The sequence below is a fragment of the Camellia sinensis genome, chromosome 10 (genome assembly GCF_055761805.1).
Source record: "Camellia sinensis isolate YWXY chromosome 10, ASM5576180v1, whole genome shotgun sequence".
NCBI classification, from domain to species: Eukaryota; Viridiplantae; Streptophyta; class Magnoliopsida; order Ericales; family Theaceae; genus Camellia; species Camellia sinensis.
In genome coordinates, this window is record NC_138970.1 from 22,456,431 (window position 1) to 22,528,519 (window position 72,089).

The 72,089-nt window shown below is 39.9% G+C and overlaps 1 long non-coding RNA gene across 1 annotated transcript; it reads left to right on the forward strand.

Moving 5' to 3' along the window:
• The first annotated feature begins 8,722 nt into the window (after positions 1 to 8,722).
• Positions 8,723 to 39,366, forward strand: LOC145801578 (uncharacterized). Its single transcript, XR_014343194.1, has 3 exons — positions 8,723 to 8,802; positions 19,597 to 19,696; positions 39,194 to 39,366. It is a non-coding gene; the product is annotated as an uncharacterized LOC145801578 (long non-coding RNA).
• Positions 39,367 to 72,089: the final 32,723 nt, after the last annotated feature.

Below are 72,089 nucleotides of genomic sequence, written 5' to 3' on the forward strand. Positions count from 1 at the left end.
AGTTAAAATTTATAAAATGGATGGTGTTATAGTTAACGGTTGAAAAAAAAACTAATTGGATTAGATAGCTATCGATATCCGATCAACGTGAATTTTTACAAGCATATAGTACTCAACGAGTTCTACACATTGAACGATTTTGATTAACAAAATGGAAGCCGTGGTGGGCTCCCATGGGCCGAATAGCATCTCCAATTCAATGCTCGAAAAGTGGGGAATCATATCCCAGGCTACACTCTGCACACGCTGTCCTCAATTATCCCACCATACCTCCTATTACATCCCGATCTTCTTCTATACACTAATTTATACAATTTTTTCATAAAAAGTCAAAAAGTTATCCCAAACAATCATATTTTTTTTCCTCAACTTTTTAGTCCAAAAAGTCAAAAAATGCACTTATTTAGGACACCCCAAACAACCCCTTAGGGTTTACTAAGAGAAAGAAACAAGAGGATACACATACCAATTATTATTGAGAAGCCATGCTCACGGCGGTGGTGACGAAAAGAGAGAGGAGATGAGTTGCACGAAGGTGGAGAGAACTAACGTTATGTTTGGATTGAGTGATTTGGAAAGAAAAGAAAAGAAATGGAGAGATATATATTTCTCTTACTTATTTGGATAACTTAAGTAAAGAGAAATGGGGAGAAATAAAGAGAAGAGAAACTCATTTCTCTTATAATCCTCATTTTCAATCTTCCCAAAAGTGGAGAGATTGAGAGAGAAAAGAAACCAATATTTTCATAATACTAATTTTGTCCATGTAAAAATAAAAGAAATAAAATGATTGAAAATATAAAAAGGTTATTTTTGTAATATAACATAAAATAATTTCTTTTCTTTTCTCTTATGAAATCTAACCAAACAAGAAGGAGAGAAATCATAATCATTTCTTTTCTTTTAGTTCTTACTTATCTAGATAAGAAGGAGAGAAATCACAATCACTTCTTTTCTTTTCTCTCCTAAGTTCCCGAACATAGTGTAAGGAAAGTGATGAATCGCATGTAGTAAGTAGAGTTGAGCGTGAAAAAGAGAGGGAAAACTGAAATCAGAAGCACCAAAGAGATAGGGTTTTGAGGGAAATTTGAACATTGGGGAATTTGGGAGGGTGGTAAAAAATTGAGGTCCTGTTTGGTTGATTTTTTTTTTAAAATGTATTTTTGGATTTTTAAAAATTGTTTGGCTTCAATTTTTTGCATTCAATTTTTTAAAAATTGAGTTTTTTATTTTATTTATTTATTTTTATTTTTAGTAAATATTTTTTAAATTTTAAGTAATTTTTTATTATTTTTTTTAAATACACCTTACTTAGACGTATTTAAAAAGTAAAATATTTGTCAAAAAATATTTTTAAAAAATAATAAATACATAAGAATATGAAAAATGCACTAAATTCTCATATTTTTTAATATATTTTTAGTATTTAGTAAATTTTTTGAATATTTGTTTCACAAATATTATACTTTTAAAATTTATTTATGTTTGGTGTATCTAAAAATTAAAAAAAAAATGCTTAGAATATTAAAAAAATTCAATGAAATTTTTTTTTTAAGTTTTTGAAAAGTGAATACTGAAAATCCAAACCAAACAAGTTGATCAAATTATATAAAATTGACACCTATGGTAATTTTGATTTTTTTAAATTTTTTCACAAAACTAATTTTTAGTCTTTAAAAAATAAATTTGAATCAAGTTTTAGAAAATCAAATCAAACATGGCCACCACCTCAACTTTGGAAAGAATTTCGATTATCTTAATTTGGTTACGTCAACTTTGGGTTTTGTGGGCTCATTTTGAGATCGATTTTGACGATCTGAACCATTCACTTTTTACAAATTATTGAGTAGAATATTCATAAATTTTTTTTCAAGAAAATCAGATATTGTTAACTATATGTTTAAAACATATTTAGATGGACAATTTGAGATAATCCAAACTCCTTTAGAAAGTTTTAATAAAAATGCAAGTCATGAAACCATCTTGTTTCACTAACAAAACTTTTGGTGATTGGCGCCCCAAATTTCATTTTGGCGTTTTTTTTTTTTTGTTAATCATACAAATCACGACATGCATTGTGAGTCATAAAAATGCAATACTTTTAACGACAGACGAAGTGTGCGTCATAAAAAGTGCAATACTTTTAATGGCGGGCGTTGCGTGCGCCGTGAAAAGTGCGTATGTGCATTGTGTATAATTGATGTATTAACGGCATGCCATATGCACGTCGTAGAAAGTTTTATTATTTACGGCATGCATTGCAAGCCATAAAAAAATTATTGTTATTATCATTCATGGCCTACGCAATAGACACGCCGTGGTTGGAAAAGTATTTACGACATGCGAAAAAAACAAGTCGTAAAAGTGAGAAACTACGGCGTGCATTTATGGTATGCCATTGATGTGGTGCCATAAAAAATCAGTTTTGTTGTAGTGCCTGCACCTCCACCAGGAATAGAATCTGAATCCACTGAAGGTATCAAGAGCTTTGAATCTAGAAGACGGATCATAAACGAAGTCGTGCAACCACTGAAGAATGATAGATTCCACATGATTGGGATATGTGGGATGTGAGGTGTTGGTAAGACAGCAATGGTGAAACAAGTTGCCAAAAGAGTGAAAAAAGAGAAATCAAGTGCGGTGTGAGGTGCTGGTAAGATGCCGATGGTCAAAGAAGTGACCAAAAGTGCGAATGAAGAGCAATTGTTTGATGAGGTTGTCATAGCTGTAGTGAGCCCTGGTGAAAAGAAGATTCAAGCTAAAATTGCAGATAAATTGGGTTTGAAATTTGAGGAAGAGAGTGTATCTGGAAGAGCAGATCGGCTGCGTGAAAGTCTATGGAGCAAGAGAATTTTACCTTCTACTTTTATGGTGAAAAGTTAGGAGCGCAAAAAGGTTGCTAGTTCCAATAAATCTTTTATAACCTAAAGCAGTTATCCAAACAGTGGTTCTTAGATTTCGTCAAGCCATGATAGGCCAACGATGATCGATGAAGACCACTGAGGCATGATCAATGGTTCAAAAGAAGTTTTTTCCTTACTTAGTCATTATGAGCCAGGAATTTATAAGGTTGTCGCCACCTAGGGTGGGCAGTCCTCTATTTTAGATATGATGGACATGGGTGATGTAATTTATATGCTCAGATGTACGATCCTTAGGGATTGTTTTAGGAAAATTCTCGGTTTGTCTTCGATGACTTACATAAGGAATATCCTAGAACGATTCTAGATGCAAAATTGCAAACCCATTGACTTACCTATCGGTAAAAGCCAGAGCCTTAGCTATTGAGTGAATCCTCGGATTGTCTTTGGGAGAAACAGATGACCTATATTCCTTGATCTTTTCATTGTTGTGGGAGCCTAAAGTACGCTATGTGGGCGTATTCGGCATGATAAGTGTTATCTTTGGTAAATGGTCAACTGAGTTGTTTAGACATTGACCTTGCTCATTAGACTGTGGATAAAATGCTTTACTAGTAGTATTTGCTCCTTGTAAGATTCAATGCGCTAGTTGGGCGCACCTGTGCTAGTTGGGCGCATTAAGAATGAACGCAAATTGGTCACCAAAATATCTTTAGAGAGGTTATTGCGCAAGAGGTAGTGATCTTAAATTACTTCATATGAGGCGCACATGGCGGATTCCGTTGTATATACTTATCGTAAGAGGTGCTGATAAGGCTTATGTTTGGAATCTATAATTGCACAAGCTGTGGTTTTTCTTAAATCGATCACTTATTTTGAGATGATGGGATGTTGACACTATTATGGTTTGTGTCATAATGATTAGTAGATTATGATGTCAGCAGGCAAGATTGGCTCACTCATACGAGCAATCGCCCTTGGCGCTTGGGAGCGAGCAAGGATGAGACTAGTGATTTTTTTATTTGGAGCCAAGAGAGGCTTAAATCATCCACTATGTATGTCGCCTTGGTTATAACCAAGATGAGGTCAAGTTAAGAACCAAACATGGATATTAGTACCCACTTTCCATGTTGTGCCTGTTATGATTAGCCAGATGCGAGATCTCATTTGGCGCCTAGAAGGCGAGCAAATAGAGAATTCGGGTTAGGCGTTAGAAAGCGACTAGACTAATATCTGTACGGTGTATCGAGTATGACGTCACTCTTTATGGAGGAGTTACTCCACCGTAGCATGTATTCATACTATATGTGCTTGGCGACCGAGTAATGAGGTGAGAGAATGGATCCCTGCTTCCTCACCGTGTGAGTCTTACGTGTCATTATTGATATGACTTTCATTTATGTACCCTTTTGTGACTTTTGACTATGTCATAAGGTAAAGGGTTGATGTTCTGCTACTTTGGTATGTTGCCTGTGGTCATGTATGATTCAGCCTTAAGGGACATCACTGGGAAAGAGGTCAATCCTAAACTAAATGGCATGAGGGAAAAGGGAAGATCATCTAGTATTACACCACTATTGTATATTCATTGCCAGCAACTCACATTGCTCTGTATGAGAGGCGGATTGAATGTGAATATATTGCAAGAATTGAGAGGGTCAAACATGCTCTTTTTTGAGGGATTAAAGATGTTTTTTTTTTGTGGACCGGTGTAATTAGATGGGTCTGGGGTATATGAGGCACTATTTCTGTTCTTTTTGGGTTGATGTCTCTATGCTGGCTTATTTTGAGTTTCTAGTATAGAGCTCCCACATGCAGGTGTTCTCAGCGGTCGCACAGTGCATTGGCTAGTATGAGACTGTTCATTTTTTGGGGAGATTGAGATAGAGATGTGGCAGTGTCATGCCAACTCATGTGCGAGTGGGAGATGTTAGAAATGGGCGCCCATGTGGCATGACCATTTCAATGCTTTGAATTTATAACTGTAACTCCTGCATTAATGGGGTTTGTAACTCCTGCCTTTATTGCAAAGGTTAATGGTGCATTAATGACCAGCCATAAAGGCTGGAGGCTTTTCCTCTCTCCCCTATACATGTATAAATTAAGACCCTCCTGTCAAGTCTAAAACACTCAGAAATTTCCCATATTCTGACTCTCTCCCAAAAACAACGATCAAAGCCGTTTGCACTGTGATTTGTGTGGGTGATATTCACTGTTGTAATATCACCCCACTGCTGGGTTGACTGATCAGATTCAGGAAGCACGTGATTTACCCATGAGATCTTTTCTATTTAGACTCTACAGGAAAGGTATGACCATAATTTTTATTCCGCTGCGTTATACTGCTGATTTACAATTTGGGTAGAATTTCTAGAGGAAAAAGAAAAAAAAATGTGAATGAAATATAATTTTTTTATTCTCACATTTCCCTCAACCCCCCTCTCCCTTTTTCGTCCACATATTTCTACTCAAATACCCCATTTGATAGGACTTAAGGCTTGGTTTGATTTGGTTTGTTTATATTTCTACTCAAATCCATTATCGAACATCGTGTTTGAATCATGGATTTAGATAGGAATTTGAAAAGGGAAATGGAAATGGAGAAAAAAAATTAGTTTACTTTTCATTGACATTTTTCTCACATTTACTCATTCTCTTTCCAAATCTCTGCCAAATTTACGATCCAAATCCAAACTAAAGGAGAGGTTGGAGTTGAGGTGGCAAAGATATTTTTACAAGGATCATTGTTTTACTAGAATTCTACCTGGTAGAATTTAAAGTCATTCTTATAAAACATTGAAATCATTATAAATGAATAATGAAGGTTGTGTTTTTATTTATAGATTGAATTGAATGGATTTCAGTTCAAAGAATTGATAATGTTTTTTTTTTTTTTTTTTTTTTTTTTTTTTTTTTTTTCATTATGGAACTTTGTTGTAGTGTTCATTTCTCCCCTAGTTATGATGATGTTTTTTAGGTTGTTTGGTTGTTGTGCTGGTTGTTCTTTTTTATTATAAGAACTCTTTGTTAGCTTATTGTTAGACTTCTATAGTTGTTCTCTTCCTATTGCAATTACTCTTCTACCAATTAAAAAATCAACGTTCAATTAGTTCATAATAATGTGTGTTTGAGATGGAAAAGATTAAGTATATACATAACCTTTGACATAATGCACAAAGTGATTGTCTCGATACTTGAACCCATAACCTCAAGGTTATTAGGCTAAGGTCTTAACATTGAACCAATCTTTAAAAAAGACAATTAAAATTAATGTTTGTGAAAGCGATTGACTTGGTGGGATGAAAATTTAAATCTTGGGATATCCCCTCTAATAATTTCATTTACATTTTTTTTTTGAATTTCTTGCGCTCTGTTCTAAAATTGATCTAACTCCAATTTTTTCAATCCCAAAATCCTAAGCCATTCTTCAATCTGTTTAAACCTCGCAAGTACATATTTTAGATGAAAACCATTAAAAAATTAACCATAGACTTCTTTGTTTGATTTTTCAAGTGGTGTCCTTTATAACATGTACACACAAACAAATGCACAATCGATTTTCAATTTGTTTTCTTGATCAGTCTTATGTCAACTTGATGACATTTGAGTTTAGTACGAATTTCTACCATCTAAATTTGAAATTCCTATGGTTATTATCTAGTTTCTTAAAACACTTTTAAAACTTTAAGGAATGTATAGCTAAATTTGAATGTTCAATATTTTTAAGAGCTGTTTCAACTTTAATTATTCAACTTCAAAGTAATCTTTATTTAATGGATGGCGTTAAATGAAAATAAAGTATGGCATTAACCTTGTGATTGGACTCTGCCGGTTAATTTGACTTCCCTTGAGGGAATGAATGTCGTTGCAATGGATAACCTGATAGAGATATGGCCCGACAAACTTCAAGCTAAACTAAGAGTGATGACAGTTTGGATGTGTCATGGGTTGCTGAATATTCTTTTTCCATTCAATTTGGTGAAGGCAATGCAAAGTCTTGAAATACTTGTAGTGCAGGATTGCCAATTTGTGGAAGTAGCATTCGGTATTGAAGGACTAATTGTTAGGGAAGGCCATCAAGATATACTATTCCCTTCATTAATATATGTGTGCCTTAGGCATCTACCAAAGTTGACACATGTTTGGAAAGACAATTTATCAGGAATTCAAGGCTTCGAGAACCTAACATCCCTACACATAAAGGGTTGTGGCAGTTTGAGATATGTATTTTCATCTTCCATATCCAAACTTCTTGTGAAACTACAAGAAATAGAGGTAACTGAATGTCGTGTGATGGAAGTGATCATTGATAAGGAACCAAAAGTACATGATGAAGTCGCAACAAATATTCTCATGTTCCCTCAACTAAATACTCTCAAACTCTAGGATCTGCCGAACCTTAGGAGTTTTTGCCTCCAAGATTACACGTTTGAAAGATCATTGTTGAAGACCGTGGAAGTAATCAATTGCCCCAACATGAAGGCCCTCCCTTCAGCATTCAAGCACGTACATGAGCCGCAGACGAGCAATGTTCAAAAGGAAAACTTTTTAACCTCAACTCAACAAAATCTCTTGGATGGAAAGGTAAATTTGTTATCTTACAATTATAGTATTCACCATTAACATTCCATTCTTTCAAAGAAAATGTTTCCAACATTCATTAAACTAAGGATAAACCTCTATACGTTTGAAGTTGAAAGAATTGTTGGGTAAACAAAATCATAGAAAGTAACCTCTTTGGTCTCATTTGGGAATTTGGCTATTTTAGTATAGACTATTTAGTTTTTGACTATTTTAGTTTTTGATTATTTTAGCAGGCTAAAATAGTTGTGTTTGAAAAAAGGATTTTTTGTAATTGGATGTGATGTTTGTAAGAGAAAAAGTGAAATGATTATAGATTTGATGTAATATTTTGTAGGTGTTTGGGAAGTTGTTATTTTAGTAAGCTATTTTAGTTTTTGGCTATTTTAGTAGGCTAAAATTTGTATTTGGGAAGATAATTAGATTTTTTTGTAATTGGATGTAATGTTTGTGAGGGAAAAAGTGAAATGATTATGGGTTTGATGTGACATTTTATTTTATTGGCTATTTTAGCCTATTTTGTCTTATTAACTATTTTAGTCTATTTTGCTTTTTAGTGTTATTTTAGTGAAAAAAATCCCTAACCCAACTGCCAAACACCCCCTTTATCATGGATGTGGTCAAAGATCTTGTGAAGGAATAGAATTTTTATACATATTTTTGAAAAATATTTGGAAGTTCTAAAACATGAGCTCTAAAGGAGCTCTAGGGGTGCCCCCACTATAGGAAATGTGTGATTTAACGATGTTTTTTTAACAGCGTTTTTTAAACGCCACATTTTTTAGTATTTAACGACGTTTTTTAAACGTCGCATTTTGGTTTAATTAAAATGGTACCGTTTAACTGATAGAAGACGTTTAAAAACGCCTTCAAATGTTATCCCCCTCTCACGCGCTCTCTCCCTCTTCAAACCCTCATTACCCTTCTTCTCACACTCACACTCACTCAAATCTGAGAAACACAAATGTATGAATCTCGCTTGCTCGCTCTCTCTAAACCCTTAAAGTGATTTCGATTTCGAAGTTTGGTGATCCAATCTCAGAGTGATTTTGATTTCGTAGAGAAGAATCGATTTCAATTTTGATTTGGAAAATACAATTTAGCCTTCTTCAGCTAGGTGATTTCGATTTCGAAGCTCTCTCTCTCGATTTCGAAGCTCCACCACCACCATCACCATCTGCATCGTCTACTAAGGTGAGCACTACTGTCTACAATCTCAATTTCGATGTCGAAGTTCTCTCTCTTTCTCTCAAGATCTTCATTACGTTGATTCTTCTCCTAGGGTTTACAATCTTGAATCTCCTCTTATGGTTTGGATCAACCCTCTTCTTGCCTGACTTGCCCCTTGCGATTTCAGGCGGTAAATTCTCTCTCTGATCTTGAAGTTCATATTTAATTATAAATTTGTTGTGGGAGATTTGAATTTGAATATGAATTTATAGTTGTCAAATCCTGAAATTCAATCTGTGATGCTATGATGTTGAACTTGAGTGATTGCTTCCTCATGAATTTACTTGAGTTATTGTGTACTTATCATCTCTAAGTTTATATTGCAAGGCTGCTCTGTTTCAGTATTCTGTTCCCTGTTGTTTTCCTTCTCTGATATTGACAAACCTAAGTGAGTCCAACCATGCTTAGTGGTTGTGCTAAGACTGATTTGAGGGTTCTATTACTTGTTCATTTGAAAAAATTCTGATGTGATTTTTTCACAACACTGCCATGTATCATGCATGTGATTCCTGTAGATATTGTATTTGGGTAAGAAAATTAAATTAATAGATAGATAAAACACAAGTTTGATATATACTCTAGTTCTTGTAATTTGTTGCTCTATGTCAATTTAATCTCCTGTCCTAATACATCAATTTTCCCTTTGATTTTTCTTAAAATTGTATCAATTAAGTCTTATTTAGAAATAAGACTCATACTGTGTAACGCCCTCAAAATAAACCCTTAATAGCCATAACATTAACATGCATTTATAAAAGAAAACGAATCATTTGAGTTAGTCATCAGAGTATTCTTATTGAAAGACATTACTTGTAACATCCTGCAACATCAAAATAAATGCCCTAAGGGCTTACATCTTTCCAAGCTAACACTTGGACACAAAAAGGATGAGTACTAACTCATTTACAAGTTAAGCCCTAGGCTTGAATGTTTACATGAAATCCCAAAAATAACAAAATAAAACATATAACTAAAGACAAGTCTTCAAAATCCCAAACATCAAATCCTTCCAGGCTAAGTCCGTGGAGGTAGCTTATCACCTGAACCTGAAAATGATGTTCCCATAAAGGGTGAGCCACAGCCCAGTAGAAAAATACTAAACCAAATATAAGCATTGAATAAAGCTATAGCATTCAATAGATGGTTAACCAAGATAATCAATTTTATCATTAAACAGTCTCATGACACTAATGTCTAAGACACATTTCACTTTCCATTATTATCAACATGGCTCAGAACCTGGCCAAACTTACAACAGTGAATTATATATATCATTTTCACATTCTCCCAATATCAACAAACAAATGAGACTCAAGCTCAATTCAAAACACTTCATACTTCCAGATTGATACACATTTTAGTGCTGTATCAATAAAACACTTCTATATAAATAAGCACACATAAAAGTGATGCTAATGGAGTCCATCCCCTATCTCCTCCCAAACAAAATCCGGTTTAGAGGTCCATCCCCTATCTTCCCCTAAACCGTGGAGTACATCCCCTATCTCCTCCCACACACAAAACAATGTATGCAAATGCAATGCTCAACCAATACACGTATTTTCAGTATTAATTCAATAGTCAAATTAATGACTTAACCAATGTGATTAGTTTCAGTTATTCCTAATCCACATGCAATGTCTACAACAATCATGACTATCCTCCACCGATAGCCCAAAACAGTTATTTCTAGACTGGAAATAAATATATCAACAATTTAATAGGTGAGTGATTTAAATCATCCAACTACACCATTTAATCTATGAATTCATCAATTTCATGAATTTAACCAAATTCCCCAATTCCCTTAAATTAATTTTACAAATTAATTAATTAATACAACTAGGGTTTTTCCCAAAATTATCTAAGTGACCTCAACATCTTAAAATACCAAAACTTAGAACAAAGCTTATAGAATAGAGTAGGAAATCCCTACCTCGAAGATCACAACTAAAATAGAGAAGATGGAGATGATGACCCAAAATCCAAAGTGCTCCAAATCCTCTCTTTTTCAGATTAAAAGAAAGATCTCGCGAAGCTCTACCTTTCTTCCAAAGGAACTAGGGTAGAAGGCCACAAGGAATAGATCAAATCTTAGAGAGAAGGTGAGAGTAGAGAGAGAAACTCTCAAATGGCGGTTTTTAAAGGTTAAGAAAGAAAAGGTAGGTCAAAAAGTGATCCAAAAAGTGAAATCACGGACTGATGTAGTCGACTCTACGCTCGAGCGTAGAAAGCCCCGCTCGAGCGTAAGACACAGAATCATGCTCGAGCGTGAAGAAAGCCGCTCGAGCGTCGATTGCACCCTTACAGAAGTTTTGCAGGCGCTGCACCCGCTCGAGCGTCAAACTCCCCGCTCGAGCGGAGGAGCAAAAACAAGGGATCACGCTCGAGCGTAAAAACTACCGCTCGAGCGGAAGAACTGCAGAGCAAAATACTGGGAGATGGAAAATCCCGCTCGAGCGTTAAAACTCCCGCTCGAGCGGAGAAGCAACAACGAAGGGCCCGCTCGAGCGTTAAAACCTCCGCTCGAGCGTGAAGGCCAAAATCTGGGCATCACCTATTGGCATCAACAATCAACCAACCTGTAACAGACCCGCCCAACACAACCTATAATTCAAATACTAAGAGATTAAAGGACAACAACAACCAATAAATAATGACAGGATCTACGGAGCCTAAGTCCGGATACAATAATCTAAAGAGAAAAGACCGGGGTCGCTATAACCTCCCCCCCTTAAAAGAATTTCGTCCCCGAAATTAAGCACAAGGTTTTAAAAACAAGTTTTCTCAAATTCCAACAATATGTTAACTCAATAATAAACAACTTGACCCAACACCGGCCATTCCATCTCTCAACTAAGAGGCATGCCACAATATGCAAAACAAGCATATATTTCAACCTGCATTAACACTATGCAATTTTCTTTCAATTTCAACAATTTTCAATATATTAAATATATACAATGTTCCATTAAACTTCCATTTCGAAGTAAGTTCCAAAATATTTCCATTAACCAAAACATTCTAAATGTTTTACAGCTTAAGACATATATAAAAAGCTTTAAGGTTTGACAATATTACAAAATCTAACTACAAGATTACAAATCATTAAACATGTCCGGATATTTCTCGCGGACTTCCAACTCACGTTCCCATGTGGCTTCCTCCACCCCGTGATGTTTCCACAAAACTTTCACCAAAGGAATGGTCTTGCCTCGCAAGACTTGATCCCGCTTATCCAAGACCCTAACCGGTCTCTCCTCATACGAGACATCCTCATCAACTACTAAATCGGTCCAATCCAATACATGTGATGGATCCGGCTCATACTTCCGAAGCATACTCACATGAAACACGTCATGTACTCCGGACAACTGCGGCGGCAAAGCTAAACGATAAGCAGTCTCGCCAATCCTCTCAAGGATCTCAAAAGGACCAATGAATCGAGGGGACAACTTCCCGCTCTTCCCAAACCTCATCAATCCCCGTCTTGGTGATATCTTCAAAAAGACGTGATCACTCACCTCAAACACCAAAGGTCTTCTCCTACGGTCGGCGTAAGATTTCTGACGACTCTGGGCTGTAACAAGCCTCTTACGGATAAGCTCAACCTTCTCCGTTGTTTCCCTCACTAACTCCGGACCCAACAGAGGTGCATCACCCACCTCGGCCCAACAAACAGGAGACCTACACGGTCGGCCGTATAAGGCCTCAAACGGTGCCATACCGATACTAGATTGGAAGCTGTTGTTGTAGACAAACTCCACTAATGGCAAGTGCCTCTCCCATGACCCGCTAAAGTCAAGAATACAACCCCGAAGCATATCTTCAAGGATCTGAATAGTACGCTCGGACTGCCCATCAGTCTGAGGATGATAAGCTGTACTAAAAGTCAACTTAGTACCTAAGGCGCTCTGCAAGCTCTGCCATAATCTGGCAGTAAAACGAGGATCTCTATCCGAGACGATCGTCACTGGAACCCCGTGCAATCTCACTATGTCCCGAATATACAAGTCGGCAAGATGATCTACCGTATCTCTCACGCGCATAGGAATAAAATGCGCCGACTTAGTTAACCGGTCTACAACCACCCAAATAGCATCACTACCCCGCTGAGTCCTCGGAAGACCCACAACGAAGTCCATAGTGACGTGTTCCCACTTCCACTCAGCAATAGGCAAGGGTTGCAACAAACCCGCTGGCCTCTGATGTTCAGCCTTCACTTGCTGACAAGTAAGGCACTTAGATACGAAAGCTGCCACATCCCTCTTCATACCCCGCCACCAGAACTGGCGACCCAAATCCCGATACATCTTAGTGCCTCCCGGATGCACCGCAAGGCGTGAATGATGAAAATCTCGGAGTACCTCTTCTCGACAAGACTCCGGCACAAACGGACGGTCTCGGTATCTCACACTCAGATCGGGATACACCGTCAAACCCTTCTCAACCTTCCCACCGGAAATCTTCTCACGGAGAGATTCTACCTCAGGGTCACTTCTCTGAGCCTCTAACACTCGAGTCACAAGTGTAGGCTGTGCAACAATAGAAAACAAGGCCGCAGCCTCAACGGACTCGCCCAGAAGTAAAGCAAACTCTCCAAGTGCACTCAACATCTTCCATTCTCGGATGGCTATACTAGCTATGACACCAACAGGTTTTCTGCTAAGGGCATCGGCCACCACATTGGCCTTTCCCGGATGATAATGCAATTCAAAATCATAATCCTCTATGAACTCCATCCACCTCCTCTGCCTCAAGTTCAAGTCTTTCTGTGTAAACAAATATTTCAGACTCTTATGATCCGAGAATACCTCAAATCTCTCACCATAAAGATAATGCCTCCAAATCTTCAAGGCAAATATCACAGCTGCTAACTCTAGATCATGCGTAGGGTAATTCTGCTCGTGAATTTTCAACTGACGTGAACCATAGGCAACTACTTTCCCTTCTTGCATTAATACACAACCCAGACCCTCTCGTGAGGCGTCACAATAGACTGCATAACCCAACCCTCTCTCTGGAATAATCAATACTGGAGCGGTAGTCAGTCTAACTTTCAACTCCTGAAACGACTTTTCACAAGTCTCACTCCATACAAATTTAACTCCCTTCCGAGTCAGTCTAGTCAACGGTGATGCTAACCTGGAGAAGTCTTTCACAAACCGACGGTAATACCCAGCTAACCCCAGGAAACTGCGGATCTCAAACACACTCTTAGGCTGTGCCCAATCTTGCACTGCCTCTACCTTGGATGTATCAACAGACACTCCTTCACCGGATACCACATGGCCTAAGAATTTGACTTCTCTCAGCCAGAACTCACACTTCCCAAACTTGGCATACAACCTATGGGCTCTAAGTAACTCAAGCACCACCCTCAAGTGTGCCTCGTGCTCCTCCTCAGAAGGCGAATAGATAAGGATGTCGTCCACAAAAACGACTACAAACTGATCCAAGAATTCCCGGAAGATCCGGTTCATCAAGTCCATAAAGACTGCTGGTGCATTGGTGAGCCCGAATGGCATTACCAAAAACTCATAATGGCCATACCGCGTACGGAATGCCGTCTTCGGAATATCCTCTTCCCTGACCCTCAACTGGTGGTAACCCGATCTCAAGTCTATCTTTGAGAAACAACGGGAACCCTTCAACTGGTCAAACAGGTCATCGATACGAGGCATAGGGTACTTATTCTTAACCGTAGCCCGATTCAATTTCCGATAATCTATGCAAAGTCTCAAAGCACCACCTTTCTTTTTAACAAAGAGGGCCGGTGCTCCCCACGGCGAAACACTAGGGCGTATAAAACCCTTGTCTAGTAACTCCTGGAGTTGGATCTTCAACTCAACTAACTCAGCTGGGGCAAAACGATAGGGTGCCATAGAAATCGGTGCCGTGTCGGGCACTAGGTCAATAGAGAACTCAATCTCCCGATGCGGTGGCAAACCTACAAGATCCTCGGGAAAGACATCCGAGTACTCACAAACCACCCTTGGCAACACAATCTGAGTCTCATTATCCTCACTAATCAAAAGGTTAGCAAGTAGCCCACTAAGCTCACTCCTTCCTCGTCGAACATACCCCGGTGGCAACACATCACCAACCCGGTCCCCCAGAAAATGAAAATACTCTCCGCTCACGGTACAACAAGTGACCCTCTGGCGGTAGCAATCAATAACTGCCCGGTATGACGATAACCAGTCCATACCCAAAATAACATCGAAACCTCTCATAGGCATAACTACAAAAGAAAATGGGATTCTATGGTAATCAACCTCTATATCACAACCCCTAACACCGTGTTTCAAAATCAATTCACCCCCAAGAGGCGACACTACACAAATAGGAGATGCTAACTGTGCTAACTCCAACTCCAAAACAGATGCAAATGCAGCAGACACAAAGGAATGAGATGCACCCGTATCAATCAAAACATTAGCAACCGAGTTGCAAAACAAGAAAGTACCTCTCACAACAGATGGAGCCGGTACAAGATCCTGCGCGGTAACAGCATACACGCGCCCAGATGACCTCTGATCAACCTGCTCACCCCTAGGAGCATAAGATTGCTGCACCGACTGAGACGATGAAGCCCCCTGATTGGCCCTCGAGGCCTGACCTGACTGAGCTAGCTGTTGACCCTGAATCTGCCTCAAACCAGATGCACCAGGTGTGCCACCCAACTGGGGGCAATACCTCTTCATATGCCCTGGCTGACCACACTGATAACACGAGAGTGGCTGACCTCTACCCTGACTCTGGCTCTGAGATCGAGCCGAAGAAGATGCTGCTCTCTGAACTCCTCCCCTTTGAGGACAAACTGGAGACTTGTGGCCCAACTGGCCACACTTGAAACAGGTAATGTCTCCCTAACTGCCTTTCCCCGAACTAGCACTCGGTACAGGAAAAGTCGATCTCGAAAAGCTACCATGAGACTGCTGGGGATTAAAACCCTTCTGTCTCCTACCATCACTCTGACTATCCTGACTCCTCTTGGAGCCCTTCTGCCCTTCCTCCTCCTCTTGCATCATGATCTCCATATGGGCTGCAGCATCAACCATACGCCCATAATCCCGAATCATAGTTCCCCCAACTCTCAGCTTGAGGCCACGCCTCAACTTCCTCTCAAACTCAATACAACGGCGTTCCTCAGACGCCACCAATTCAGGTGCAAACCTGGATAAACTAGTAAATGCAGCCTCAAACTCGGCCACTGAAGAACTCGACTACTTAAGCTGGCAGAACTGGTCTCTCAGCTTCTCCCTAACTGCTGGAGATAAGAACTTTTCCTGGAAAGCATTCACAAAAGCCTCCCATGTACCTCCTATACGCCCCTTAGTGAACTTCCACCACTGACCCGCATCCCCCTTCAACTGGAAAGATGCCAAGGTCACTTTCAACCCCTCGTCTTCGATGCCAAGCATCTCAAACGTCTTCGTTGTCTGTTCGAGCCATTCATCTGCCTTAAGTGGCTCTTTAGGATCACCCACAAATTCATCCGGATTAGACCGGAAGAACTCCCTCTTCAGAAAGGAAGGTCCTGCATCCGCAACAACAACCTGGGCTTGATTCTCAGCCCTAAGAATGCCTACTGACTCCCTGAATGCCCCTGCTATCTCTCGGGCTAAAGCGCCCATAGCCTGCTGGCCTACTGGCTCGGCCACATTGGCCTGGCCAATTCCCTCCTGAACTATCGGAATCTCCTCTGGCACATGCACCTCCTGCCTACCCGGCCTACCACGCCTACCGCGTCCTCGTCCTCGTCCTGACATCCTAATAAAGGAAACAAAGACATTAGCACATTAATAAATGTGCCAAAGCTAAACACTCGCGTCCTAATACAATGGACAACAATAATTCATTCCACGTAAGCACATAATCACATAAGCACCTACGAATTTTATTCCCGGATAATGATAGTCCCAATGCGTTACTATAGTTCCGGTTGGAAGCAGCAGTGATCAAGTGCCTTTCCAACAAGACTACTAGAACTCAAGGGTCCAATCAACATCCTAGAAACTACATTCCATACCCACATAATCACATAAACATGTTATCACATAAGCATATAACGTTACACTAAGTCTCTATCAAACGAGACGAACCCATTGTGATACTAATCACTTCCCACGTACCCAAAGTATTCAAACCCGGGACGCTTTGATACCAAGTTGTAACGCCCTCAAAATAAACCCTTAATAGCCATAACATTAACATGCATTTATAAAAGAAAACGAATCATTTGAGTTAGTCATCAGAGTATTCTTATTGAAAGACATTACTTGTAACATCCTGCAACATCAAAATAAATGCCCTAAGGGCTTACATCTTTCCAAGCTAACACTTGGACACAAAAAGGATGAGTACTAACTCATTTACAAGTTAAGCCCTAGGCTTGAATGTTTACATGAAATCCCAAAAATAACAAAATAAAACATATAACTAAAGACAAGTCTTCAAAATCCCAAACATCAAATCCTTCCAGGCTAAGTCCGTGGAGGTAGCTTATCACCTGAACCTGAAAATGATGTTCCCATAAAGGGTGAGCCACAGCCCAGTAGAAAAATACTAAACCAAATATAAGCATTGAATAAAGCTATAGCATTCAATAGATGGTTAACCAAGATAATCAATTTTATCATTAAACAGTCTCATGACACTAATGTCTAAGACACATTTCACTTTCCATTATTATCAACATGGCTCAGAACCTGGCCAAACTTACAACAGTGAATTATATATATCATTTTCACATTCTCCCAATATCAACAAACAAATGAGACTCAAGCTCAATTCAAAACACTTCATACTTCCAGATTGATACACATTTTAGTGCTGTATCAATAAAACACTTCTATATAAATAAGCACACATAAAAGTGATGCTAATGGAGTCCATCCCCTATCTCCTCCCAAACAAAATCCGGTTTAGAGGTCCATCCCCTATCTTCCCCTAAACCGTGGAGTACATCCCCTATCTCCTCCCACACACAAAACAATGTATGCAAATGCAATGCTCAACCAATACACGTATTTTCAGTATTAATTCAATAGTCAAATTAATGACTTAACCAATGTGATTAGTTTCAGTTATTCCTAATCCACATGCAATGTCTACAACAATCATGACTATCCTCCACCGATAGCCCAAAACAGTTATTTCTAGACTGGAAATAAATATATCAACAATTTAATAGGTGAGTGATTTAAATCATCCAACTACACCATTTAATCTATGAATTCATCAATTTCATGAATTTAACCAAATTCCCCAATTCCCTTAAATTAATTTTACAAATTAATTAATTAATACAACTAGGGTTTTTCCCAAAATTATCTAAGTGACCTCAACATCTTAAAATACCAAAACTTAGAACAAAGCTTATAGAATAGAGTAGGAAATCCCTACCTTGAAGATCACAACTAAAATAGAGAAGATGGAGATGATGACCCAAAATCCAAAGTGCTCCAAATCCTCTCTTTTTCAGATTAAAAGAAAGATCTCGCGAAGCTCTACATTTCTTCCAAAGGAACTAGGGTAGAAGGCCACAAGGAATAGATCAAATCTTAGAGAGAAGGTGAGAGTAGAGAGAGAAACTCTCAAATGGCGGTTTTTAAAGGTTAAGAAAGAAAAGGTAGGTCAAAAAGTGATCCAAAAAGTGAAATCACGGACTGATGTAGTCGACTCTACGCTCGAGCGTAGAAAGCCCCGCTCGAGCGTAAGACACAGAATCATGCTCGAGCGTGAAGAAAGCCGCTCGAGCGTCGATTGCACCCTTACAGAAGTTTTGCAGGCGCTGCACCCGCTCGAGCGTCAAACTCCCCGCTCGAGCGGAGGAGCAAAAACAAGGGATCACGCTCGAGCGTAAAAACTACCGCTCGAGCGGAAGAACTGCAGAGCAAAATACTGGGAGATGGAAAATCCCGCTCGAGCGTTAAAACTCCCGCTCGAGCGGAGAAGCAACAACGAAGGGCCCGCTCGAGCGTTAAAACCTCCGCTCGAGCGTGAAGGCCAAAATCTGGGCATCACCTATTGGCATCAACAATCAACCAACCTGTAACAGACCCGCCCAACACAACCTATAATTCAAATACTAAGAGATTAAAGGACAACAACAACCAATAAATAATGACAGGATCTACGGAGCCTAAGTCCGGATACAATAATCTAAAGAGAAAAGACCGGGGTCGCTATATACTGCAATTAAGGGGTAAACTCTTCTCTAAGTTTGGTTTCGAGGTTACACGTTATCTCATTTTTTTCCCTTCATTTTTGCTTCTTGAGATTGTTAAATATGAGATGTTGTATATAATCTTATTGTTGTGATTGATAAATAAACTATATGTAAGTAGGTATAATCAAACTTTGATTTCATGTCTAAGTCCACTGCCACTACAAGAAAACTTTGATAAATAATTTCAAATATTTTATGCATTAATCTCTTGCACTTGATTTTAGAAAAAATGGGACAGTGGTAGTATATATTTGTCAATCTATTGAGTGATCAGTAGTTATTTATTTTGTTTAGACATTTATTTGGAATAGAGTAATATTAGTAGAGTTCAAAATCTTCTTTGTGGAACCAGGGATTGCAAAGCTTAATGGTTCTAGCTGAAGTTTGTGAATCTTTTGTACTTACTCTAGTTACAAGATTAGGAGCTTTAAGCAGGAAATAAGAGTGAAAGATGCGACTGTAAAAGGAACTTATTATCTACATACAAATAAATATGGAAATTAATTGTTCCAATGAGTAATAGATAAAAAGATAATGGATTGTGTTTTTGACTAGGCTTAATTGTTCAAAAAAGCTTATCTGAAGCAATTTGAATTGTGAAATTTGATAGATTATCTTCTGTTAGAAACTTCTTTTTCCTATTCTATTCTTTTATTGCGTTGTTACAAGTAACATGCATTTTTATAGATTTTTAAAGGCAAGGAAGTTTGACCTTGATAAGACAGTCCATATGTGGGCAGAAATGCTCAACTGGAGGAAGGAGCATGCAGTAGACTCTATTTTGCAGGTAATAACTGCAATCATGGCAATGTTTTCAATTTACTAAAAACACTTTATTTCAGTGCATAGGACCGTATCCCAGTCTGGACGAGGACCTAGGAGGGGCAAAATGAGGCACCAAGACTTGTTTGGGATTTGTTATTGTTTAAACCCTATCTTATATGTATGTGCTGTTGGATTTATTTTCTAGTGTGGCCCAATAGCTTACATATATCTACATGTTTTAATTTATTTAGACTCCACAATTAGATAAAGCCAATATTATATATAAAGTTCAGTAATTAGAATGGATTATGAATTCTTCTAATAAGAGTTTATCTGACCCTCTTCTCTCCTCTATATAAGGATGGGTGACTCCCCCTCTTTTCATAAGTGTTTTTTCCATCACTCTAAGTTTATAGTCATCCTAATTAAGAGAGACAGAGAGAAGAAGGTGAGCTAAGAATTAAAGATTCAAATATTAGGGGTATTTTCTCAACTTATCTAATTCAATGGCTGATAAAAGTATGTTCGTTTTATTCTTGAGTTGTATTGAATTCAAGATCCTGTGAAGTTTAATTCCGCATTATTATTATGGTTACATGTATTATTAAATCTTACATGTGGTATTAGAGCCTTAGTTTGTGAATCAATACACCTTGGAATAATAATATATTTATGAATATTGTTATTATATTTTAATTATAATTATTCAGAAAACAGTACATCTCTTTTTATTATCAAAGGAATAGTTAATTCTTTCCTCGGCTAATTCTGTAAGCCTATGATGATCTTAGTTAATTGGCTATTATATTTTGTGAATTAATAGATCTCCAAATCAATAGATGTCAACTGTATATGAGGTGGAAAAATTCAAATTCTTGTCACTAACCAACTGTGGTGCTATCAGCTATGTATGAGTTCCCAAGTGGAATATAAAAATTAAATTTATTCTTTTGAGTAGAATATGGCGATCAATCTGTTTGTATACGTGTAATATACATGCTTCGATTTATTATTAATTTTAGTAATAATAATTTTTATAATCATTATGATATGACATTGAATGAAGTGTAATATTTATATTATCTACCGTTATGACAAAGTGCATAGATTAAAAGCAATTTGTTGACTCATTTGGTCTATTAAAGAATTATGATTTTACCTCATCTGATTATATACACTTATTGTCTATTATTGTTGATATTTATATATTTCCATAATTTAAATTTGATATCATGATATAATTTTATGACATTAAATATTAAATATTGAAGTGGTTAATTCATATTAGGTGTAATTCTTATTGACCATTATATGAGATATTCATGATTGTCATATTGCATATATATATATATATTCATGTTCATCTAGAGTTATTATTATTATCAAATTGGTAATTGCAATCACATAAAAGAAATTATAGAAATCATAATAGTGATTGAATTAATGATAATCAAATAATTCAAATTAATGAATAAGAATATTGTTGGTTAGTTCCGTACTCACAGGGTTTACTAATTTAGTAGCTACCAAAGTGGCCTAGATTTGTAAAACTTATGAATATAGAACTATATGAAAGAATTGTTAAAAGGGTCACATTAAGGTCGATAATATTCTCAATTGCAATTATAATTAGGAGATTAAGACTAGCACAAAGGAGAGTCATTTTCAAATAATTATGAATTGGGTAGGGTAATGTAACTTATGTAATTTGACAGATTAGAATTGAATACCCAAAGGTAACATGATTAACTGAAAAGTTTCATAGATTGCTTTAGAGCCACATAAGTGTTTCTTGATGAGTGGACAATAGATATACCTAAGTTTTGCCCAAAGGAAAGACTTATGTGATATCAATAGTTCATCATTATAATTCTCAAAGCTCTAATATGTATATTGTTCTATCTTATTCCAGTGAAAGTTTCCACCTTATTGCACTCTCTTGCATCGGGCGTACCTTTACTTACTGGCTCGAATTTTTCGGAATGGCATGAACATGTTCAGTTTGCACTGGGTGTGTTGGACCTCGATATGGCATTGCTTAAAGATAAATTTGTAGACATTAATGAATATAGTACTGCAGAACAAGTTGCCCTTTCTGAATCTTGGAAAAGGTCCAATAGACTCAGTTTGATGTTCATGAAGATGACCATTGCAAATAACATCAAGACCTCCTTACCTCAAACTGTTAATGCATTGGAATACTTAAAGGCTGTTGAAAATCGATTTAGATCTGCTGACAAGTCATTTGCTGGCACTATTATGGCTGAATTGACAACAATGAAATATGATGGCAACCGAGGAGTTCAGGATCACATCCTCAATATGGCTGACAAAGCTACAAAGCTTAAAACTTTAGGGATGCAAGTTGATGAAACTTTCCTTGTGCATTTTATTCTTAGCTCACTTCCATCACAGTTCGGCGCATTCAAAATTCACTATAACACCAATAAAGATAAGTGGAGTTTGAATGAGCTGACTAATATGTGTGTTTAGGAGGAAGTGAGGTTGAGGGAGGAAGGACGTCAAACTGTATTGGCTATAACTCATGGAGCTATAAAGAAAAAGAAGGGTAAGTTTGTAAAATCAAGGAAAAATCCACCAAAGAAAAAGAATGAACTTGGGGAAGAAAATCAGGCTCAGAATGGTTTCACTGTCAAGTGCTACTTTTGCGGCAAGAAGGGACATATGAAGAAAGACTGCAGCAAGCGAAAGGCTTGGTTTGAAAAGAAAGGTAAGAAATTTTCTTTTGTTTGTTATGAATCAAATCTTGCTGAAGTACCTTTTAATACTTGGTGGATTGACTCTGGGGCCACGACCCACATTACAAATGACATGCAGGGATACCTCTCAACCAGGAAACCGAAGGAAAGTGAAAGATTTGTCTATATGGGGAACCGTCTCAAAGCTGAAGTCGTAGCTATAGGAACCCATTGACTGATCTTAGAGACGGGTCATCAAATGGATCTAGAAGATACTTTTTATGTTCCTTCAATTTTTAGGAATTTAGTTTCATTATCCAAATTAGATCGTGTTGGATATTCAGTTTTATTTAGTTGTGGAAAACTCAATTTAATGTTTAATTCAATAATGATTGGTTCTAGTAATTTATGTCATGGTTTATATAAAATTACCTTAAATCATGAGTTTGCACAATCATTAGTAACTTTGCATTCGAATATTGGTTTAAAACGTGGTCTAATTAATGAAAAATCCTCAATTTTGTGGCATAGACGGTTGGGGCATATCTCTAGAAATAGAATTGAAAAATTGGTGAAGAATGGGATTTTGAAAAACCTAGACTTCACTGATTTTGAGATATGTGTGGATTGCATTAAAGGAAAGCAAATCAAACACACCAAAAAATGTGCCACAAGAAGTAATGAGCTTCTTGAGATAATTCATACAGATATTTGCGGGCCACTCAACATCCCATGTCTTAGTGGTGAAAAATATTTTATCACGTTTATAGATGACTTCTCACGTTATGGATATGTGTATCTAATTCATGAAAAGTCTCAGGCTGTTGACATCCTTGAGGTGTACATAACTGAAGTCGAGAGACAATTAGATAGAAAGCTTAAAATAGTGAGATCTGACAGGGGTGGTGAGTATTATGGTAAATATGATGGGTCGGGCCAAAATCCTGGCCCATTTGCCAAATTCTTAGAAAATAAAGGCATTTGTGCTCAATATACAATGCCTGGTATGCCACAACAAAATGGAGTTGTTGAAAGGCGTAATCGTACACTTAAAGATATGGTTAGGAGTATGTTAAGTTACTCAATTGTACCTATTTTACTGTAGGGTGAAGCTTTAAAGATTGCAATGTATATCTTAAATAGGGATCCTAGTACTGTGGGGTGAAGCTTTAAAGATTGCAATGTATATCTTAAATAGGGCTCCTAGTAAGGCGGTCCCAACAACTCCTTTTGAGTTGTGGACTGGTAGGAAACCTAGTTTGAGACACTTACATATTTGGCGTTGTCCAGCAGAGGCAAGAATCTTCAACCCACAAGAGAAAAAGTTGGACTCAAGAACAATATCTGGATATTTCATTGGTTATCCAGACAAGTCTAAAGGGTACAAATTTTATTGTCCTAATCACAATACAAGGATAGTGGAGACTGGTAATGCTAGATTCCTAGAGAATGGTGAAATTAGTGGGAGTGAGAAAACACGAGTGGTGAATTTCGAGGAAATTAGGGTGGATGTGCCAACATTTGACCCTTATCGAAAAATTGTTGTTCCTTAGACTATTCCACAAGCTGAGGGAAACGAACAACATAATGAAAATCCTTCACCACCTCATGTTTCACCACTTCTTGAAGATACTACCACTGAAAATATTGTAGAACCCCCACAACCAGTAGTTCTGAGAAGATCTCAGAGGGAAAGAAAGCCTGCCATTCCAGATGATTACATGGTGTATCTACAAGAATCTGATTTTGATATTGGGATTAACAAAGATTTAGTCTCATTTTCACAAGCCATGAATAGTGATGATTCTACTAAATGGGTCAATGCTATAAATGAAGAGTTAAAATCCATGGAACAAAATAGTGTTTGGGATCTCGTCGAATTGCCTAATAACTGCAAAAAAGGTCGGGTGTAAATGGGTCTTCAAGACCAAGCGTGACGCAAAAAGCAATATCGAACGATTTAAAGCCAGACTTGTTGCCAAGGGTTTTACTCAAAAAGAAGGCATAGAGTATACAGAGACCTTCTCTCCAGTATCTAAGAAGGACTCGCTTAGAATCATCCTAGCATTAGTAGCTCATTCTGACTTAGAGTTGCATCAAATGGATGTGAAAACTGCTTTTCTGAATGGGAATTTGGATGAAGAAATTTATATAGAGCAGCCAGAAGGATTTGCAAAGAAAGGTAAAGAACATTTAGCTTGCAAATTAAAGAAATCCATATATGGCCTTAAACAAGCTTCCAAGCAATGGTATTTAAGGTTTAATGATACCATTACCTCCTTCGGATTTAAGGAAAATGCAGTTGATCAGTGCATATATCTGAAGGTTAGTGCGAGTAAGTTCATTATTTTGGTGCTATATGTGGATGACATTTTGTTAGCTAGTAATGACCTTGGCTTATTGCATGAAACCAAGGAATATCTCTCCAAGAGCTTTAAAATGGTCGATATGGGTGAGGCAAACTATGTTATTGGCATAGAGATCTTTAGGGATCGATCTTGAGGATTGCTAGGACTATCTCAAAAAGGATATATTAATATGCAGTTTTATTCAGCCGGTGATGCACCCATCATGAAAGGTGATAAATTAAGTGAAAAACAATGTCCAAGGAATGACTTAAAAAGAAAACAAATGAAGGACATTCTATATGCATCAGTTGTAGGGAGCTTGATGTACGCCCATACATGTACCAGGCCAGATATTAGTTTTGCTGTTGGAATGTTGGGAAGATTCCAAAGTAATCCTGGAATGGAACATTGGAAAGCAGTGAAGAAGGTTATGCGATATCTTTAGGGAACAAAGGACTATATGCTCACTTATAGGAGATCAGAACAGTTGGAAGTGATCGGATACTCAGACTCAGATTTTGCTGGTTGCCTTGATAGTAGAAAATCTACATCAGGTTTTGTTTTTCTACTAGCTAGTGGAGCAATTTCATGGAAGAGTGTGAAGCAGTCCACTATTGCTTCATCCACTATGGAGGCTGAGTTTGTGGCATGCTTTGAGGCTACAAATCATGCCTTATGGTTGCAAAATTTCATCTCAGGACTTGCTGTTGTTGACTCAATTGCCAGGCTGCTGAATATATATTGTGACAATACCACAACAGTTTTCTTCTCTAAGAATGGAAAGTACTCCAGTGGTTCCAAACAAATGGAAGTAAAGTACTTAGTTGTTAGAGAAAGAGTCCAGAAACAACAAATGTTAATTGAAAACTTAAGCACCTCTCTTATGATTACTGATCCATTCACAAAGGGATTGGCACCAAAGACATACAAAGAACATGTTATCAAGATGGGTCTTTTAAGCAACTCTTGATGTGTATGGTTAATCGTGATTGCTTATTTTTATTTGACACTATTTGCGCAATAATAGTTTTGTTTCTAATTTTCCTGTTTCTAAGAGTGTGTGTACACATTAAATTGAATATTGATAAACAGGAAATGTTTTTGTGTGAGTAATTTTCTGACCACACTGCCCGCCTAGCAATCAGCTGGAGAGCACCGGCAGAATAGATGGCTTCAGCAAACCTGTAACAGAAAGAAAAGGCTCCAGCGGTGGCTCTTCTACCCGGGGGCACTCCGACGATCAAGTTAGTATATCTCTCAAAGATAATCAAGTGCTAAACTCACAAACTCAAACATAAAATTGCGTACCTTAGACCCACGGGGGTGCCTCTCTTTTATAGTTTACTCAATCCAAGTCCTACTAGAAGCCTGACTTCTATGGACTCCAATTCAGTGCTTACTTTGGATTTCTCAAGAGATAAAGATAAACTCCCTAAGAGCTTTATCCTTATCTTAGCAAAGTCTTCTCTTTACTCTAGGATTCTTGCCCCTTATCCATAATCCGATTATCTCGGATTCCGATATCTTCGGAGATAACCTCGGCTTTGCCAAAATAACCTCGGCGTCATAACCAGGACACGTGGCACCTCGGCTGACATATCGGCGTCATCTTGCCACGTGTTGGTATTCAGAAAATACATCCCTACAACTACCCCCTAGGTTATATTACCTCGACATTCTGAGGTGATGGAACCTATATCTGTTTTGTCTTCTAGTACCTCGGCGTAAGAACTCTTCGGCTGAGATCATTCATGTCAAGCCGATATGTCTTGTTTTCAAGAACAAGAACTTCGAATGAACTTTCCCACGCGCATGAGCTGTCATGCATCACTTCTCAACCGTTTCCTGCACACGTTTCATCTTTATTGGCCCGTGCCTGCGACGCGCTTATAAACCATGTTTTTTCTGCGCACGCCGCCTGACGTATGCGATGTTCTAGGCGCATTAAATGCCCTGTTTTGCCGCCGTTTCAAGTTTTTAACAAAACTTTGTTTTTTTCCTCTTTCTTTCCTTACCTTTGTATTCGATTTACTTGTTTTTCTCTCTCTAAAGCCCTTGCTTCTTGAATCCGCCATTGCTAAGGCTCCAAGTTCTGCAACCGTCTTCGTTCGTCTTTCTGGTGAAGCTTTTATCACTCTGGTACTTCAGTAACCGTCGTCTATCTTCGGCGAATTCTATTCCGGCTTCGATTTCTTTGGTAAGCCACTATTCTTTCTGATTTCAATTCTTGACCATTTCTGGAATCTCCTGTTATTGCTGCCTTGCTCAAATATCTATTTTGTGAATCATACATCTGAATGTGTTTACTCCTTGATTTGGCCCTTGCATATATCTTGAACACACACATCGTTGCACCACTTCACTGTATTTTTGCCACTGATCTTGGTCCTTTATTTCTCGTATTCTTCATGTTCTTGATAGCCCATCCCTGTTCTTGTTTCTGAAACTTCGCCTTTGTTTTCTGTTTTTTGTGTCTTTGCCAGATCTCTACCTTCAATTTTTACTTTCAATCTTTGCCTTCATAGATTTAGGTTTGGGATTTGTCTATAGAACCTATCAATTCTTAGGAAAAAACTGAAACAATCCCTACCAGCATATACCTAGGGTTTCGCCGAGGTCCCGATAACCTCTTAAGAGCATCTTCTTTCTGAAACCAAGCCCTCTGATTTTAGGCCGATGTTATGGGTATGTGGAGGTACAGGGTAGATACTCCGACCAAACTTGAGTACTTTAGGCAGGAGTTCTCCATCCCTGCCGATGTCCACCTGAGACTTGCTGGGGATGATGACTCCATCATGCCTACAGAAAACACCATGCCCTTTCCCATATTAGCTTTCACTGAGTGCGGACTCCAGCTCCCACTTAACATTCTCTTTCGCGAAATTCTTCACTTTTACAAGTTGAACCCTATGCAACTTGCCATAAACTCTTATCGAGTGATCAATGGCATCATAGTTTTAGCTAGGCAGGAGAACGCTAGGATCACCCTTGCCGACATCCAGTACTGTTATACCATGTGCCCCCTTAACCTGAAGGAAAAGGGCTACGTCTATTTCCTCAAGCCGAGGTCAACAGAATACAAAATCGCAGCCGACCTCCCAGACTCCAACAAGGGGGCTGGAGATGATTATGTTATTGCTTCGGGAAATTGGGAGTTTGGCGCAGATGAGGATGCCCATCTCTACCCTCTTCCCGGATCACTTAAAGAGGGCAAGGGTAAGAGCCCAGTGTCAATACTTAGTTGTTTTTGTTCAAGTCTTCAATATTTTATCTGTTCCTAATGTCTGTTTCTTTTTGCAGACGTTCGTAAGCCACCAAAAGACTTTCGCCAATCCTATGTTCCCAGCAAAGATTTAAAGAGGCTCCTAGATCTGCTAATCCAAAAGCGCAAGGCTCTACTGATACTAAATTTTATTCCGACGTACAAGTCTACACTGCCCGACGTCCCGAAAAGAAAGAAGAAGAGCTTATCTCCTCCCTCTGCTACTACTCTACAAATCGTATCAACATCTCAGGCTGATCAAGGGTCAACCTTTGATCCAGCCGATCAACCATCAACTTCAGCCCCATACATAATCCCGATACCAGAAAGAAAACGTCGGCAACGACTTTTCAAAACTGCTGAGATGGGTCGCCCGAAGCCTGTTGCCCAAGATCTCCTAGCCGACCTTCCTACGGACGTTGACGCTCAGTCGACACAAACCATGCCCCAACCAAAGCCGAAGAGAACCAAGAAAGCCCAGCCGAAGGCTAAAGTGACTTAGGTTGAATCTGAGGACACTTTACCTATATCCAAACTTGCTGAGAGTGGGAAGACCGCTTCGGTTCCCACAAAAAGGTCTGCTGAAACACAGCCATCAGAGTCCACTCAATCAAAGAAGTCGAGGTCATCATCTGCGACGACCTCGGGTTCCAAAATACCAAGAGTCCCCTGGGTGCCTGAAATCACCCTGGAAGATAAGCCTGTTTTAGCCTGTGACAGTGCCGATGACATCAATGTCGGCGTGGCACTCAGTACTGCTGTTCTCCTTCCTGGCGATCTTGAGCGGAATGCCAAGATGAGCGAGTACGAGAACTACGCCCTCATGCTCCAACGTTCTGTACAAGTAAGTTCCCCCATTTGGCAACTTGTCTTTCTGCCTCTTTTTCTATACTTGCAAAGTTTGTGTGATAACTTTTCCCTTGGGTTCTTTCAGGCCATTCAACATGCCTATTCTTTCTCCATGCAAGCTTTTGAAACAAGGGAGAAGTTGGCCGATATGAGGCGGGAGGTTTCTGCCCTAAAAAAGGAAAACAAAACTTTTCTGACAAAGATGAAGAAGCTTGAAGACCAGGCTGAGGCTGCTACCAAAGCCCAAACCCTAGCCGAAGAAAAGGCTGAATCTGCCGAGGCTATTAAGAAGGTCGCCGAGGCCGAGAAGAGAGAGGCCGAGGACAAAAAGGCCCAAGCCGAAAAAGAACTTCAAGACGCCTTATCTACTAAAGACGCCGAAATCAAAGCGGCCGACGAAAAGGCCTATGCTCAAGGAATGGCCGACGTTACAGAGGAATACAAACTACAGGTTAGGCAGGCATGCAACAGGGGCTTCTCCCTTGGTTGGATAGCCCTTGCAAAAAAACTTAATCTTCCTGAGAATTCACCACTGCGCCAAGCCGACGCTATTCCTCTTCCATTTCCTCCACCTCCACCTCTAAGCCAAGCTGAAGATGAATCTGAGTCTGAATCTAAGGATGAGGATAAGGATGATGAGGAGGCTTTGGTAAGGAAGCCCAAAGATGCTAGTGAGACCAAGTCCCCTTCTCAGGATGATCAAGTCCTAGACTTGACTCATGAGGAGGATGATGAGGTTATCAAGGAGACCACTCCTGAGCAAGCATCATCTGATGTTCCTCCAGTCGATAGAAGTCTTGATCAAACACTTGCCGAAATTGATGCCGAGTTGGCGGCGGAAAAGATTGCCGAGGTGGTTCCATCAGAATCTTTCGAGGTTCCAGCCCATCTAACTGTTGATGCTGAAGGAGCCTGACTCCAATGTCTTTCTTTGTTTGAACATTTTTACTTTTCTATTTTCTGGACAATGTAAGCTTCCTTTTGTGGCCGATGTGCCTATCTCTGTCACTACCGAGCAATTTGCTTTTGGCTAGGCCGTAGTGCCTTCTTTGTACACAACTGCAACTGTTTTTCTCTGAATGCTTTAGTCTATATTTTCTCTTGATTGCTTCTGCATGGTTCTATACTTAGAATATTTGGCATGCCTTTCATACTTTGCCTCCTTTGTGCAATCTTCTTGGGGTTAAAGACCTCGGGTATAGTAACTACAAGCTTTACTTCGGCAAGATACTAACCTGCAAACTTTTCATGAATTTCAACAAGTATATACTATTCAATGCTATCTTTGCAAACATTTATAACAAGTGCTAAACAATGATCTACTTGTAAATTGCTACAAATTCCAACAAGTGTTTAAACAATATACTTAGCTTTTATTTCAACCTGTAAATTGCTGTAAATTTCAATAGATGATCATAAGTCGGCTTAACGTCATCTTGTAAATTGCTACAAATTTTAACAAGTGTTAAGCATCTTCTTTAGGTTTAGCCAACCTGTAGATTGCTATAAGGGTTTAAGCAATAACCTCGGCTTTACTTTAATTTGTAAATTGCAGCTTAATTTCAACTTGTGAAGATAAGGAACCATCTCAGCTTAACTTCAACTTGTAAATTGCTACAAATTTCAACAAGTGAAGATAAGAAACCATCTCAGCTTAACTTCAACTTGTAAATTGCTATAAATTTCAACAAGTGAAGATAAGGAACCATCTCAGCTTAACTTCAACTTGTAAATTGCTACAAATTTCAACAAGTGAAGATAAGGAACCATTTCAGCTTAACTTCAACTTGTAAATTGCTACAAATTTCAACAAGTGAAGATAAGGGACCATCTCAGCTTAACTTCAACTTGTAAATTGCTACAAATTTCAACAAGTGAAGATAAGGAACCACCTCAGCTTAACTTTAACTTGTAAATTGCTACAAATTTTAACAAGTGAAGATAAGGAACCATTTTAGCTTAACTTCAACTTGTAAATTGCTATAAATTTCAACAAGTGAAGTAAGTGTCTCTGTCTTCTCTCTGCCCCCAATGTGAACCTGAGTTCTACTTGGGTTCTCATTATTCATGTCTTCAAAAACACCAATATGTAACTTTATCAATCATATGTGTTTAAAGAAAAGGGAAAAAATTTTATTGATGACCTCGGCCAAAAATAATGTACATCTAATGATAGAAGAATTTCAAATTACAAGTGTTCCAAGGTCTTGGCAGTGCTTTGCCCTCGTTATCTTCAAGCCGATAAGCTCCATTGCCTAATACTGAAGTAATTCTGTAGGGTCCTTCCCAGTTTGGGCCAAGCTTGCCCTCTCTGGGATCCTTCTTGTTGCCGACGACTTTCCTCAAGACTAGGTCGCCGACTTGAAAATCTCTTGGATTGACCTTGTTGTTGTAAGCTCTGGCAAGCTGTTGCTGGTATATTGCGAGCTGAATTACAGCTTTCTCTCTTCGTTCTTCCAAAAGATCCAGATCTCGGGCTAAAAGTATGTCATTTGTCCCGTTCTCAATTCCCTGGGTCCGGATACCTGGGATGCCGACTTCCAGTGGAATGATTGCTTCTGTGCCATAAGCCATGGCAAAGGGGGATTCCCCTGTTGATCTTCTCGGCGTAGTCCGATATGCCCAAAGCACGTTGGGCAATACGGCTACCCACTTTCCCTTTACTACCTGTAGCCTCTTCTTTATCCCATCCAGAATTACTTTGTTGGATGCTTCTGCTTGCCCATTACTTTGGGGAAAACTTGGTGTTGAAAAGTAGTTCTTTATCTTGAATTTCGCGCAGAAGTTCTTGATGAGTTTGCTGTCAAACTGCGTTCCGTTGTCGGCAACTATTGCTCTTGGAATCCCAAATCTGGTGATGATGTTTCTCCATATAAAGTTCTTGACGTCCACATCTCGGATTTTGGCAAGAGGTTTTGCCTCTATCCACTTCGTAAAGTAATATGTTGCCACCAGCAAGTATTTTCTCTGCCCAGTTGCCTGGGGAAGTTGCCCAACAAGATCCATGCCCCATTGGGCAAACGACCAGGGGCTGGATACTGGGTTTAGGTCAGCAGCTGGCTGATGTATCAAAGGTGCAAACTTTTGGCATTGTTCACACTTCTTCACGTAGGCTTCAGCATCCTTTTGCATGTAGGGCCACCAATACCCCTGGGTAATGGCCCTGTGGGCTAATGATCTACCCCCCATCATGGCTTCCACAAATTCCTTCATGAATTTCATATAGGAAATCTTCAACCTGCGAAGGGTGTATGCACCTTAAAAGGGGTCCAGTGAAGGACCTTCTGTAGAGGTGTCCATCTGCTGTCAGACAGAATCTTGTCGATTTCAATCTAACTTTGTGTGTCTCCTTACGATCTTCCGGTAGCTTTCCTTCTTTCAGGAATGCAACAATTGCATCCATCCAGCTTGGCCCCATGTCCACACACATTGCTTCTTGCTTTGTGCTGTCTGGTTCGATGCTCGGGCCCGACATATAGTCGATCATAATTGTTCTTGTTTTTCCAGTCTGCATTGAACTTGCTAGGTTAGCCAACGCGTCGGCGTGGGTGTTGTCATCTCGGCTAACTTGGAGTAGTCGGCAGTTCTAAAGTAGGGCTGCCAATTTGATGACCTCTTTTGCATATGCCGACATCCTTTCGTCTCTGGCTGCAAATTCTCCTGTTGACTGGTTAACAATAAGTTGTGAATCACAAAAAACTATTACCTCATCTGCTTCTGCTGCTGCTGCCAGTTTTAGCCCTGCAATTAATGCTTCGTATTCCGCTTCGTTGTTTGAGGCCTTGAACCCCAAACAGATGGACTGTTCTATTATTTCGCCATCTGGTGATATCAGCAGGACTCCTGCTCTCGCTCCTTGTCGGTTCGAACTTCCATCGACAAATAGTCTGAATGAGTAGCCGATGTAGATGCTGCAGGGTCTGAGTTTTTCCTTCCTTTGCTCTTTTGCCTTAGGCTGGGCTTCTCCTTGTTTGCTTGAACGTTGTTCATCTTGGCTCAACGGAGCCCGATGTTCAACGGATTCTGGCGTGAATTTGGCCACGAAGTCGGCCAAAACTTGGCCTTTAATTGCTGTTCTCGGCCTGAACTCCAGGTCATACTGGCCCAGGGCTACTGCCCATCTTGCTATCCTTCCTGTTAAGTCTCCTAGTTGCATCAAGGACTTCAGTGGATGCTCCGTTAGGACCACAATTTTGTACGCCTGAAAGTAATGGTTCAACCTCTTTGAAACCATTATTAAGGCTAGCATTAATTTCTCCAGTGGTAGATACCTTGTTTCTGCGTTGGCCAAGGTTTTGCTTACATAGCAAACAGTCTTTTGCTCCCCTTTTTCTTCTCAGATTAGTACTGCACTGACTGCGTGTTCTGAAACTGCCAAGTACAAAAACAGTTCTTCCCCTAGTTCTGGATTGGAAAGAACTGGAGTTGTGGTCAAGTACTTCTTCAGGTCGGTCAAAGCGGCTTTGCATTCTTCTGTCCACAGAAAGTCTGTGGCTTTTTTCACCAGGTTGAAGAAGGGTCTGCACTTATCTGAGCTTCTGCTGATGAATCTGTTTAGGGCTACGGCCCTTTCAGTAAGCATCTGAACCTGTTTTGCCGACGTCGGGCTCTTCAGCTCTAGGATGGCCTTGATTTGGTCTGGGATGGCCTCAATGCCCTTTCTTGTTACCAGATACCCTAAAAACTTACCTGATCCAACTCCAAACGCGCACTTTGATGCGTTGAGTCGGAGCCAGTATGTTTTGAGTATATCAAAGACCTCTTTTAGGTCGGCAAGATGACCCTTAGATTCCTTGGTCTTCACGACCATGTCATCGATGTAGACTTCAACCGTTTTGCCAATCAGGTGCTTGAACATCTTTGTTACTAACCTTTGGTAAGTTGCTCCTGCGTTTTTCAACCCAAAAGGCATTACCTTGTAACAGTACAGGCCTTTAGGGGTGATGAACGCGGTCTTCTCCTCGTCTGGAGGGTATATGGCAATCTGGTGGTACCCCCTGTATGCATCCAGAAAACTCATTCTTTCATGCCCTGAAGTAGCATCTACTAGCTGGTCAATCTTGGGCAGAGGAAAGCTGTCTTTGGGGCAAGCTTTGTTGAGGCTGGTAAAGTCTACATAGACCCTCCATTTGCCATTCTTCTTCTTCACCACTACTGTGTTGGACAGCCATGTCGGGTAGTGAACTTCTCGGATGGCCCTGGCCTCCAGAAGTCTGTCTACTTCTTCTTCTACTGCTTCGATGTGCATCAATGTCGGTCTTCTGGCTCGTTGAATCACAGGTTTTGCCGACCTGTCGACATTCAGTCTGTGGCAAATGACCTTGGGGTCAATGCCAGACATTTCGTAAGGTGTCCAGGCGAACACCTCAATGTTGGCTCTTAGAAAAGTTTCCAACTCTTTTTCCTCTTCTTCGGCTAAGCCTGAATAGAGAAGAAAGACGCGTTCTTGATTCCCATCCTGGACGAGGATTTTCTTTAGCACCTCTTCGCTCTTCTCGGCTGGTTCTTTGCCGACGTCTTCTAGAGCTTCCACGTCCTCATCTTCAATTTCTGCCTTCTTTGGCTCTCGTACGCAGCAGTTAGACTTCATTGCTGCCATGGAGCAATTTTTTGCCTGGAGTTGATCTCCTCTGATTTCTTCAATCCCATGCTCTGTTGGGAACCACAGTAGTTGATGCAACGTTGAGGGAACTGCCCCCATTGCATGCAACCATGGCCTTCCCAAGATGATGTTATATGGTGAGGGTGTGTCAATCACCATAAATTCTATCTTGATCTTCTTAGTACCAGCTTGTACTTCCACGCTTGCTGCGCCCAGTGGCCACGTCGGCGTTCCATTGAAGCCGACCATAGGGTTGCTGGATTGTTCCAGGTCGTCAGGATGAAGGCCCAACTCCTTGTAACATCTGACATACATGATGTCGCAAGAGCTGCTTTGATCAATCAGGATACCCTTCACTTGGTACTCCCCAACCTGGAGGGATACTACCAAGGCATCGTTGTGTGGATGCTGGACCATCTCTAGGTCAGCTTCAGTGAAGGCTATCATCGGTCCTCGGTACTCTTCAGGCTGAGGTCTTTTGTGTCCGACCTGGTTCACGTGCTACAGGTGTTTTACTCTTTGCGTTTCTCCCCGTATGTCGCTTTCGTTCACTTTTGAGTAGATTACATTAACCACCCGTGGTCCTCCTGCCTGTGGTTGCTGTGCTGGGGGTGGCGGTGCTGCTGGTGCTTGAGGCAATCTTGCCTGTTCTTCCCTTGTCCTGGCTTCATCGACCAGGTCCCTCAGGTGGCCTTGTCTTTCCAGGTCTTCTAAGTGTGCTTTTAAGGCTCTGTAACCCTGAGTTGGATGTCATTCTTCATTGTGGTAAGCACAGCGCCTACCAACGTTTCTTCCCATAAATTCCCCTGGTGCTCTTGTCGGTGCCCTGAAATAGGGTTGGTTCTATATTTGATCCAGGACTTTATGGATAGGGATTCGGAACACCGTTGTCACTGCCTGTTTACCCTTCAATTCCGTTTCTTGTTTGGTCGGCCTGTTGTTACCTCGGCCTCGCTTCGGCGAGCCGTTTCCCTTCTCTTGCTTCATCTCTTTGTTTTCCGATGTATCTTCCTCGGCTCTGGCGTACTTTTCGACTCTCGCCATGAGTTCTTCCATGCTTTTTGGCAATATTTTTGCCAAAGACTTCCGTAGTGGGCAGTCATCTTTCAGGCCATTGTTGAAAGACACGACCGCCACTTCTTGGTTGCATTCGGGTATTCGATTGAACACCTCGTAGTACCTTTTCGCGTAGGCCCTGAGGCCTTCTTCCTTGGTGATTCTTAAAGCCATCAGGGCGTCGACCCTCAAGGGCTGTAGTTTGTTTGTCACAAACCTGGCCACAAACATCTCGGCCAGGCCTTCCCACGTTTTTACGCTTCCCTTTGGTAGTTTATGGAACCAATCGGAAGCAATTTCCCCAAAGGATGAGGGGAATACTTTACTGAGCAACGACTTGTTCCCACTATATAATGCCATTGAATTCAGGTATAGTCCAACATGAAAGTTGGGATCTGACTTACCATCATAAATTTGGAACCTCGGCATTGAGAATCTCTTTGGCGCTTCAAATTTGTCCAGTTCCACCGAGAATGGTGTCCTCGGCTTAACTGGGGAAGTTACCTCGGTTTCAACATTTTGTTGCTTCCTTTTGAGGTAATCCCTCAAGTCTTCTTCACTCCTACCTGGAGCTCGGCTATCTCTGAACTTCAATCTTTTTGGCACACTACTCTCGGCCTCGTGGTGGGTCCGTTTCGATCTTTCCCCATGGGTTGTGTCAAAGCAGAGTGCTTGCCCTTGAACATGTCGATGTTCTTTGGGCCCCGAATCCTTCATGTGATGTGTCCTTCGGGACTCTTCTTGCCTCAGCTCCTCTCGTCCGACTTCCCTAGAAGATTGGTGAGAGTGCATTCCACTCCTGGTGTGCTGAGGGGCTTCGGGGATTGTTTTCCTTTCTCCCTTCTGGGTATTAATTGCTGGCATCGACGTATCTTGCAGCGGATATGGTGGCTGCATGACATTGTTTTGCATCATGAAGTTGACCACTGACTGTAGGTCCGCCAACTTGTTTGCCAAGTCTTTTACTTCCTCATCCCTCCGTAGGCACCTATCCCTCCATACCTGAAGGTTATCTTCGTTATAGTACTTGCCTTGGTCTGTCCTCTTTGAAGCGTCGCCCTCCTGGCCGACGTCTTTTTCACCGTGGCCTTGGTTATGAGTTTCTGCATTATGGTTGTCTCCTTCAACGTCAAGGTCAATTAGTCTGCCACTCCCAGCAGGAGTGTCGCCCCCAATGTTTTCCTTCTGTCCGTTACTGGCCATCTATTCTTCTAAGATTCCCACAGACGGCGCCAAATTGTGTGAGTAATTTTCCGACCACACTGCCCGCCTAGCAATCAGCTGGAGAGCACCGGCAGAATAGATGGCTTCAGCAAACCTGTAACAGAAAGAAAAGGCTCCGGCGGTGGCTCTTCCACCCGGGGGCACTCCGACAATCAAGTCAGTATATCTCTCAAAGATAATCAAGTGCTAAACTCACAAGCTTAAACATAAAACTGCCTACCTTAGATCCACGGGGGTGCCTCTCTTTTATAGTTTACTCAATCCAAGTCCTACTAGAAGCCTGACTTCTATGGACTCCAATTCAGTGCTTACTTTGGATTTCTCAAGAGATAAAAATAAACTCCCTAAAAGCTTTATCCTTATCTTAGCAAAGTCTTCTCTTTACTCTAGGATTCTTGCCCTTTATCCATAATCCGATTATCTCGGATTCCGATATCTTCGGAGATAACCTCAGCTTTGCCAAAATAACCTCGGCGTCATAACCAGGACACGTGGCACCTCGGCTGACATATCGGCGTCATCTTGCCACGTGTTGGTATTCAGAAAATACATCCCCACAGTTTTAACAAGACAAATTACAGGGGCCTTTTAGGCAAATAATTATATATCCAGATAATGGACTGGGTTGGTGAAGGTTATCGATGGTGTAGTGCATAGAAGGAAATATGACATAAATGTTATATAACCACTATGACTCACATTGGTGATCTGAAGTAATCACAGTATTATAATTTCTAATATATCTGAACTTATTGGCTATTTTTAAAATTCATGATCACGTGTCAAAGTTTTTAGTGTGGAATCCAATGAGTCAAATTTTTTTTTTATAAATTGCATATATATTCTTTTTTTTTGAAAAAAAAATCATAATTGCATCATAATTGACTTAATGGGCCAAGTGGGAGAATGTTGGATTTATTTTCTAGTGTGGCCTAATAGCCTACATATATCTACATGTTTTAATTTATTTGGACTCCACAATTAGATAAAGCCAATATTATATATAAAGTTCAGTAATTAGAATTTTAATATAATCACTCTTCTAAGATAAGAAGGAAACCTTGATGGATTATGAATTCTTCTAATAAGAGTTTATTTGGCCCTCTTCTCTCCTCTATAGAAGGATGGGTGACTCCCCTTCTTTTCATAAGTGTTTTTTCCATCACTCTAAGTTTATAGTCATCCTAATTAAGAGAGACAGAGAAAAGAAGGTGAGCCAAGAATTAAAGGTTCAAATATTAGGGGTATTTTCTCAACTTATCTAATTCAATGGCTGATAAAGGTATGTTCGTTTTATTCTTGAGTTGTATTGAATTCAAGATCCTGTGAAGTTTAATTCCGCGTTATTATTATGGTTACATGTATTATTAAATCTTACATGTGCTGCAGGCAGCAATTCCCTACTTTAAGTCCTTATAGCATAAATCTTGAACAAAACATGGGATCTCTGGCATGCTACTCTGGTTTCAGATAAACACACTTATGCCAAATTTGGCTGTGTTGTGTAAGTTACTTGCACTTTATACGCTACAGTTATGTAAGTTACCATACCAATATCATGTTTTTATGTTGTGCTCTGGACTTCATGTTTCTTTGTTGAAACTGCATGGTAATAGTTAAGAAACTTGGCATCATCCGAATGTTTAAAATAGTGAATTATTGATTAGTTCTTGATGAATTATCTTCTCCTAAATGTTGTGGATCTTTCTGGTGATCCTCAATCTGTTGAGATAACTTTGTACTGGCATTGCCGCTGTAAATATAATTTTTGGATGTTTGGGGGGAGTACATTTCCTAAACCAAGGGAAGAGTTGCAAACGAATTCTAAAATGTAGGCACTAACCAGAACATATGGTAACCTGTCAAAGTTGTAAAACGAAATTTTTTAAAGGAACCAAATTGGGGTTTAAATTAATTTAGGTCTTCATCTTCAAATCTTCATTATGTTTCTGGACAAACCACTTAGTTGTTTACCTAAGTTTAATAGATTGGAATAAGGCAGCTGTATTTACAACAACTTGTCAAGCTGGAAAGTGTGATATTGTCGAGTTAACTTTGCTCTTATTTTGTAAAGGGATTTTCACAAGTTACTATCTCACTTTTTCTAAAAGTTAAGCTCTTCATTTCTTTTTTTCACTCATACCTAAGTTAAGCTCTTCATTTATTTTTTTTCACTCATACCTGCTTTATCTGGCAACTTCATGCATTAATTAAATTCTTATATCAATTTGTATATTTTTATTCCCCTTTATTTCTTCTTATCATAAGGAAAACAAAAACCTAGACAAACACCCCCGCCCCCTCGCCCCCCCAAAAAAAAGAGAAGGAAAGAAAGGTTGACATGTTGATTTTGAGACCATTTTTATGTGCTCTTTCTGATTGACAAAAAGCATCTACTTTGTTTTGCTTGTTATTCAAGTATATATATCTTTCTATTTATTAACAAAAAATTAAGCATATTTTTTCGACGTTCTAACAGATGCCATGACACATGTTTCGGACTTCGTATATGATGAATATGAAGAAGTTCAGCACTACAATCTTCATTAGTTTTTGAAGAGATGTTTAAGGAAGAGAGCTACAGAAGAAGGGGTTTAGGTTCTCCTGCACGATCACGGTTGCAACGAACTTATTCAATCCATCGCCGTGAACCTTTGGATTATAGTCATAATGGAGAAATAAACGGTTGGAGTCATAATGACACTAGTTTTCCTTGGGACTACTGCACTTCACACTGCTATTTCTGAAGAGAACATTGAGATAGTGAAATTCCTAGTAGATCAAGGAGCCGACATTGACATGCCAGACGTGCATGGATGGACCTTGAGGGCTTTGGCAGATTATTAGGGACATGAAGAGATAAAAGCTCTATTCCAAACCAAGAAAGAGACTAGAAAGAAACCTATTTCTTTGGTTCCTGAGCTGCAAGGTGTGCCTTACCTTAAGAAGTACCTGAGTGAGCTGACTGTTAGGTTTTTATTCTTGACAATCCTGTTTGACAAAACTCCTTTCAGTTGTACTTGTATTTGCACTTTTATTTCAGTGAATCTATGAGTTTTTAGATGCAAATCCAACCCGAGATTGTGCCTTACAGAGAATTTTGTGATGTTAATGCTTTCAAGATTGCCACTTCACTGACTATAACGGGGATAAGTTTCCCGGTCAGCTCGCGGGGGTCAAGGGGGCAACGCCCCTTGGCGGGTTCGAGGCAGCGCCACGGTGGGGTTGAGGGGCAGCATCCCTGAAGCAAAATGCAAAATTGCATTCGAAGTTGACTGTCTTCCCTTGCTCGCTCGAGCGAAGGAGTTCTCGCTCGAGCGAAGAGTGCGTCCATACAAAAACCTGAGAAGGATGATTTTACGCTTGAGCGAAGCCACTTATGGAAAACACGCATTTTTGGTTCCTCGCTCGAGCAAGAGAGTCTTCGCTCAAGCGAGCTTCGCAGTCACAGATTTCTATACATACGTGTTTCTATCAGATTTTAGGATTACTTCTCCAGATCTTCTTCTTGGATATTAAGGTTTATATCTGGGGATATTTTGCTAGTTTCCTTTGATGTTTTGATTGACTATTCAACTCATGGTTCAAGAAGTTTACATCAAAGGTTTGTTTGTTTATTCTACACAAAAGAGAGAGTTGTTCTTCGGTGAATTCTGAAGAATTTGTGCCTGAAGCTTTGGTGGATTCTGGAGTGGCTCATCGTCCAGACAATTCCGAGGTAAAGACTGGTCGGAAAAGGCACATAGGGGTTGGTTCAATTCGGGCGTGGATTTGCTAGGTAATTGAGAGAATACCTGTGTAATTTCTTTATGTCTTTTTAGTGGATTGTTTTGTGGCTTTTGCCCGTGGTTTTTTTTTTTATCACAATTGGAGGTGTCCAATTGTGATTTTTTCATGTAAAATTGTTGTATCGATTTGTCTTGATTGTATGATTGAGATTGTTATATTCTGCTTAAAATTGATACATAATCACAAATCAACATCTAGGGGATTTCTAGTTTTTTCATATTAGACCTCGTTATTTTGATAAGCTTGAGACCAAACACGAACAGAGGCTGTGTTTGCTTAGACCTTGGAATATGAAGTTGGAAACCAAGTCCAGACAGGTTCCCATTGAAAGGGAAGGGAACCACAACATCAAGATACCACCCAAGAACCGTAATTCTCTTAACTTTGTTCATACTAAAGCGGTTTGGGTGAGAAAACTTGACTTGTGTTAATTTGTTTATTCGTTTTAGTTTTTGGGTTTCTGTGCATTTTCTTTTTGGGTCATTTAATGTGTGGTATCATTTAGTGTGTGCTAGTTTGTTTTATGTCTTACTTTAAGAAGTACCAGAGTGAGCCGACAATAGCTCCTTTTTTCCCTGAAGTTATGACACAAACACATGCCGATGAGGTTACTTGGTCTGATGATAATCGGAGATGAAGGGCCAACATATTTCACAATTCATTGTTTGGAATCATGTCAGCTGCTAATAGACCCAATAGAGGTATGTATGCATGGATTTATATTTCATTAATTTAGAAAAAATCGCAATTCAAATTTAGTTTCAGAACGAATTTACTAGTTGGGGACTGGGAAATACATTGCCAAACTTAGTGGAGCATATATTTATTGAATGTATAAGGAAAGGCAAAAATTTAGTAGGGAATATAAATTAGTGTTTTTTTTTATCATTCAAGTTTACCATCACCCTGAATATGATAATTTATATCTTTACATATACACTTCCACAAGTTAATGTTACTATTGGAATGACCAATTTAATTTAATTTTTAATTGCTAAGTTGTATCAAATCATGCAGGTGAGAATGGCACTTTTTCCATCTTCACACAGTTTTAAAAGTCCACTTACTTCTTGTTTGTTCCACAAATAGGCAGCTCAGAAATTTTCGATGTTTTCCTCTTACTTTTTCTCTATTTCTTCTCTTTATTCGATGATCTCACTACATATGTGTGTTTATATAGTTTTATATGGTTATCTAAGACATCTTTGAAGAACATTAATCATCACTAGTTTTGTTGTGTTTTCTTAAACAAGGATTAATCATCAATCTGTTGTTTCTGTTTGCTTCATCTTTGTATTCTGGTTTCAATTCATGTGCAAAATGGATGACCCAACAAGGGATTGGATTGGCCTAATTTTAAGGTTTCTTTACAATGGTTAATGAAATAGTGTTACATTATGTGTAGAAAAAGAAATAGTATTACATTGCAGGTACCCCTGTTTCAAGTTTGAAATAGTGTTACATTAATGAAATAGTGTTCTATTTCAAGGTTTGTTGGCAGGTACATCTTAGATGAACCTTATAGGTACCCTTGTTTCTCTTATTGATCACATCGGAGGTACCCCTATTTCTTTTATCTCTTCTAACATGGATGAACCTTTATAGCCCAACAGCTTATATATGCACCTTAAAGAGTTTTTTTATTTTTATTTTTTGGCTTCTTCTTTCCATTATTATTATTATTATTATTATTATTATTATTATTATTATTATTATTATTATTATTATTATTATTATTATTATTATTATTATTTTTCTTTTCAAAAATCTGACTATGATGAGTTTTATTGATTGCATGGTGGATCCAAGAACATACATAAATGTCACCCCATATATTGTACAATTGGGGGTAGGTTCTTTCTCCTTTTGAAAATTTGTATAAAATTTCTCTCTCTCTTTCTCTCTCTTTCTCACACACACACACACACACACAAATTTTTTTATATGCCATTCAGATTTTTAATTAGCCGAGTATTGTGTAGAAAATGTTCAAGGAATCCTTGAGAGAATTGAATTTGTGGAGGGTGTTCTTAATAGAAACCTCAAGTGGTGAAACTGGATGAGAGAGAGAGAGAGAGAGAGAGAGAGAGATGAATTCAAAATTCCTAAACCATTATATTGTGCTTTTCAATATTTTGATGTCATGCTGATAAGTGTATATACTCTGTTCATTTGAGATACAAAATTAGTAGCACAAATTGAGTACTTTTTTTTATTTATTTTATCTAAACAGATAGTTAGCGATTGTTTACATGTTTTATCCTGTACTTCAAGCTTTATATTCATATTGTACGTGTTGCTTTTGCTTCCCAGAAAACCATTTCAAAAGTAAGTCTTGGGTCATCAAATGCATCTGGTTCTAGCTCATCAAAAGAACATCATAATCAACAATATCCAGGTTTTCCTTTTATATACACATTTTACAAAATTTTGTGAACTAGTGTTACATTGGAGGTACCCCTGTTTCAATGTTGAAATAGTGTTACATTAATGAAATAGTGCTATCATGACCCGAACCCGCCCCCGTGGGTTAAGGACATAACCGGCCAGTAATCATGAGATTACCTATTATAGCGACCCCGGTCTTTTCCCATTTGATTATCGTATCCGGACTTGGGTTCCGTTTATTCTGTCATTGTATATTTGTTGTTGTCGTCCTTTATTTTCTCATTTGGAGTTATAGGATGTGTTGGGCAGGTTTGTTTTAGGTTGGTTGGGTTCGTAAACCAAGTGTTGCTGTCCAGTTTTTGGGTTGGTCGCTCGAGCCAGGATTTGGTCGCTCGAGCGAGGTTTGTTTTTGTGTCTTCTGGCTCGATCCAGATTTGCTTTGCTCGAGCGAGCGACTGCGTCTGGTATAGACCTGAGGGCAGTGCTTATTCGCTCGAGCGAGATTTTCTTCGCTCGAGCGAGCGAGGTGTATGTTTTCGAGTTCCTTGCTCGAGTGAGAATTCTGTCGCTCGAGCGTGCTCCAGGGTTGCAGACCTGAAGCATTGCATTCTTGGCTCGAGCGAGCTTTTCTTCGCTCGAGCGAGGTTTTCGTGTGTCTGGTAGCTCGAGCGACCAAGTCTTCGCTCGAGCGAGCCTGTCAGGTTTAAATAGGCAGCAGCGTGTTTCAGATCAGTTTTTCATACACTTTCAGATTCCAAAACCCTAGTTACGAGTTCTCTCTCCCTCTACACACCTTCTCTCTTAGGATTGATCTACTTAGAGTGAGTTTCTACCTTAGATCCTTTATTAAAAAGATAGAGTGAGTCGAAGGCTTCTATTTAATCTGAGCATTTAGTGATTTGGAGCACATTGAAATTTGGGTATTCATCTCTGTTTTCTCCATTCGGGTTATTTTCTTCGAGGTAGGGATTTCCTACTCCATCTTATAAGTTTTGTTCTAAGTTTTAGTATTTTGATATGTTGGGGGTACTTTGGTGATTTTGGGAAAAACCCTAGTTGTGTTAATAAATTAATTTGTATAATTAATTTAAGGAAATTGGGGAAATATGGTTAAATTCATGGAATTGGGGAATTCACTGATTAAATGACGTAGTTGGATAATTTAAATCACTCGCCTATTGAATTGTTGATATATTTATTTTCAGTTTAGAAATAACTGTTTTGGGCTATCGGTGGAGGATAGCCGTGCTTGTTGTAGACACTGCATGTGGATTAGGGATAACTGAAACTAATCATTGATTAAGTCATCAATTTTGACTGCTGAATTAATACAGACATTATGTGTATTGATTGTGTGATGTATATGTTATGTGTTTATATACATTGTTTTGTGTGGGAGGAGATAGGGGATGTACTCCACGGTTTAGGGGAAGATAGGGGATGGACCTCTAAACCGGATTTTGTTTGGGAGGAGATAGGGGATGGACTCCATTAGCATCACTTTTATGTGTGCTTATTTATATTGAAGTGTTTTTATTGATACAGCACTAAAATGTGTATCAAACTGGAAGTATGAAGTGTTTTGATTTAAGCCTGAGTCTCATCTGTTTGTTGACATTGGAAGAATGTGAATATGATATATATAGTTCACTGTTGTAATTTTGGCCAGGTTCTGAGCCATATTGATAAAGTTGGAAAGTAAAACATGTCTTAGACAATAGTGTCATGAGATTGTAAAATGATGTAATTGATTATTTTGGTTAACCATATATTGAATGCTATTCCTTTAATCAATGCTTATATTTGGTTTAGTATATTTCTACTGGGCTGTGGCTCACCCTTTATGGGAATATCATTTTCAGGTCCAGGTGATAAGCTAACTCCAAGGACTTAGCTTGGAAGGATTTGGGTTTTGAAGACTATCTTTAGTTATTTGTTTTTATTTGATAAACATTCAAGCCTAGGGCTTTATTTGTATTTGAGTTAGAACTCATATTTTTATGTCCAAGTGTTGGCTTGGAAAGATGTAAGCCCATAGGGCATTTAATTTGATATTACATGTAATGTTTTCATTTAGTAATACTCTGATGAATGAGATAATGAATTGTTTCCTTTTAATATTGCATGCCAATGATATATATATAATGGGTTTATTTTGAGGGCGTGACAACTTGGTATCAGAGCGTACCGGGTTTGAATACTTTGGGTACGTGGGAAGTGATTAGTATCACATTGGGTTCGTCTCGTTTGATAGAGACTTGGTGTAAGATAACATGTTTATGTGATTATGTGGGTATGGAATGTAGTTTCTAGGATGTTGATTGGACCCTTGAGTTTCTAGTAGTCTTGTTGGAAAGGCACTTGATCACTGCTGCTTCCAACCGGAACTATTGTAACGTATTGGGACTATCATTATCCAGGAATGAAATTCGTAGGTGCTTATGTGATTATGTGCTTACGTGGAATGAATTATTGTTGTCCCATGCATTAGGACGTGAGTGTTTAGCTTCGGCACATTTATTAATGTGCTAACGTCTTTGTTTCCTTTATTAGGATGTCAGGACGAGGACGAGGACGCGGTAGGCGTGGTAGGCCGGGTAGACAGGAGGTGCCTGTGCCAGAGGAGATTCCAGCAGTTCAGGAGGGAATTGGCCAGGCCAATGTGGCCGAGCCAGTAGGCCAGCAGGCTATGGGCGCTCTAGCCCGAGAGATAGCAGGGGCATTCAGGGAGTCAGTAGGCATTCTCAGAGCTGAGAATCAAGCTCGGGATGTTGCTGCAGATGCAGGACCTTTCTTTCTGAAGAGGGAGTTCTTCTAGTCTAATCCGGATGAATTTGTGGGTGATCCTAAAGAGCCGCTTAAGGCAGATGAATGGCTCGAACAGACAACGAAGACGTTTGAGATGCTTGGCATCGAAGACGAGGGGTTGAAAGTGACCTTAGCATCTTTCCAGTTGAAGGGGGATGCGGGTCAGTGGTGGAAGTTTACTAAGGGTCGTATAGGAGGTACATGGGAGGCTTTTGTGAATTCTTTCCCAAAAAAGTTCTTATCTCCAGCAGTTAGGAAGAAGCTGAGAGACCAGTTCTGCCAGCTTAAGCAGTCGAGTTCTTCAGTGGCCGAGTTTGAGGCTGCATTTACTAGTTTGTCCAGGTTTGCACCTGAGTTGGTGGCGTCTGAGGAACGTCGTTGTATCGAGTTTGAGAAGAAGTTGAGGCGTGGCCTCAAGCTGAGAGTTGGGGGAACTATGATTCAGGATTATGGGCGTATGGTTGATGCTGCAGCCCACATGGAAATCATGATGCAGGAGGAGGAGGAAGGACAGAAGGGCTCCAAGAGGAGTCAGGATGGTCAGAGTGATGGTAGGAGACAGAAGGGTTTTAATCCTCAGCAGTCTCAGGGTAGCTTTTCTAGATCGACTTTTCCTGTACCAAGTGCTAGTTCGGGGAAAGGCAGTCAGGGAGACATTACCTGTTTCAAGTGTGGCCAGCTGGGCCGCAAGTCTCTAGTTTGTCCTCAGAAGGGAGGAGTGCAGAGAGCAGCATCATCTGCGGCTCGATCTCAGAGCCAGAGCCAGGGTAGAGGCCAGCCACTCTCGTGTTATCAGTGTGGTCAGCCGGGGCATATGAAGAGGTATTGCCCGTAGTTGGGTGGCACAACTGGTGCATCTGGTTTGAGGCCGATTCAGGGTCAGCAGCCAGCTCAGTCGGGTCAGGCCTCGAGGGCCAATCAGGGGGCTTCATCGTCTCAGTCGGTGCAGCAATCTTATGTTCCTAGGGGTGAGCAGGTTGATCAGAGGTCATCTGGGCGCGTGTATGCTGTTACCGCGCAGGATCTTGTGCCGGCACCATCAGTTGTGAGAAGTACCTTCTTGTTTTGCAACTCGCTTGCTAATGTTTTGATTGATACAGGTGCATCTCATTCCTTTGTGTCTGCTGCATTTGCATCTGTTTTGGAGTTAAAGTTAGCACAGTTAGCATCTCCTATTTGTGTAGTGTCACCTCTTGGGGGTGAATTGATTTTGAAACAAGGTGTTAGGGGTTGTGATATAGAGGTTGATTATCATAGAATCCCATTTTCCTTTGTAGTTATGCCTATGAGCGGTTTCGATGTTATTTTGGGTATGGACTGGTTATCGTCATACCGGGCAGTTATTGATTGCTACCGCCAGAGGGTCACTTGTTGTACCGTGAGCGGAGAGTATTTTCATTTTCTGGGGGACCGGGTTGGTAATGTGTTGCCACCGGGGTATGTTCCGCGAGGACGGAGTGAGCTTAGTGGTCTACTTGCTAACCTTTCGATTAGTGAGGATGATGAGACTCAGATTGTGTTGCCAAGGGTGGTTTGTGAGTACTCGGACGTCTTTCCCGAGGATCTTGTTGGTTTGCCACCGCATCGAGAGATTGAATTCTCTATTGACCTAGTGCCCGGCACGGTGCCGATTTCTATGGCACCTTATCGTTTTGCCCCAGCCGAGTTAGTTGAGTTGAAGATTCAGCTCCAGGAGTTACTAGACAAGGGATATATACGTCCTAGTGTTTCGCCGTGGGGAGCACCGGCCCTCTTTGTTAAAAAGAAAGGTGGTGCTTTGAGACTTTGTATAGATTACCGGAAATTGAATTGGGCTACGGTTAAGAATAATTACCCTATGCCTCGTATAGATGATTTGTTCGATCAGTTGAAATGTTCCCGTTGTTTCTCGAAGATAGACTTGAGATCGGGTTATCATCAGTTAAGAGTCAGGGAGGAGGATATTCCGAAGACGGCATTCCGTACACGGTATGGCCACTATGAGTTTCTGGTGATGCCATTTGGGCTCACCAATGCACCGGCAGTTTTTATGGATTTGATGAACCGAATATTCCGGGAATTTTTAGATCGTTTTGTAGTCGTCTTCGTGGACGACATCCTTATCTATTCACCTTCTGAGGAGAAGCACAAGGAACACTTGAGAGTGGTGCTTGAGTTACTTAGAGCCCATAAGCTTTATGCTAAGTTTGGGAAGTGTGAGTTCTGGCTAGAAGAGGTCAAGTTCTTAGGCCATGTAGTTTCTGGGGAAGGAGTGTCTGTTGATACATCCAAGACTGAGGCGGTGCAAGATTGGGCACAGCCTAAGAGTGTGTTTGAGATCCGCAGTTTTCTGGGGTTAGCTGGGTATTATCATCGGTTTGTGAAAGATTTCTCCATATTAGCTTCGCCTTTGACTAGATTGACTCGGAAGGGAATCAAATTTGTATGGAGTGAGATTTGTGAAAAGTCGTTCCAGGAGTTGAAAGTTAGACTGACCACTGCTCCAGTATTGATTATTCCAGAGAGAGGGTTGGGTTATGCAGTCTATTGTGACGCCTCACGAGAGAGTCTGGGTTGTGTGTTAATGCAAGAAGGGAAAGTAGTTGCCTATGGCTCACGTCAGTTGAAAATTCACGAGCAGAATTACCCTACGCATGATCTAGAGTTAGCAGCTGTGATATTTGCCTTGAAGATTTGGAGGCATTATCTTTATGGTGAGAGATTCGAGGTATTCTCGGATCATAAGAGTCTGAAATATTTGTTTACACAGAAAGACTTGAACTTGAGGCAGAGGAGGTGGATGGAGTTCATAGAGGATTATGACTTTGAGTTGCATTATCATCCGGGAAAGGCCAATGTAGTGGCCGATGCCCTTAGCAGGAAACCTGTTGGTGACATAGCTAGTATAACCATCCGAGAGTGGCAGATGGTGGGTGCACTTGGGGAGTTTAATTTACTTCTGGGCGAATCCGTTGAGGCTGCGGCCTTGTTTTCTGTTGTTGTACAGCCTACACTCGTGACTCGAGTGTTAGAGGCTCAGAGGGGTGACCTTGAGGTAGAAACCCTCCGTGAGAAGATTTCCGGTGGGAAGGTTGAGAAGGGTTTGACGCTGTATCCCGACCTGAGTGTGAGATACCGAGACCGTCTGTTTGTGCCGGAGTCTTGTCGAGAGGAGGTACTCCGAGAGTTTCATCATTCACGCCTTGCGGTGCATCCGGGAGGCACTAAGATGTATCGGGATTTGGGTCGCCAGTTCTGGTGGCGGGGTATGAAGAGAGATGTGGCAGCTTTCGTATCTAAGTGCCTTACTTGTCAGCAAGTGAAGGCCGAACATCAGAGGCCAGCGGGTTTGTTGCAACCCTTGCCTATTGCCGAGTGGAAGTGGGAACACGTCACTATGGACTTCGTTGTGGGTCTTCCGAGGACTCAGCGGGGTAGTGATGCTATTTGGGTGGTAGTAGACCGGTTGACTAAGTCGGCGCACTTCATTCCTATGCGCGTGAGAGATTCGGTAGATCATCTTGCCGACTTGTACATTCGGGACATAGTGAGGTTGCACAGGGTCCCAGTGACGATCGTCTCAGATAGAGATCCTCGTTTTACTGCTAGGTTGTGGCAGAGTTTGCAGAGTGCCTTAGGCACTAAGTTGACCTTTAGCACGGCTTATCATCCACAGACTGACGGGCAGTCCGAGCGTACTATTCAGATCCTTGAGGATATGCTTCGGGGTTGTGTTCTAGACTTTAGTGGGTCGTAGGAGAGGCACCTACCATTGGTGGAGTTTGCCTACAACAACAGCTTCCAGTCTAGTATCGGTATGGCACTGTTTGAGGCCTTGTATGGCCGACCGTGTAGATCTCCTGTTTGTTGGGCCGAGGTGGGTGATGCACCTCTGTTGGGTCCAGAGTTGGTGAGGGAAACGACGGAGAAAGTTAAGCTTATCCCTAAGAGGCTTGTTACAGCACAGAGTCGTCAGAAATCTTATGCCGACCGTAGGAGGAGACCTTTGGTGTTTGAGGTGGATGATCATGTCTTTCTGAAAATATCACCTAGACGGGGTTTGATGAGGTTTGAGAAGAGCGGGAAATTGTCCCTTCGGTTCATTGGTCCGTTTGAGATCCTTGAGAGGATTGGCGAGGCTGCTTATCATTTAGCTTTACCGCCGCAGCTGTCCGGAGTACATGACGTGTTTCATGTGAGTATGCTTCGGAAGTATGAGCCAGATCCATCACATGTGTTGGATTGGACCGATTTAGTGGTTGATGAGGATGTCTCGTATGAGGAGAGACCGGTTCGGGTCTTGGATAGGCGGGATCAAGTTTTGCGAGGCAAAACCATCCCTTTGGTCAAAGTTTTGTGGAAACATCACGGAGTGGAGGAAGCCACTTGGGAACGTGAGTTGGAAGTTCGCGAAAAATACCCAGGCATGTTTATCGATTTGTAATCTTGTATTTAGATTTTGTAATATTGTTGAACTTAAGAGCTTTACATGTGTCTTAAGTTGTAAAACATTGAGTATGTTGTGGTAAATGGGTGTATCTTGAAACTTGCTTCATTATAGAAGTTTAGTGTAACATTGCATATGTTGATTACATTGTTGAATGAGTTGTATATATCATGCAATTGAATTTGATATGGGAATTGCTAACATTGAAAGGAATAATGCATAATAGTGATGCAGGCTGAAATATATGTTGTTTTATATACACATTATGAGATGCTTCTTGATAAGAGATGAAATGACCAGTTTTGGTCAAGTTGTTTACTATTGAATTGTCATATTATAAAAAAAAAAAAAAAAAACCTGTTTTCAAAAAACTTATGCTTAATTTTGGGGACGAAATTCTTTTAAGGGGGGGAGGTTATAGCGACCCCGGTCTTTTCCCATTTGATTATCGTATCAAGACTTGGGTTCCGTTTATTCTGTCATTGTATATTTGTTGTTGTGGTCCTTTATTTTCTCATTTGGAGTTATAGGATGTGTTGGGCAGGTTTGTTTCAGGTTGGTTGGGTTCGTAAATCAAGTGTTGCTGTCCAGTTTTTGGGTTGGTCGCTCGAGCCAGGATTTGGTCGCTCGAGCGAGGTTTGTTTTTGTGTCTTCTGGCTCGATCCAGATTTGCTTTGCTCGAGCGAGCGACTGCGTCTGGTATAGACCTGAGGGCAGTGCTTATTCGCACGAGCGAGATTTTCTTCGTTCGAGCGAGGGAGGTGTATGTTTTCGAGTTCCTTGCTCGAGCGAGAATTCTGTCGCTCGAGCGTGCTCCAGGGTTGCAGACCTGAAGCATTGCATTCTTGGCTCGAGCGAACTTTTCTTCGCTCGAGCGAGGTTTTCGTGTGTCTGGTAGCTCGAGCGACCAAGTCTTCGCTCGAGCGAGCCTGTCAGGTTTAAATAGGCAGCAGCGTGTTTCAGATCAGTTTTTCATACACTTTCAGATTCCAAAACCCTAGTTACGAGTTCTCTCTCCCTCTACACACCTTCTCTCTTAGGATTGATCTACTTAGAGTGAGTTTCTACCTTAGATCCTTTATTAAAAAGATAGAGTGAGTTGAAGGCTTCCATTTAATCTGAGCATTTAGTGATTTGGAGCACATTGAAATTTGGGTATTCATCTCTGTTTTCTCCATTCGGGTTATTTTCTTCGAGGTAGGGATTTCCTACTCCATCTTATAAGTTTTGTTCTAAGTTTTAGTATTTTGATATGTTGGGGGTACTTTGGTAATTTTGGGAAAAACCCTAGTTGTGTTAATAAATTAATTTGTATAATTAATTTAAGGAAATTGGGGAAATATGGTTAAATTCATGGAATTGGGGAATTCACTGATTAAATGGCGTAGTTGGATAATTTAAATCACTCGCCTATTGAATTGTTGATATATTTATTTTCAGTTTAGAAATAACTGTTTTGGGCTATCGGTGGAGGATAGCCGTGCTTGTTGTAGACACTGCATGTGGATTAGGGATAACTGAAACTAATCATTGATTAAGTCATCAATTTTGACTGCTGAATTAATACAGACATTATGTGTATTGATTGTGTGATGTATATGTTATGTGTTTACATACATTGTTTTGTGTGGGAGGAGATAGGGGATGTACTCCACGGTTTAGGGGAAGATAGGGGATGGACCTCTAAACCGAATTTTGTTTGGGAGGAGATAGGGGATGGACTCCATTAGCATCACTTTTATGTGTGCTTATTTATATTGAAGTGTTTTTATTGATACAACACTAAAATGTGTATCAAACTGGAAGTATGAAGTGTTTTGATTTGAGCCTGAGTCTCATCTGTTTGTTGACATTGGAAGAATGTGAATATGATATATATAGTTCACTGTTGTAATTTTGGCCAGGTTCTGAGCCATATTGATAAAGTTGGAAAGTAAAACATGTCTTAGACAATAGTGTCATGAGATTGTAAAATGATGTAATTGATTATCTTGGTTAACCATCTATTGAATGTTATTCCTTTAATCAGTGCTTATATTTGGTTTAGTATATTTCTACTGGGCTGTGGCTCACCCTTTATGGGAACATCATTTTCAGGTCCAGGTGATAAGCTACCTCCAAGGACTTAGCTTGGAAGGATTTGGGTTTTGAAGACTATCTTTAGTTATTTGTTTTTATTTGATAAACATTCAAGCCTAGGGCTTTATTTGTATTTGAGTTAGAACTCATATTTTTATGTCCAAGTGTTGGCTTGGAAAGATGTAAGCCCATAGGGCATTTAATTTGATATTACATGTAATGTTTTCATTTAGTAATACTCTGATGAATGAGATAATGAATTGTTTCCTTTTAATATTGCATGCCAATGATATATATATATAATGGGTTTATTTTGAGGGCGTGACACCTATGGCCTCAAATCGAAACAACGTATTTTAACAGAGTTAATGGGGGCCAAACGGAAGCGGTTTAAAACTTTGTCCATAGAGCTGTGCTTACATGGCACATCAAAACAAACCATACATGTGCATATTAATAACTCACGACAAAATATGTACTACATAATGTTCTGTACATACAGGATCACAATAGTCTAAGTCAACCCATCAAAACTATAAACAATAGATGCAAAGTTTCCGCCGACATGACATAATATAAATACATAACAAAGGGGTGAAGGCGGGTCTTGTGCGTGAGACACAGGGGCTGACTCTTCAAAAACCTTTGTTGTTCCACACAGACTTCACTAGGGCTGGGTTTGGACTTCCCTAGGCTCACCTACAAACACATGAATGAGCATGAGTGATAGCCCAGTGAATAATATCAAATACGAAGATACAAACGATCTGTAGAACAACATACTTCGAATGGCCTCAGGCCCAATTCACATTTTATTTAACATTTATATACACAATTTAAGACAAGTGACTGTGGTTTCAAACATACTGGCCTTTGGCCCATTTATCTTTCATTCCTGTTAAAACGGCCTCTGGCCCACTCATTTATGTCAAAACGGCCTTTGGCCCATCCATTCATGTCAAAACGGCCTTTGGCCCATCCATTCATGTCAAAACGACGTTTGGTCCATTCATTTATGTCAAAACGGCCTTCGGCCCACTCATTCATGTCAAAACGACCTTTGGTCCATTCATTTATGTCAAAATATTGTCCACCAAACGAATTTATAAAACTTACATGGAAGTAAGCGATTGGACAACAAGATATTTCAGATATCTTTGATAAAATATTACTCACAGTGATCGGTTGGTTGGTTTGCCCTGGAGCTCGACCCTGCACATTCCATGAATACAAAAGGGTCACTAACAATTCAATCCGTTCTAAATCCACATTTTGCTCTTTAGGCTTCATTCATATCTTTTTAACTCATTTACAATGCTCAATGCATGCCTAAGAGTGCTTAGAAGTGGAAGAGAATGGAAAACGAAACATAGAACGAGCATACAAAATTTCAAAAAACAGGGTCCTCGCTCGAGCGTGGACTTCCCCGCTCGAGCGGACCCAATAGGTCTGCAAAAGTGCTGGTTGTATCAAAATCACGCTCAAGCGTGAACTCGGGCGCTCGAGCGGATGGTCTGTCTACATAGCGCCCCGCTCGAGCGGACATCCATGTCTGCAAAAATACTGGGAGCATGAATTTCCCGCTCGAGCGGCACTTCCCCCGCTCAAGCGGACATCAAAATTCTGGGTTTTCCAGAATTTGTTCTTGAGTTCAATCCGACCTCCAAAGATTCCAAACTCACAATTTTTGGCTCAAACTTCATATATTTATGTACTAACATGGTATAAATCCCAAATTACATCATTAAGAAGCCCAATTCCAAGAATCAAACACATGCATGTCCCAAATTGACACCAACCCATTTCCATCATAACACATTCATGCATTCAAGGCTTTTATTCTCATAAATTGTACGTGCATGTGATGTACTACTCTCATTCCCAACTTAGATGATACAAATGGTGGTAACAACATGAGCTTTAACCAAAACTCTACATGATTCATGTATTTCAAGCTCAAACATGCAAATTCAAAACAATTTCTTACATGCATGCACATATTGGCCCTCAATTCAACAAAACCAATTCAATTACATCTCAACTCTTACTCTTGATCATTAATCAACTTGAACACACCAATTTACACATTAACTCATGAATTCAAGAATCAATTGCTTACCTAGAAGCCCAATCTATGGTTAATTCTTGAACTAGACTTCGAATAGTCAAGCTTGAGGCCAAAACTCCAATTCCCTTCACTCTCTCTCCCTCTCTTAGCCGACCCTCTCCTTTCTTAGTGTTTATGATCAGCCAAAATGCAACAAATGAAGAGAGTTGAGGGTGTAGTACCCTTATACAACAAACCCCACCAATTCAATTTAATAATAATAATAATAAATGGGCACTAATTCAATAATTTAATCAATTTAATCTGGTTCAAATCAATTTTCAATTAAACCTCGCCGCAGGCTCTAAAAATTACGCTAATCACAATGGCGTAATCAATTTCGGGTTCTGTGGCCGATAAGGCCTTCAATTTAATTTCCAAAGCAGATAATTAAACAGATATTCCTACGATAAACAGATAGAAATTCAAAACCACATATTTTCACACAATGGCACATGAAATCATATTAAACACATAATCATACTCAAATTAAGGACCAATTAGCATACTACGGAACAGGGGTATCACAAGTGCTCTATTTCAAGGTTTGTTGGTAGGTACATCTTAGATGAACCTTATAGGTACCCCTGTTTCTCTTATTGATTACATTAGAGGTAACCCCTATTTTTTTTTATCTCTTCTAATGTGACTATTTAAAATAACAATCAGTAGCTTGAACTTCTCATATTTATTTTTGTTATCTATTCACTGTACATCTTTTATTGGCTTTGTTTTTATTATTATTATGTTTTATGATTGGCAGAGACCGAGAGGATTGAAAGCCATGGGAAGCAACATGGAGAGCGATTCAGAATGACAGTGAAGGATGGATGGGGGTTGGGTGTTTTGGTTCACTTTCTTCTTATTTTTTTAGTTAAAATCCTTTGGATTTTTATTTCTCTTTTTATTTCTTTTTCTTTTTTTTTCTTGGGTGTTTTGGTTCACTTTCTTCTTATTTTTTGTGTTAAATGAGGGAGTGGTGAGAGAGAGAAGAGGGTAATGTTATTTTGTGGCATTGTATATAAGGTAGTAATTTTTTGATTGAGAATTGTGAATTCAATTTTTGGATATGGTATTTTGTGGGTAATGGTGATTGTATATTAATTGAATGGGAAAGTGAATTAATGCTGTATTTGCTATTTGAATGGGAGTTATTATTTCATATTAGTGCAATTTAGTTTTATGATAGGTGTTCTTTTAGTTCAATCACATAAAATTAGCACCATTTCAAAAAAGAAAAAAGAAAAAAAGAAGATAAGATGGAGTTTCTAAAACGCCACTATAACGGTTGGAATTTTAAAAAATTTAAAAAACTTATGACGGCGTTTTAAAAATATTGCTAAAACCATGTGACGTCACTGTACCGTTAGAGTAGGATATTAGGCGGCGTTTTTAAAAATGCTACCTATACTAATACAGCGATGTTTTCCAAATGTCATAAAGCTATAACGACGGCTGCGTTGTCGACGTTTGGTACTAAACGTCACAAAAAGAATTATTGACGTTTTTGGTACCTATAACGGTATTTTTTAAACGTCGCTAAAAGCCTAATTTCCAACAGTACCCACTCATTGATGTGATGTTTTAGCCTTGTTTTTTTTTTTTTTTTTTTTTTTTTTTTGAAATTTTCACGTTATTAGAGCTCTAAAATTAAGAGATGTATGATTGCTGTAATTTTTTTTTACTATAATGATGACGGTGGCATTTTTTACTATTAAATGTCTTTTAATGGGCATGTTTTAAGATAATTAGTTTCAATGTAAGTTGCAACTACGTCATTCCGTATTTAATGTTTTTTTTTTTTTTTTTTGATCGGTAAAGAAAATGTTATTATATATAACATTGCTAAATGTTATATTTGTGTATTAATAATTTTTTTTTGGGTCAGTTATGTCCCAATTCCCAAATAAATGGGATTAAAACTGATTGTACTGAGTTTGAATTTAATTACAGCAATGTTAATTGGGCAATTTTGATACCCCAATATACAATAGACTAAATTCTCTAAATAACCAAGCCGTCCCTTTCACACTGTGTATGATGTTTGTAGCACGTGTAAAATGAACATTATGTAAGTATTACCAAGAAAAAAATTGTTGAAGAAACAATAATATGAGAAATATTTCAAAACAATAACTAGTATACCAAACAAATATAGTTGGACTCAATGTTAAGTAGGTCGGTCCCACATGCATATTTTGGGTTAGTTAGCATGCTTGTTAGTATATCATATATGGGTCTTGCTAACAAATATCGCTAGGGTACAAGTACAAGACAAAAAAAAATAAAAAAATATGACACTTTTTTTTTAGATTTAATGCACTTTTACTGATATTAATAATCATTAACATTTTTACATATTTTCAAAGCACTTTTTATACACTTCTCAATATTAAACAATGCCTAATAGAAACTTGTTAGTATTTGGCATCATATCATATAATCATATGTAATATAGGTAAAGCTGTGCCTTTTGGTTAGAAGCCTTAAAAAATTGCCACAGGTACTTCCTAAACAAGTTAATATTGTGCCAAGTGTCTTTTGGAAAATTAATGAACAATTAATGCTGTATGTTTTTCCACTTCCTCTCGCATTTGTATGTTAAAAAACACTTAGTTGGACTTAATTCCCATTAAATCTTATTAAAAATAATTCCTAATAAAATTATCGCTAAAAATAATTTTTTTGTAATAATTTTTTACATATGTCACTAAAAATTGACAATTAATGACTTTTTTTATCATGCTTTTTATAAATTGTCGTTAAAATTTACAATTAGTCACTTTTTTTTGTGATAAATATTCTTTATAGGACCTATTTGACAAACACGTAAGTTCCCCTTGCTTTTATTGCTTTTTGTCTTCTCTTATTCCAAGTAATTCTGTTACATCTTACAAGTACAATATTTGTATTCATGTTTCTGTTTCTAAAAAACCCTCTCACTCTCCGTATATTATCCTACTGTAATGTTTTGTCTACATTTTTTTCCCCACTGATACCATTTCCATGTTATTTGCCTTGAACTATTTTCTTTGTCCAACGTTTCACAAGGTCTAACTTTTTTCTTTGCTTGGGTTTTTATTAAATTTGGCATACAATCTATAAATTTCTGAACTAAAGATTGGTGACTTATGTGATGAATTGATAGTCGCCAATTGGATTTCCGAAACACCAAAAAAAAAAAAACCCAAAACACCAAAAAAAACATAGTCACCAATTGGATTTATGAATTTGGGCTTTGTGATACATGATTGATGACTTCTTTTACACATGTTTTGTGATTTGGGTTTTGTAGTTCTACAAAATTTTGATTTCTTAGTCACAATAATTCGGTGAAAATGATACGTGATCAACAAATTTGGATTGATTGGAAATCATAAGATTCTTTATAGGTATGACATGAAAATTGCTTCTTTTGAGTTGTTTTTTTATTTATTATTTTGTGTTATTTTGATTCTTTATTCTTGTTCATTGAAATAAAGCGTAATTCGATTAGTCAAACGTTCACGTAAAATGATATTAGAATCCACTAATATATTTTTGTAGTGCTTATAGACTCCTCTCTCAATTATGTATGTTTGTGTTGTATATATCACATATGAATATTTGTCAATTCCTTTGTGCCAATAATAAGTTTTTGTTCTTTTACAAACTAATAACTTCACTTTTCTTCCATGTAAATTATTGCGTACAAAATTAACAAAAAATTTTTTTGAAGTATTTTTATATTTTTACTATATAAAAACCTACAATATTTTTACATTTTTTGTGTGAATATATTTAATTATCACATTAGTGTACAACTTCAAAAATAATTACAAATTAATGGTAAACTTTATCAATATTAATAACTAAAATTATAAAGTTTTCCATGCATATGTAATAATTTTTTGAATATCCAAATGTGGGTAATTTCCTCAATATTTTTTAGATAGACTTGTTTTAGGTGGTTAATGGCATAAATGCATCTATTGTGTATGTCTTCTTGTGTGAGTGATTTTCTGATCACACTGTCCGTTTAGTAATCAGCTAGAGAGCATCGGCAGAATAGATGGCTTCAGCTAACTTGTAACAAAAAGAGAAGGCTCCGGCGGTGGTTCTTCCACCCGAGGGCACTCCGACGATCAAGTCAGTATATCTCTCAAAGATAATCAAGTGCTAAACTCATTACTCAAAGTATAAATTGCGTACCTTAGACCCACGGGGGTGCCTCTCTTTTATAGTTACCTCAATCCAAATCCCAATAGAAGCCTAACTTCTATGAATTCCTGTTCAGTACTTACCTTGGACTCTTCAAGAGATAAAGATAAACTCTCTAAGAGTTTTATCCTTATTTTGGCTAAATCTCCTCTTTATTCTAGGACTCTTGTCCCTTATCTTTTATCCTCTTATCTCGGATTCCGATATCTTCGGAGATAACCTCAGCCTTGCCAAGATCACCTCGGCGTCATGACCAGGACACGTGGCACCTCGGTTGACACGTCAGCGTCACCTTGCCACGTGTTGATACTCAGAAAATATATCCCCACAACTGCCCCCTAGGTTCTATTACCTCGGCATTCTAAGTTGATGGAACCTATATCATTCCGTTTTTCCAGTACGTCAGTTTTCAGTATCTCAGCCGAGATCATTATTTTGGCCGATATCCATTTATTGAAGAACAAGAATTTCAAGAACGCTTCCACGAGTATGAGCTGTCATACACCATAATTCAACCGTTTTTAACCACGCGTTTCTTTCTTGCTGGTTTGTACTTGTGACGTGCCCATAAGCCGTCTCTTTCTCACGTGCGCCGTCTGACGTATACGTTCTTCTAGGCGTATTGATTATTTTTTGCCGCCGTTTTCATTTTTGACAAAACCTTTCCCCCTTTCTTTATTTTTCCACTTTTGCATCTGATTTCTCTTGTTTTTTCTCTCTCTAAACTCTTTCTTTCGAATCCGCTATTGCTCAAGCTCTAAACTCTGCAATTGTCTTCCGTTCTCCCTTCCTGTGAAGCTTTCGTCGTTCTCGTTACATCTGTAACTGTCGTCTGACTTCGGCAATCTTCATACCGGCTTCACTCTTTTCTGGTAAGCTACTGTTCCTTTCGTTTTCAATTCTTTTGATATTCTTCATTACTTGTTGCCTTTACTGCATCTGTTGAAACTTTTAATTTGCAATTCATACACCTGAATATGTCCTTCCCATGATTTTGCCCTTGCACATATCTTGAACACACGCATTGTTTCACTACTTCCCTGTATCTTTGTCACTAATCTTGGCCCTGTATTTCTTTTATTCTTTATGCTCTTGATAAACCATCTCTGTTCTTGATTCTGAAATTCCATTCTTGCTTTATGTTTTTTGTGTCTTTTCCAGATCTGTGCCTTTGATCTTTATCTCCATAGTTTTAGGTTTGGGATTTGTTTGTAGAACCCACGATTTAGGGCAAAACTGAAACATTCCTTACAAATTTCTGTACCAGCCCAAACCTAGGTCTTTGCCGAGGTCCCATCAATAAGAAACATATTTTTTCTGAATTTCAACCCTTCTAATTCAGGCCGATATCATGCGTATGTGGAGACATAGGGTAGATACCCCACCAAACTTGAGTACTTTAGGCAAGAGTTCTCCATCCCTGCCAATGTCCATCTGAGGCTGGCTGGGGATGATGACTCCATCATGCCTACAGAAAACTCCATGCCCTTTCCCATTGTAGCTTTTACTGAGTGCGGACTCCGGCTCCCACTCAACATCCTTTTTCGCGAGATTCTTCACTATTATAAGTTGAACCCCATGTAACTGGCAATCAATACCTATCGAGTGATCTTTGGTGTCATAGCCTTAGCTAAACAGGAAAATGCTAGGATCACCCTAGCCGATATCCAGTATTGTTATACCATGTGTGCCCTTAATTTGAAAGAAAAAGGCTACATTTATTACCTAGCCGAGGTCTACAGAATTCAAAATCGTAGCCGACCTCCCAGACTCCAACAAGGGGGCTGGAGATGACTATCTCATTACCTCGGGAAATTGGAAGTTTGCAGCTTTGCCTGTTTTCTTTCGAAGTCTTAAATACTTTGTGTGTTTCTGACGTCTGTTCTTCTTGCAGCTGTTCATCAGCTACCGAAAAATTTTCGCCAATCCTTTGTCCCTCGCAAGGATTTGAAGAAACTTCTAGACTTGCCAGTCCATAAAAGGAAAGCGCCTGTGCTTCTCAATTTTATTCCATCATACAAGTCAACTTTGCCTGACGTTCCCAAAAGGAAGAAGAAAAACCTTTCTCCACCCTCTACTACAACTCCGTTGACTGTATCCACATCACGAACAGATCAAGGATCAACATCTGATCCAGCTGATCAACCATCAACTTTGGCTCCATACCTGGTCCGAATATCAGAACGAAAACATCGGCGACGACTTGTCCTTACTGTTGACATGGGTCGCCCTAAACCTGTTGTAAAAGATCTTCTGGCCAGTATTCCATCATCTGTTAATGAGAAGCCAACACAAGCCCAACCTCCATCGAAGCCAAAAACAATAAAGAAGGCTCAACCAAAGGCTAAGATAGCTCAGGTTGAATCTGAAGACACCTTGTCGATCTCAAAGTTGGTTGAGAGTGATAAATCTCAGCCTTTTGTTGGGAAGAGGCGCTCTGAGTCTCAACCACCAGAATCCCAAAAACCAAAAAAGCCGAGGTCTTCTTCTGTAACAACTTCGGGATCAAAAAATCCTGATGCCCCATGGGCCCCCACAATTACTCTGGAAGACAAGCCTGCCATGGCAAATGATAGTGCCGATGATATAAACGTCGGCGTCGTACTCAGTACCGCTCTGCTTCTTCCAGGCGATCTGGAGCGAAACGCCCAGTACAGTGAGTGTAAGAACTACGCTTTAATGCTTCAGCACTCCGTTCAGGTAAATGTCTTCTATGTGGTAACTTTCTTCTTTTCTTCCCTTTATTTGCTACTTTGAATATTCTCTAATACCTCTGTTTTCTTTCAGGCCATCCAGCATGCCCACTCTTTCTCAATGCAGTCTTTTGAGAATCGGGAGAGGCTTGTCGAGATGAAGAGGGAGTTCTCTTCCCTCCAAAAGACTAACAAAGGCTTACAATCAAAGATGAAAAAATTGGAAGACCAAGCCGAGGCTGCGATCAAAGCTCAGAATAATGCCGAAGAGAAGGCTGAGGCTACTGAGGCTATCAGAAAAGTGGCTGAATCTCAGAAGAGAGAAGCCGAGAAAAGAATGGTCAAAGCCGAAAAAGGAGCTTTAGGAGGCACTGGCCACCAAAGAAGCAGAAATAAAAGATGCTGACGAGAAAGCGCATGCCCAAGGCATGGCCGATGTCACAGATGCCTATGAACAACAGGTGAAGGGGGCATGCAACAAGGGTTTAACCCTTGGTTGGATGTCCCTTTTAGAGAAACTCAATGTTCCAGAGGACTCACCTTTGAGGAAAGCTGATGCCATTCCTCTTCCATTCCCTCCAGCTCAATCTTCAAGTCAAGACATCGGCGAATCTGAGTCTGAAGATGGTGATGAGGAAGAGGATGATGCCTTGGTGAGAAAAGGGAAGAAAGAGGCTACTGCATCCAAGTCTCTTCCTTTAATTGAGCAAGTCCTGGACTTGACTCATGATGAAGAGGGTGATGGAGTTGTCAAGGAAACTACCCCGGAAGCAGGCATCCTCTGATGTTCCTGTAGCCGAAAAAAGCATTGATGAAACCCTTGCCCAGATTGATGCCGAGATTGCGGAGGAGAAGGCGGCCGAGGTAGCTCTTTCAGATCCTTCCGAGGTCCAAACCCAAGTTGCTGTTGATGCTGATGAAGCTTAATTTTCATGTTTTTCCTATCTTGTCTTTTGTAGTGTTTTGTTTCCTTAGACAATGTAAGCTTTTTCATATGGCCGATGTGCCCCTATTTCAACTGAATGCTTAACATAACTTTCCTTCAGTGAATGCTTGCATCTTTGTCTTCTTCTAACTGCTCTTGCATGATTATATACTTAGAATATTTTGCATGTCTTATGTACTCTTCCTTCTTTGTGCAATCTTCTCGGTGTGGCACACCTCGGTTATGCCACCTGACGATTTACTTCCGCAAGTACTTGTCCTGTAAATTGTTTACAAATTTCAACAAGGATAAACATATACTAGTTTAATCTTAACTTTGTAAACTTTTCTTAAGTTATAACAAGTGCCAAACAGTGATCTACTTGTAAATTGCTACAAATTTCCACGGGTGTTAAATAATATATGTCGGCTTAACTTCAACTTGTAAATTGCTACAAATTTCAACGAGCGTTAAGCATTACTCTGGTTTAGCTTCAACTTGTAAATTGCTACAAATTTCAACAAGTGGAGATAAACAATTATCTCGGCTTAACTTCAACTTGTAAATTGCTACAAATTTCAACAAGTGAAGATAAACAATTATCTCGGCTTAACTTCAACTTGTAAATTGCTACAAATTTCAACAAGTGAAGATAAACAATTATCTCGGCTTAACTTCAACTTGTAAATTGCTACAAATTTCAACAAGCGTTAAGCATTACTTCGGTTTAACTTCAACTTGTAAATTACTACAAATTTTAACAAATGAAGATAAACAATTATCTCAGCTTAACTTCAACTTGTAAATGGCTACAAATTTCAACAAGCGTTAAGCATTTTTGTCTTCTCTCTGCCCCCAATGTGAACCTGAGTTCCACTTGAGTTCTCATTATTCAGAAACAACATTATGCATCTTTTATCAATTCACAAGTCTTTGGAGAACTCTGCTAAAATTTTATTGATGACGTCGGTAAAAAATAACAAGGAACATCTAATGATAGAAAAATTTCAAATTACAAGTGTTCCAGGGTCTTAGCAATGCTTTGTCGTCATTATCTTTAAGCCGGTATGCTCCATTGCCCAATACCAAAGTGATTCTGTAGGGTCCTTCCCAGTTTGGGCCAAGCTTGCCCTCTCTGGGGTCCTTTTTGTTGCCAACAACTTTTCTCAAGACTAGGTCGCCGACCTGAAAATCCCTTGGATTAACCTTCTTATTGTAAGCTCTAGCAAGTTCCTACTGGTATGCTGCGAGCTGAATTGCAGCTTTCTCCATTCTTTCTTCTAAGAGATCTAGATCTCGGGCTAAAAGTATGTCATTAGTCCCATTCTCTACTCCCCAGGTTCTGATCCCTGATGTCGATCTCCAATGGGATGACTGCTTCTGTTCCATAAGCCATGGCAAAGGGGGTTTCCCCTGTTGATCTTCTTGGCGTAGTCTGATATGCCCAGAGTACATTGGGTAACTCGTCTACCCACTTTCCTTTTGCTGCCTGCAGCCTCTTCTTTATCCCATCCAAAATTACTTTGTTGGATGCTTCTGCTTGCCCATTGCTTTGGGGAAAACTTGGTGTTGAAAAGTAATTCTTTATCTTGAATTTTGCACAGAAGTTCTTTGATGAGTTTACTGTCAAACTGCGTTCCGTTGTCGGCAACTATTGCTTTTGGGATGCCAGATTTGGTGATGATGTTTCTCCATATGAAGTTCTTGACGTCCACATCTCGGATTTTGACAAGAGGTTTTGCTTCTATCCACTTCGTGAAGTAATCTGTTGCTACCAGCAAGTACTTCCTTTGCCCAGTTGCTTGGGGCAACTGCCCAACGAGATCCATGCCCCATTGGGCAAATGGCCATGGACTGAATACAGGGTTCAGGTCAGCGGCTGGCTGGTATATCAAAGGTGCGAACCTTTGGCATTGTTCACACTTCTTCACGTAGGCTTCTGCATCTTTGCATGTAGGGCCACCAATACCCCTAGGTAATGGCCCTGTGAGCTAGTGATCTGCCCCCAGTGTGGCTTCCACAAATCCCTTCATGAATTTCATATAGAAAATCTTCAACCTGCAAAGGGTGTACGCACCTTAAAAGGGGTCCAGTGAAGAACCTTCTGTAGAGATGTCCGTCTGCTGTCAGATTGAATCTTGCCGACTTCAATCTGACCTTGTGTGCTTCCTTATGGTTTTCTGGCAGCTTTTCCTCTTTTAGGAATGCAACAATTGTATCCATCCAGCTTGGTCCCAAGTCCACACACATTGCTTCTTGTTTTGTAATTGGTGGTTCTATGCTCGGGTTCGACAAATAATCAATCATTATTGTCCTTGTTTTTCCAGTTTGTATTGAGCTTGCCAAGTTGGCCAATGAGTCGGCGTGGCTGTTATCATCTCGGCTAACTTGAAGAAGTCGGCAGTTGCGAAATAAGGCTGCCAGCCTGATGACTTCCTTTGCGTATGCCGACATTCTCTCATCTCGGGTTGCAAACTCTCCCGTTGTCTGATTTACTATAAGTTGTGAATCATAAAAAATTATTACCATATCTGCTTCTGCTGCCACTGTCAGCTTTAGTCCTGCAATCAATGCATCATATTCTGCCTCATTATTCGAAGCCTTGAACCCTAATCGAATGGACTGTTCTAATATCTCCCCATCAGGTGATATTAGCACTACTCCTGCCCTGCTCCTTGCCGGTTTGAGCTCCCATCGACAAACAGGCGAAAGCAGTCGCCGATGTAAATGCTGCAGGGTCTGAGTTTTTCCTTTCTTTGTTTTTTTGCCTTTGGCTGAGCTTCTCCTTGTTCGCTTGAACAACGTTCATCTTGGCTCAACGGAACCCGATGTTCGATGGATTCTGGCGTGAATTCGGCCACGAAGTCGGCCAAAACTTGTCCCTTAATTGCTGTTCTCGGCCTGAACTCCAGGTCATACTGGCCCAAAGCCACTGCCCATCTTGCTGTTCTTCCAGTTAAGTCTCCTTGTTGTAACAAGGACTTCAGTGGGTGCTCTGTTAGCACTATAATCTTGTGCGCTTGAAAGTAATGGTTCAGCTTCTTTGAAGCCATTATTAAGGCCAGCATTAATTTCTTTAGTGGTAGGTACCTTGTTTCTGCATCGGCCAAGGTTTTGCTTACATAATAAATAGCCTTTTGCTCCCCCTTTTCCTCTCAGATTAGCACTGCACTTACTGCGTGTTCTGAAACTGCTAAATACAAAAACAATTCTTCCCCAGGTTCAAGTGTTGAGAGGACTGGAGCCGTGGTCAGATATTTCTTTTGGTCAGACAAAGCGGCCTCACATTCCTCAGTCCATAGGAAGTCCGTGGCCTTCTTCACCAGGTTGAAGAAGGGTTTACATTTGTCTGAGCTTTTGCTGATGAATCTTTTTAGGGCTGCGGCCCTTCTAGTTAGCATCTGCACCTGTTTTGCCGATGTCGGGCTCTTCAACTCTAGGATGGCCTTGATTTGATCTGGGCTGGCCTCAATGCCCTTTCTTGTTACTAGGTACTCCAGAAACTTACCTGATCCAACTCCAAATGCGCACTTCGATGCGTTAAGTCGGAGCCGGTATGTTTTGAGTATATCAAAGACTTCTTTTAGGTCAGCAAGATGACCCTTAGGTTCCTTGGTCTTCACGACCATGTCATCGATGTAGACCTCTATTGTTCGGCCAATCAGGTGTTTGAACATTTTGGTTACCAACCTTTAGTAAGTTGCTCCTGCGTTTTTCAACCCGAAAGGCATTACTCTGTAATAGTACAGGCCTTTTAGGGGTGATGAATGCTATTTTTTCTTCGTCTGGGGGGTACATGGCGATCTGGTGGTACCCCCTATAGGCGTCTAGAAAACTCATTCTTCCATGCCCTGAAGTGGCATCTACTAGCTGGTCAGTTTTGGGCAGGGGAAAGCTGTCTTTGGGACAGGCTTTGTTGAGGCTGGTAAAGTCTACGCAGACCCTCCATTTACCGTTCTTTTTCTTTACCACCATTGTATTGGATAGCCATGTTGGGTAGTGTACTTCTCTAATGGCCCTGGCCTCCAGAAGTCTGTCTACTTCTTCTTCTACTGCTTCGACGTGTATCAACGTCGGTCTTCTGGCTCGCTGAATTACAAGTTTGGCCGACCTGTCAACATTCAGTTTGTGGCAAGTGACCTCGGGGTCAATGCCAGGCATTTCGTAAGGTGTCCAAGTGAACACCTCAATATTTGCTCTTAAAAAAGTCTCCAACTCTTTTTTCTCTTCTTCGGCTAAGCCCGAGCCGAGAAGAAAGAAGCATTCTTTATCCCCATCCTGGACGAGGATTTTCTTTAGCGCCTCTTCGCTCTTCTCGGCTGGTTCTTTGCCGACGTCTTCTAAGACTTCCACGTCCTCATCTTCAATTTCTGCCTTCTCTGGCTCTCGCACGCTGCAGGTAGATTTCATTGTTGCCATGGAGTAACTCTTTGCCTGTAGCTGATCGCCTCTAACTTCCTCTATCCCATGCTCTGTTGGGAATCGCAGTAGTTGATGCAATGTTGAGGGAACTGCCCCCATTGCATGCAACCATGGCCTTCCCCAGATGATATTTTATGGCGAAGGTGTGTCAATCACCATGAATTCTGTCTTGACCTTCTTAGTGATGGCTTGTACTTCCAAGCTTATTGCGCCCAGTGGCCACGTCGGTGTTCCATTGAAGTCGACCATCGGGACATTGGATTGCTCCAAGTCATCAGGATGAAGGCCCAGCTCCTTGTAACATCTAACATACATGATGTCGCAAGAGCTGCCTTGATCAATCAGGATGCGTTTCACTTGGCACTCTCCAACCTGGAGGGATACTACCATGGCATCATTATGTGGATGCTGGACCATCTTTAGGTCGGCTTCAGTAAAGGCTATCGTCGGTCCCTGGCATTCTTCAGGCCAAGGTCTTTTATGTCCGACCTGGTTCACGTGCTGTAGGTGTTTTACCTTCTGGGTCTCCCCTTGTATGTCGTTTTCATTCACTTTTGAGTGAATTACATTAACCACCCGTGGTCCTCCTGCCTGTGGTTGCTGTGGTGGGGGAGGCGGAGCTGCTGGTGCTTGAGGCAATCTTGCTTGTTTTTCCCTTGTCCTGGCCTCATCGACAAGGTCTCTTAGATGGCCTTGCTTCACCAAGTCTTCTAAGTGTGCGTTTAGGGCTCTGCAACCCTGAGTTGGGTGCCCTTCTTCATTGTGGTAAGCACAACGCCTGCCGATGTTTCTTCCCATAAATTCCCCTGGTGTTCTTGTCGGTGCTCTGAAATAGGGTTGGTTTCGTATTTGATCCAGGACTTTGTAGATCGAGACTCGAAATACAGTCGTTACTGTCGGTTTAGCCCTCAATTCTGTTTCTTGTTTAATCGATCCATTGTTACCTGGGCTTCACTTCGGCGAGCCGTTTCCTTTCTTCTGCTTTGTCTCTTTGTTTCCCGACATATCCTCCTTGGCTCTGGCGTACTTCTCGATTCTCGCCATGAGTTCTTCCATGCTTTTTGGCAATGTCTTTGCCAAAGACTTCCGTAGTGGGCAGTCATCTTTCAGGCCGTTCTTGAAAGACACGACCGCCACCTCTTGGTTGCATTCAGGTATTCGATTGAACACCTCGTAGTACCTTTTTGCGTAGGCTCTAAGGCCTTCATCCTTGGTGATTTTTAAAGCCATCAGTGCGTCGACCCTCAAGGGCTGTAGTTTATTTGTCACAAACCTGGCCACAAACATCTCGGCCAGGCCTTCCCAAGTCTTTACGCTTCCCTTCGGTAGTTTATGGAACCAGTCTGATGCAATCTCCCCGAAGGATGAGGGGAATACTTTGCAGAGCAATGGCTCGTTCCCACTATATAATGCCATTGAATTTAGGTATAGTCCAACGTGAAAGTTGGGATATGACTTACCATCATATATTTGAAACCTCGGCATACTGAACCTCTTTGGTGTTTTAAATTTGTCCAGTTCCACCGAGAATGGTGTCTTCGGCTTAACCAGGGAAGTTACCTCGGCTTCAGCATTCTGTTACTTCCTCTTGAGGTAATCTCTCAAGTCTTCTTTACTCCTCCCTGGAGCTCGGCTATCTTTGGACTTCAATCTTTTCGGCACACTACTTTCGGCCTCGTGGTGGGCCCGTTTTGATCTTTCTCCATGGGTTGTGTCAAAGTAGAGTCCCTGCCCTTGAACATGCTAATGTTCTTTGGGTTCTGGGTCCTTCGTATGATATGTCCGTCAAGACTCCTCTCGTCTCGGCTCCTCTCGTCCAATTTCCCTGGAAGGTCGGTGAGAGTGCCTTCCACTTCTGGTGTGCTGAGGGGCTTCGGGGATTGTTTTCCTTCCTCCCTTCTGGGTATTAGTTGCTGGAATCGGCATGTCGTGCGGCGGGTATGGTGGCTGCATGACATTGTTTTGCATCATGAAGTAGACGACCGACTGCAGGTCTGCCAACTCGTTTGCCAATTCTTTTACTTCCTCATCCCTCCGTAGGCACCTATCCCTCCATACCTGGAGGTTATCTTCGTTATAGTACTTGCTTTGGTCTGTCTTCTTCGAAGTGTCGCCCTCCTGGCCGACGTCTTTCTCTTTGCGGCCCTGGTCATGAGTTTCTGCATTGTGGTTGTCTCCTTCAACGTCAAGGTCAATTGGTCTGCCACTCCCAGCAAGAGTGTCGTCCCCAATCTTTTCCTTCTGTCCGTTACTGGCCATCTATTCTTCTAAGTTCCCACAGACGGCGCCAAATTATGTGAGTGATTTTCTAATCACACTGCCCGTTTAGTAATCAGCTAGAGAGCACTGGCAGAATAGATGGCTTCAGCTAACCTGTAACAAAAAGAGAAGGCTCCGGCGGTGGTTCTTCCACCTGGGGGCACTCCGACGATCAAGTCAGTATATCTCTCAAAGATAATCAAGTGCTAAACTCACTGCTCAAAGTATAAATTGCGTACCTTAGACCCACGGGGGTGCCTCTCTTTTATAGTTACCTCAATCCAAATTCCAATAGAAGCCGGACTTCTATGAATTCCTGCTCAGTACTTACCTTGGATTCTTCAAGAGATAAAGATAAACTCTCTAAGAGCTTTGTCCTTATTTTGGCTAAATTTCCTCTTTATTCTAGGACTCCTGTCCCTTATCTTTTATCCTCTTATTTCGGATTCCGATATCTTCAGAGATAACCTCGCCCTTGCCGAGATCACCTCGGCGTCACGACCAGGACACGTGGCACCTCGGCTGACACGTCGACGTCACCTTGCCGCGTGTTGGTACTCAGAAAATATATCCCCACACTTCTTTTCTTTTCTTTTTTTTTTTCTTCCCTTCCCCATCTTTTATTATTTCCAAAGGTCTTGAATTTTTATGAACATATCACATTTGTCTAAGATTTTTATTTATTTTTATTGTCATATTGGTCTAAGTTAATGTGCAATCTCAAAGGTGGAGTTTGTTTTACTCAATAATTAGTAAATGTCACTAAAACACTTGAAATGATTGCAATTGTAGTTTAGTTTAAGCGGCAATGGGGAATTTGCTATCACAGGAGTAGATGGGCCAACTGAGATATGGCACAACTAACTTGAAGTCGGATTCCTTCACAAGGTAAGATTCGTAACGATCCAATGTTGTGGGAAATTATCAAGTGTTGTCTTGTCCAATTTAATGCGAAGACTGCACAAAATAGAAGAGCTAAAGGTATGGTGGTGGTGTGATTCGCTGGAAATGATATTTGACCTCTAAGGGGGTGTATGTGCTGGTGTCGGTGAGGAAGAAACATCAATGACTCTGTTAAATAATTTGGAATTGAAGTATTTGCCTATGCTGATGCATATATGGAAATGTGTTCCCCAACAAATTCATTGTTTCAGAAATCTAAGTTCTCTAAAAGTGAAGAGGCGTGACAGCTTGACATATATATATATTCACAATTTCCACGGCCAAGGTCCTTGTCAATCTACTAAGTCTAACAATTGCGCATTGCAAGAAGGTAGAAAAGATTGTCACCCAGGAAAATGAGGAAAAAAAAGTTATTTCCCTAGGGTTTGGCCATATCGAACTTACATATCTTCCCAGTTTGTGTTAGGGAAAATATGCGATTTCCCACAAGTAAATCAATCAATGAGAATAAAAACTAATGCGGAAAAATTAAATAAAAAACAACACAAGAATTTTATGTGGTTCCCTCAATATAAGGTACGTCCACGGGATCGAAATTCGATTCCACTATCAACCAAATACGTTTCCAAACGATTACAAACGAGACACGAATGGCCTCACAAACCACCCTTAGGTGAATTCCAAATAATCACAAATAAACAAGAGGAAAGATCTCACCAAATAGATGAACCAAAATTTTCAGAACCAGAGTTGAAGAAAGCCCAAAATAATAATCCAAATCAGTGGAATCCAAAGCAGCCGAATAAGCCCCAACTTGATTACCCACAAAACCAATGCACTTGAATACGTAACCAAGAATCAATCAACCAGCAAGCTTGTGCTTCAACCACAAAACCCACTGAAAAAATATCAATCTGTAGCTGCTGCTATACATACGGGACATACAAAATAATATATATATATATATACATATTGTTAAATCTTAAATTTGTTTTACCAAAACCCTAGTTGTAACCAAATTGAATTGGATCTCCACAAATTAGATATAATATATAAAAAATATATTATAACTAATACCAAACCAAATTAAGCTCTTTTAATAAACAAATTGGGTCCCACACTCCAATAAGGAAGTATACCCAACAATTCTCCCCCTACCGACTTAGGTGGAGACATTAACCATACCCGCCAAAGTTCGACACTTTAAATGTTTGTCCCTCGACAAAGTTTTAGTCAATATATCTGAAATATTATCATCTGTGTGAACCTTTTCGAGTTGTAATAATTTTGAATCTAACACATCACGAATCCAATGGTATCTCACATCAATGTGTTTCGATCTCGAGTGAAAAGTAGAAATTTTACTCAAATGAATAGTACTTTGACTATCACAATAAAGCGCACGTACTTTTCTTGCTTTAAATCCAACTTTTGCAAAAATTTCTTTAACCATAACTCTTCTTTGCAAGCTTCTGTAATGGCAATAAATCAGCTTCAGTAATTAAGAGAGCAACACATTTTTGTAATTTAGATTGCCATGCCACAGCTCCCCCTGCAAAAGTCATCAAATACCCCGAAGTAGATTTTCTAGAATCAACATCACGGGCCATGTCAGAATTTGTGAACCCATCAAGTATCGGCTTACCATTCCCAAAAGACAAATACACCTTCGAAGTTCCTCAAAGATATCTTAGAATCCATTTTACCACTGCCCAATGTTCTTTATCTGGATTAGAGAGAAAACAACTCACCACACCAACGGCGTGAGCAATATCCGACCTTGTACAAACCATGGCATACATCAAAGAACCAACTGCTGAAGCATAAGGAATTTTCAACATCTCTTCTTTGTCTTTCTCACTTGTAGGACATTGATTCAAACTAAGCCTGAAGTGACCCGCAAGTGGATAACCAACCGGCTTTGCTTTATCTATGTTGAACCTCTCAAGAACTTTCTCAATGTAGCTTTCTTGAGACAACCAAGTCAACCCTTCTTTGCGATCACGAACAATTTTCATACCAAGTATTTGCTTTGCTGGTCCCAAATCTTTCATAGCAAAAGATTTACTCAACTCTAACTTCAACTTGTTAATCATGGTAGAATTTTGACCCATAATTAACATGTCATCAACATAAAGCAAAAGAATAATAAATTTGCCATCTGGGAAATTTTTCACAAACACACAATGGTCCGAAGTGGTTTTAGAAAAACCATACAAACTTTTCTTCAATTTGCAAACAAATTTCTCTTTTCCTTTTTCCACAAAACCTTCTGGTTGTTCCATGTAAATTTCTTCTTCAAGGTCACCATGAAGAAATGTGGTCTTCACATCAAGTTGTTCAACTTCAAGGTTCATACTTGCAGCCATGCCAAGT